This window comes from Aplidium turbinatum, chromosome 2, assembly GCF_918807975.1.
Source record: "Aplidium turbinatum chromosome 2, kaAplTurb1.1, whole genome shotgun sequence".
NCBI lineage: Eukaryota > Metazoa > Chordata > Ascidiacea > Aplousobranchia > Polyclinidae > Aplidium > Aplidium turbinatum.
This window is the reverse complement of record NC_137473.1, coordinates 50730252-50802158: the sequence shown is the minus strand read 5'-3', so window position 1 is coordinate 50802158 and position 71907 is coordinate 50730252. Positions and strand designations below refer to the sequence as shown.

The following is a 71907-nucleotide window of genomic DNA, read 5'->3' as shown; positions in this document are numbered from 1 at the left end:
TCATTCACTTACTCTTGCCCAATCATACAACGCCTCCAAGCCATCTTGGTCAAAGTCTCCCACACCAATGTTGGTTACAAGTCCGCTGTCGACCATGGATTGTAAGGCTTTCCATATAGGCTGAAATAAAATTGCAATGAAACCGATTTTATCTTTTTTACCAAACATCAGAGATTATAAATCTAATAAGCAGAATGTGATTGACAACCGAGTGTAACAAGAGTTTACAGCAAAAACACGTATTTTGAACGTCATGGTTATCGTTGATTTCACCTAAAGTGCTGCTGATGACACTTGAAGGATATAAGCGAAGAATAACAGCCTTGTCCAAATAATTTTGCAAACGCAGTCAGGTTAACTTCGACTTGCCTTGATTTTATTAAATTCGCTGAGAACAGAACTTATGTTGTTGTTGTTTTCTATGATGGTGGAGGTTGTAGATGGAACCACAGGAAAAGACACAATCACGGAGTCGATCCGCTTTACTCGGAGATCAGAAATAACTGCAAAATACAACATGTCAAATGCCTGTTTTTAAAATTAGTTTAAAAAAATCATCTTTGTAAATGGAAGAACGAATTTGGTGAAGAAAAAATATATTGACTCACTTTTTTCAATAGCTTGTCGGATAAGTTCAGGTCTCCATTCGCTCAGGAACAGTTTCACAGAGAGCTTGAGCTTTTCACGCTGGTCCAAATCTATTGGAGCTTCAAATTCACTATTTGAAATGCTGATGACACTTTGCGGCTCCTAATTAAAAAAAGGATTGCAAAGTTTAAAACTGTCATTTCTTTTACATATTCCTGGAATCTTATTGAAATTACTTTGTAGGATTAAACTACACTTTGGAAGAAAACAGTATATCCTAGTCTTTGATAGCAATGATCTACATTTTACATACAAAGTACATAATGAAGTAAAAGAGGCATTATTACAATAATGCATATAAATCAGTTTTAATGCAATGAATATAAATGCAACTGAATCTTTGACTTCATATGTCAGGTACTGAAACAACTTGGCCAGAATTAAAGTTTCACATTGCCTTCTAAAGGCTAGATGCATTACCATTCCCAGGCTGGGGACAGATTCTTGTCTGTTTTAATATTGATTAATTTAGAAGCCCTTTTTCATGCAGAAGTTGAATGAATTACCATAAAGCCTAAACTGCATGTCCACAAGGCTGCATATTGTTAAATGTTTACAATTATTGCTAAAGAGATGGTGGAGAACAATGTGTTGCCAATGCCATGATGTTTTAGAAAGCATAAAGTTGTAAAAAATCCAGATACTTTGGTGAATTTCAGCCAAAGTGTCAACATTAAAAGCAAATGTAGACTACTGTGAAACCATCTAATCTTTTAACGAAATAATTAATGTCAGCAAGCTCAATTGATGTTAAACGCATTGAAACAGTTTATTGGTTGAAAACCAGAGGGTGTGAAACACTGTTACAAAAACAGTAACACCTAATAAAAATGACAAGTTAATCCCTCCTACCAAAATAACATAAACAACTTACTGGAATATTTAAAGGGTCAATTATCATACTTTTAATCCAAGCTTGCATTGCAAAGCGCAGCCCATCCATAAGCTGCATACAAAAAACTTCATGAAAGGCCTTGTCCTCTTTATTCATAATATTAATTTTTTATGACTAATATACTAGTGTAATTAACTAGTGTTCTCATACATGCAACTTGCAACCTATTGTGCAGCTGTTATTTCCAACGTTTTCAATTATTCATTATCGGATAGGCTACTCTGTTATATATATTTTAACTTTGTATTTCTAGTAAAACTAATCTGTTGTCCATTTCAAGCTTCATAAGATGGCAAGTGTCTATTTTTAGAGCCATATAAATATCCAAGTGGCTATATTTCCATGCTACTTGTCATGTTTGCGATCGTGGCATTGTTATGTGGCAGGTGTGGCCAGTGTTAGGATTAGAGTAAGAGTAAGAGTTAGGACTTTTTTCTGTCCAGGACCTTTCAAATTTTTCAAATCACAATTTTTTGTCTTCAATAGCTTTAAACTTTTCTCAAATTAGGGCAGAATTCCTTATCTGGCAACACTTGTATGGGAAAAATAGCCACAGCCTTTAAATATAAAGATCATGCAACAAGCTTATTAACAACAGAAAACTATTTAACTGAGCTGAGCATAAACTTCACTTAAAAAACATTTAGTGTGATAAAAAAGTATGATTTATTAATTTCAAAAATAGAAATATATATAGTCCATGTGCGACGTGCGTATTTGCAAACATTTTTTTCAAGGACTTCTGAAAATTATATTTGTTAACTTAAACAGTTCCGGTTAATCTTTTTTTATTAAGAAGATATTTTCATACTCTTAAGTGTGTAATAGTTTGTTGGTATTGTTGTGTATATTAAAATTACAATTAGCGCATTTTGTGATTGCTGTTTTAGTTCCAAAATACATCCAAACATCACAGTCATTCTGGTGGAATAATTCTGTGCGATCCGCCCAATAACAATCCGTAAAAAAAATGCGCAGTAAATAATGCAATGACAGCAACAAAACGCGGACCCTGAGGAAAGCTCTTTTCCTTGACATATTTATTTTTATGCCGCTTGAAAGTCAAGATGATTTGATTGATGAGTCTTTATCCTCGGACTGGGAAAGCTTCTTGCAGAGCTAAATCTTGGTAGCTTCGCATACTTGTAATGTAGAGGCTTTCAATCACTGACGCAGGCCCGGTCATCGAGATTGACAGAGTAAAGTTTCCGATAGTTGAAGTCTTGTTGCTGGGGAATTATTCCATTCATTAGATGCCACTGAATGGAGAGCAGCCCTTAACGTGCGTTGTTCAAGTGCACACCCCGAGAGTCGAACCAGCGTCGCTCAATCTTGAAGCTTCTTTATTTCAGAAGTCATGTGCTAACTACCTGTGCTATCGATGCCATTTTTTATGTTAACAACAGTTTTTCTACAAACGTAATTTGAAAATAAAAAAAACAAGTCAAACAGTGTAAAAAGATGAAACTTACACTAGTTGTGACTACAGTAGCCTACATTATTTATAAACAAACTGTTATATCAGCTTTTTTTCTGTCAAATTATTTTCAATTGCAAAATATTTACAAATTTGTAAAGTGGACGCAATCATGTCGATGGTTATAAATATGCACTTGGACCCTACTGAACTATGAACTGAAACTGTGATATAAATATAATCTATGTTACCGGTAAATTTATATCTAGCTTATATCTTAACAACTGTGTTATTACCTCATCAGAAGAGGTCATAGACTGATGGAACTTGTGCCTTTTAAGCATGTTCCAATTGATGATGTTTCCTGTGTGAATTCCAAAAGTGCTTGAATGTCCAATGACAATTCTTGCAACTTCAGCTTTTTCTGCATCAAGGGACATTGTGGAAAGATAAAGTATAAAGTAAATAAATTATAAAAACTATTGTGAAAAATACCAAAAAAATATATTCCAGCAAAGACAAATGAAATTGATCGCCTTTTGCCTAAAAAATTAAACAAAGTATAAATATAAACTTCCCTTGGTAGCCAATGCCTTACTTCAACATTTTGAGCATATGTTTACCAATAAAATAATAAAAAAAATTAGATGTCAGGTATAATGCACTTGCATCAATTTATACAAGAAATAAAATCAAAAGATTCAGAAAATAACACTTGCATTAAGACATTCCCATGTTGTAAAAATGCCTGACATAGACTCTGCAAAAAGCATTAAAGACTGCCCTGTTGTCAATCAAATGTGTTTTATTTTATAAAATGTAGCCTAAATATAACTACAAACTGAATAAAGCCCAAGAAAATACTGTCAAGCTTTCAGCTATTCCATAAACCAGCTTCACACTTGGTTAAATTAAACATGTCATAAGCAGTACTGATTCAAGAGCCTTCATTGAGCTACTCTGGGTGAAAGTGACGCCTCCATGGAATGACATGATTATTGTCACTGTGGTAGCACCGGTATTTGATTAGCCAAGTAACTAGGCTCTAGCTAGTCAATGCGGGAAAATACAAACTGAAAAGTTTTGAATATCTAACTAGACCAGTGGTTCTTAACCGGAGGGGCGCGCCCCCCCAGGGGGGCGTGAAGCATCTCTCAGGAAGGGCGCGAGCTCTAAAGTAATTAAAAAAAATTGAAATTGTTGTAATGTTGTAGGACCTATGCAGTTCGTCAGATTTTGTATTTTATCTTATTTCATTGTATTCAGTAAATCTTGCTGTATTAGTTAGACCAGAACTTTACAAAACTATTTTGAGCTGAACTCGCTATTCAGATTTATCTAATTTTTTCGACGCTGCTAGAATAAAGGTTAAGAACCACTGAACTAGACTATTTATGAATCGAAATGTTTGCATAGGTTAACACTTGGCAGAGCACGTCAACGGATTCTATTAAATCAATTCAAGTCACACCGCTAGACTAGCCTATACGGTCACTGTCTGCTAAGCACTGAGCCAAACGTAAACCTTCAAAAAAGTGTGCGCTTATTCTCTCGGTCTCAACCTTTCTACTATTTGTCTGCGCGGTGTTTGTTTTACGTCATCATGCAGGGCTCGAAAGTAGCATACCGATTTGAATCTGTCACAGTTAAATAACTAGATAATTGAACGTTTTTAAGCAACAAATCAACGAACAATAAATTAATGGAAAATAAATCTTTTTGTTTTATTTAGACTAAAACACTACACATAGCAATTTCACATAACCAGAGGTTAACCTAAAAGTAAATTTTATTTGCTCAAGTAAGCTCAGATGGTGGGCAACTTTCAACGCAGAAATACTAATGAACTTTTGAACTTGCGTGCCCGGAAGATGAGAACGTCTGCACGAGGATCAAGAAACCGGTTGGACAGTGGACACCCAGTCTAATCTTGGTTATCGAGGTCACCACTGCTTTTTGAAGATGCGCACGATGATTGACTTTCTTGCTTCCTCTCCATTGATAATCTTAATCTTCAGTTCACATATTGCCTAACTAGAAGTTTCGGTAGGCCTACTATGAATTGATGATTAAAAAGCTTTAAGATCAAGCGGCGCTGGTTCGACTCTTAGAAGTAGGGGTGTGCGCTTGAGCAACGCATATAAAGGACTGCTCTCCATTCAGCGGCACCTAATGGATGGAATAATTCCCGGCAACAATTTGTGGCAACATTTGTGGCCGTGCTAACTACTGATATAGCCTATAGCCTACTACATAATTTTTCATTCAGGCACGTTTTTAACCTTTCAAGGTTTTGCCACCTTTTCCCGTTCGTTAACGTAGGCTACTGGTAGGTTTATATCGATTCTTGTAGCGTATTTACTTGATTGTAAGCCGCGCTTGATTGTAAGCCGCCCTTGATTGTAAGCCGCATGTGATAGTGTTAAAAATTTAATGTAAGCCGCTCTTGAATGTAAGCCGCAAATACTGTTTACACGCAAAGCTGAAACTGTTTACTGTTAAGTACCATAAATAAAACTGACAACTCCTTTTTTTCTTTCGAATGCACGTCATAAATGCAAGTGACAACTTAAAATGCACGTCACAACTTCACAATTGTCGGCATCAGACAACGCAGTACGGCAAAACATCTATGGCAAAGTCGACAAGGAAAAAGGCAAAAACAAAAAAGAAAAAATGTAAGCCGCCTTTGATTTGTAAGCCGCCCTTGAATTTAAGCCGCCCTTGAATTTAAGCCGCAAACATAATGGAAAAAAAAAACTTTATAAGCCGCGGCTTACAATCAAGTAAATACGGTAGTATCTTTTTCGTCCCGGACGCGTTAATGACGAAAAATAAAATGATTGATGATGATTGATGGATTGAACAATACTTCAACAATCGGAAAACTTCACTCTGTTAATCTTGGTTACAAAAGCTATCTTGAACCTGGGTTAGATACAAAAATGTTTACTACTCCTGGTCTACTTAAACTGTATTGAATTGAGGTAGCCAAATCGCCAATCGTAGGCTGTAACCACTAACCAGGCTTGGATTAACCATTGTGCTAGGGTGTGCTAAAGCACAGGGGCCCCGCAGACAGAGGGCCCCACTTTTCCTAAAAATGAAATAAATAAAATAACAAATTTTTCCTGAAAAAAATTTTCAAAAAAAAATTTAAGAAAAGTGGGCCCCTTTGTCTAAAAAAAGTAACACATTTATCAATATATCTCCCCCTTCAATGCAATTGCAGACTTGCTAGAAACTTCTGCTGCAAGAGATAAATTTAGGATAAAACCATTTATTCCAGCAATTGATGCTCTTCGCTCTCATTTAAGCAGAAGAGCTACTGTGTACAAAAGAGTTGCTAAGAATTTCTCGTTTTTAATTGATCTTCATGCACCAAAAGAATAGATTTTACATAGTGTCATGAATTTAGCTAAAGAGTTTCCTACTGATGTTGATCTCTGTCTTGTTGATGAACTTTTGAATTTCTACCTGTATCTTAAAAAGGCTTATGGAAATAAAGCAAGTTTTAATCATGAAAACATGTAGGCTACCAGATAATAAAGAATGACAAAGTTGAAGCTGCTTTCCCTAATGTAGAAACAATTCTTGGATTGTTTCTTTGTATAATGGTCAAACTGTCCTGGAGAAAGATCATTCTCTAAGCTGAAAAGAATCAAAAACGTACTTCGGTCTACAATGACACAAGAGCGGTTGGCTAATCTGAGCCTTCTCAGCATAGAGTGTGATGAACTGCGACTTCTCAATTCAGAAAAAAGTCGTTCGACTGAATTTCATGTTAGTTTTCTAAATCCTACGTAGTTGGTAGGGAATGAAAGAGCAGATTAGAATAGAAATTCAGAATAACCTTTCATTGCAATTTGCAGTGTAGTGTGCAGTATAGCCTACTAACAGTGGTCCCTTGCGACAATTGTTTTCCCTTGCACGGTTTCGACGATTTAATGTGTGTGGTTTTGCATCCATTATAACGTAAACATTGTTGACTTAATTTGCACATGCTTATTTAATCATCGATCACGTGCTATTTCAAAGTTATCTAACTTACCTAAGCAAGGCTCGGTTTCCTCTGCAAGCGAAACCAGCTTACTTCCATTACGCTCCACGTAAGCTGGTAAGGGCCCCCATAAAATTCATTAGCACAGGGCCCCATTTGACCTAAATCCGGGCCTGGCTGTAACTGTAACTAAACCGTACGGCGTCAGGACTTTGCCATGCCCCTAGATTGGCTACGGTCTCTCCGGTAGGTCAAACATGAATGACTGACAAATATCGTGCGAATGATTACTTTACTCAGCCTTCTTTTTTAATAAAGATAGGCTACATTATTGCTGTTTTGTTTCCGGTAAATAGCGGTGCTCAATTTTTAAGTGAATCATATTTCCGGTGTGTCAATCATATCTGCCCTCGTTTTGGCCAAGTTTTAAGTTATTTGTTGGTTAGAAAATTGGGCATGTTTTGTCTGATCGAAAATGCAATTAAATGAAAGGGAAATAACGGTTAAAGGGTTTGTTAATTCTCAGAAATCCCGAAAGTAAACAATAAGATAAAATTCTAATAAATGGGTTTCAAATCATTTCGGACTCAAAATTCAACCTCAACGTATAATACCAAGTCTTCACATATAGCACAAAAACGTGTTGTCATGCTATGTCTTGCAGGCCAGTGCTCTTCAACCGGTGTGCACGGTGCACCCTAGGGATATTTTAAATATCCACGGGGTACACGAGTACGAAAGGTACACAAGGGTGCATCACAAACTCATTAGCCTACACTAAACAGAAGGTTTATACGACCTCTTGTTAGCAAAATGAACCATTAACTCAAATATTCAAAAGAACGGGATTTCCAACTAGATAATCTTAACTGCCAAGAAGATGCGTTGAGAAAAAAGGTTACCAGATCTTTTTCAAAGTCAAGCAGAATTGGTAGGCCTATTTTAAGACCAGTCCACTAGTTTACTGTGATGCTTTGCATGTTAGTTTTTTTTTCAGGTTTGTTGGTGAACATTGAACAAAGCATTGGCTCAAAATTTGCTATGTAGCGCCATCTTGCGGTTAATATTTGTAGTAGGTTGGTTTGAATCTTTGTCCTCGGACCAGCAAAGCCCTGGAAAAGATATTCCGGGCAGTTTCGCATCCTTGAAGAGGCTTTGAACCAGGGCCAGTTACTCAGATTGACAAAATCAACTTTTTATCATTGTTGTCTGTAAATTATTCCATACACTAGGTGCCGCTGAATGGAGAGCAGTCCTGAAATGCGTTGCTTAAGCGCACACACCGTGAGTCAAACCAGCTCCGCTTGTTTTTGAGGTTTCTTTGTGTACAAGTCAAGCGCTTAACCACTGAGCTAACAGGACGGACTGTTCCGAGAATCTTCATAACTTGTGCAGTAGGCCTACTTCTACTTGCAGTATTTCCACGTTGAAATAAGTGTGCGTTAGCCATTTGGGTGCAATTGGTTCAACTCTGGATCTCTTCACCTCAAAAGCTATGTCTTCCTTTTTTAATTCTATTCTAGGGCCAGTAGCGTACGCAGGGGGGAGGGCCGTTGGGCCATGCCCCCTTCCTTAAAAATGTTTTAGTAGTTAACGACGTAGATTAAGGCATTTAATATGTTTTGGATTGCACTGCCAAAGCAATTAACAATGTTGTTTTATAGACTAAGCCAATACGAAATACATGGCCCAATCCACCTACCCCACCCTAGGTATGGTCAGACTATAGAGTAGCATAAGGCAACTCTTGATAAAAAAAAAGTCAAATTATATCGAATGCTCCCCTCCCCACAGAACAAAATCCTGCGTACGCCACTGAACGTACCTTCAATACGCGTAGTTCATTGGGTTTAGTAAGCCAACTACGTCGTCTACGTAAGGCATCAAATGCGACGTTAAGAATGTTATATCGTATCGTTTGTTTTCAATACAACATCTATCCAAATGAGTAAACTAGCCGTTGCAAATTAAAACATTATTGTCAATGCAGGCTGAGTACTAGGGTGGTCCTCAAAATGGAAAATTTTGAAAAGCTAAGGTGCTTCTTCTTTAAATGAGTACAAACTTTGGGGCTGCTGTGACCCCTCTAAACGTTAATATTTTTCAAAAAAAATTTACACAAGTTATTTTTTTCACCAAAAAGCACCATTTAAAAAAAAAGCACCATAACTTTTCAAAATTATCTATTTTGAGGACCACCCTACTGAGTACCTATGCCAGTAACCTATCGGCTATTATTAGCAAATGGGCGTTTTTTTTTTAATTTTTTTTGTTTCGATTCAAAAGCATTTTCAATGCCCCCCTCTTGAGAAAATCCTGCGTACGCCACTGTCTAGGGCTATTAAAGAAATACGTCCTTTTGTTTCGATACAAAGTTATTTGCTTGGTTCAAGCTCCAAATGTCTGCTCTCTCTTCGAATTTTTGCTTTGGCACTCTTGAGAGTGAAGCCTACTACACTACTACATTGTTACGCTATAGCGCATTTGCATCCAATCAATTTTGTTTCTGAAACAATCCTTGCTTTTTGTGGTAAATTATTTCTTTTTGCTATTCATTTACTAATAGTATTTTTTCCCTTTATTAATATGTGTTTTGTCATGTCAATATGGTGTCATTGGCCCTGGAATTCTCGGTGATCTTACACGTTGCAACCTAAAATATTCTGTCGTAGGTCATATCACGACACACATAAGAAGGTCCAAACTTTGGTACGTGGCACATTATCATTAAGAATGTAAATAAGGTTCAAAAGATAGGAAATAAGGCGAAACATAACTTTAACAAGTGATATATTTGTTCATCTTTTAATGATAACAATCACAAATTCAACACAAACTGCAAGAAATATAATACGGAAACATAAAAATGAATACAACTCAGGCAGCAAAATTCTTCACTTTTACATTGATTCAACGTCTGCAGACGTTGAATCAATGTAAAAGTGAAGAATTTTGATGGCTGGGAATAAAAAAAATGGAATTAAAACAAAGAAACATAAACCGAAAGCAATCGCTCAGAGCAGCCCAAGTAAAATTACACGTGCTGGGTTGGTGGGTAAATTGAAAAGAAATATGAAACTATTTTTAATTTTTTTTAGAAGTGTCTTGATTTGAAGCCCGATGATCTTCTTGGTACAGGGCCCAAATTCTCTCAACGGCCTTGTTAGGCGAGTAAGAACTGACATTGGACCCGGACATTTTTGATAACAACCATTTTTTGGTTGCAGGAGGCTTGTCTGGTAGTCAGACCGACGATTCCAAAATTCGGCAAAAATCGGACTTGGGGAACTGCCCCAAAACCGCATTTTAAATTTGCATAGCGCGCCGTCTAGCGGTTGTAAATATTTTCTCTAAGTAAAATGCAACTTAGGAAGCATATACACGTAATTAACACTCACAAAAAGATAAGTGTATTAAATTTAAAAAAAAGGTTGTGATCATGGGTGTCAGCAGGGAAGGGGCACTTACCCCCCTCCCCCAGGATTATGATTTTACATGTAATTTGCTCGCGAGAGTGCAATTTTCAACAATTGGATTCGCCTTCCACGCAAAAACTTTCTCATAAGGTTTCAACCAACTCTACTATATATTTTTGATTTCTCTAAATTGTTTTGCGCTGTTGGCGCATCAACCACTTACATCATACGTTAATAGTAATTTTTTTCACAATTTTTGCGCCTCACCACTCAAATGTTACTTCAAATTTACAACTTTTCTTACCTATGTTGCAGCTTACAAGATGAATTTGGCTTTAAAAATTGTGCCCTCCTAAGCCCCGCTTCTCTCCCACCCCTGCATTTTTTCTGACAACGCCTATGTTTGTGACGGATTTGGCCATTTATTGCAGCCTAATTATTTTCACGCAATTATAATTGTCTACGTTAAAGTGTAATTCAATGTAGGCTATATGACACTTCAACAACATTAGCAACTGAAACAAATGGGGATGCAACGTTGGCAGATGTAGAATCAACGTAGAATAGAAAGATAAACATCAGCGATTGGAGCAATTAATGCTTATCTGGAGACCATTTAATGTCGTTTATTCAGTACTATTGCTTTGCTTCAAGAGAAAAGGCAGCATATATTTAATATATGCGTTCACTTTCATTTACAAATCATTCATTGCAAAAAATATTTTACTTTCAAAAACTACCACAGTAATAATTTGAGGTCCCGTTCTAGGGATGCAACTATTTTTATTAAAGTAAATATACTTCTACACTCACAGTTCTTGGGTATCTAGCACTCTAAAGGTGATGAATTTTCACACTGAGCTTCACAAGCACAGTGAATACTGCATTTAAAGCCTTCCTTGGAGCAACCACAAGATGTGCATAAACGTTTAGCGCTCCTGCAATTGCACCTAATTTCTTTCAGAAAGCTTTTTGGGGATACAGCGTAATGGTAGCGCAATAAATTCAAAGTATTCATGGAAAACACTTGCTTGTACAGAATTTGGGAGAATTCTTTTCCAATTCTGGAAATGTATTTTATTTTAAAGCTGCTTTGTTTCCGAAGGCGGCACATTTACGTTGCACTTTGTCCAGACCTTTCAAGATTTTAAAAACTTTTACTTTTCCCGTTTCATAAGAGCAGGATGTTGTATAGCATCCAGAGAACGCGTGGCAAAATAGCAAAGATCGGCACATATCTTCTCCGAGAGCAAGCTGAGCTCGACGAATGGAAATTTTGCGTTAGACGTTTTCATATAGCTTACTGTAACTGCTGTTTCCGCATGGTGCGTGATAAAGCAAAAGGATGAGTATATCAGTACCGTCAGCCATCACAGTTATCCTATACTTGACCATAGGTTTCATGTTCTTCCAGAACCTTACGGAAGATAGCAACATCAGCATCTCTTTTTTCTTCGGCCTTGTCCACAGCAATGCCATTACTACTAAGATTATCCTAGAGTAAGTTTATAAATTTTTGCTTGTTACGTTTATTTGATAAAAACGCGGGTTTATTTGCCGGGATGGGTGTGTCTAAGCGAATTGGTACGTCGGGACAAGATATGGTCAGCTTTATGCGCTTTTGCTCTGCTCCTTTGGTTGTTTCACTATCACAACGCTGATATTGGCATTTTCCCCGCGTAGAAGATATTGAATGAATATTTCAAGCAAATTTTTCATATTCCAAACTTTTGGTCAGGGAAGTCAGTGAATGAGAGCACAGCCATCAAATACAATCGAAATACAAGATAATCGAGAATTAGTGCACAAAATGTCCTTATTTTGCAAGATTATGTATTTGAACAATGCAGATGTCTGAGATTTCCACATACTTCTGTCATCTAAGAAAAGTGATGGTGGAACATTGGCAAGTTCATACGAATATTTGTTCGGTTCCGGTGACCCCCTACAAACAGGCTATAGACAGTAATCTGAGAAAGATTTCGGTAGATGACATGGTTTTTCACATCACGGCAAAGGTACTTGCTTGGTCAGATCTTTTTAGCGAAATCTCTTTCAGTTTCTCTCCACATATTTTGTGAATAATATCGTTACCAATAATAAGGCGTTATCCACATTTACACGAGTATCAGCAATAATGCCCTGTTGAAACGTTGTAGCCTACAAATTTTCTCCATCGTTTTTGGCAAAGATTTCGATGCATACACAGTTTTCCATAAATCATCTAATTCTAAACCACTTCTTTCCATCAGTTTGCACCCTGCTCCGAGAAAGGACATCAGTTGATGAAAACCACCAAGTCGTAAGTGAACCTTTTTGAAAATACCAAAATTGTCCTGTTTAATTTTGAATGCTCTGAAGTAGAGGGGTTGGTCAAACGTTAGCGGTGCACAACATGTGCTCATCTTTCTCGCTTGGTCTTGAACGAATACCATTGTACTGTAAACAGCTTCATCTGTTGCGGGATTAAGGGCTATCATAGGATGAAATGATACTAACGAAACCTGAAACTCACCTTTAACTACATTAGCCATGAACCCTTGCCATTGTACTGGCTTAGAATTGAATATGTTTGAACCTAGAGGGAGCCATGGTTTGAACACAGCCATAGAGTGTCATGGAATTCATGGTGTGTAAATAACACGGATTGACATTCAGCTGTTTGATTCGTACGTCTTTCCAAGTACCTGTCTTTGCAGCAGTATACAACTTGACTATATTGCCAAAATTGCCTGATTCCAGTAGTTCAGTTGCACTGACGTGTCGTTTTTCAATAACTATAGTGGTCGAGTTGCCATTCTTCGTGTTTGACAATTCATAATGTTGTAACAAACGAAATTACATTTTCCGAAGTCAATCTTAGTTAATTATCATTTTGTAGAATTTTACAACCACTACACTATGGGATGGCACAACGGGTAAGGCGTTGGCTTTCCAATTATGCAAACCTGGTTCGACTCCCGGCTTCAGTTGGTTGTTGAAAATACCTCTCACCTCTAAAGGTAAAGGTCCCATACTCAAATACTGAGCTTTGGGGAATGAGAAGAATAAGGTTCTCACTATACTAAGCCTTCGTAACTAAGGAGAGTAGGGTGGCCAGTTCCTTTCTCTCGGCCGCCTTTACTTCAGCAACTATGCCCATCCAATTTATTACACCCTGGGTATAGAGGTGAGCGGTGTTTTTCAAAAACCAGCTGAAGCCGGGAGTCGAACCAGGTTTGCACAATTAGAAAACCAACGACTTATCCGTTGCGCCATTCCACCGCCATAATCACCACCTCTACCTAGGGTGTAATAAATTGGGTGGGCATAATTGCTGAAGGAAAGGCGGCCGAGAGAGAGGAACTGGCCACCCTACTCTCCTTAGTACTGAAGGCTTAGTACAATTAGAACCTTATCTTCTCATACCCAACACTTGAATCAAGTATGGGACCACCTTTTTACACTATCATCATCAGTCGTCCTCTCCGCCTGCAGCAGATTGCGCATCATCATGGGTTATTTGCTTCCAAGAGTGGCGATTTTGAGCCAACTCGCCGAGTGACGCCGAATTGAGTCCGGTCCATGATTGAATGTTGTCTTGCCATCGTTTTGGTTGTCTGCCACGTTTTCTTTTTCCTTCTACTTTTCCTTCTGTGCAGACTTTGCTGATTCTGAATTGTGATCTTTTAGTGTGGCCGAACAGTTTTAAAACTTTTGATTTTATTATTGCTGCAATTGGATGTAGTTTTGTCATAGTTAAAAGATCTTCTGTTTTCGTGTGGTCAAGTAGCCTTTTGTTGGTCAATGGTCATGCTTCTCATGATGTGATTTTGGAAGGTAGTGAGTTTTTTCATTGTTGATGATGTCCAATTTACGCATTCTAGACTGTACAGCACGACTGGTAAAACGTAGGTGTTGAAAATTTTTGATTTCAGTTTGATGGGGAGTCTATTGGATGTTAGAATCTTTTTGTTCTTTTCAAATGTTGCCCAGCCTAAGCCAATTCGGTGTTGCACTGCAGTCTTTCCATCGTTGGTCGCAGATAGTCGGTGGCCAAGATATATGAATTCTGGTACTTGTTCTATTTGTTTTCCGTAGAGAGTGAGATTGAGTGTATTGTTTGTTTTGTCGGTTGTTTACACTATCATTGGAGCTTAATTTCTGTTACATGAAGCACTCAGCAAACAAAATATGTTATTTTACGTCGATTCAACGTCGCCAGACGTTGAATCAACGTAAAATAGCAAATTTTGCTGAAGGATAATTCTAGATACTATGTTAATCATCCTTGTTTCACTTGAAATTCGGGAATTAGCACGAAAGAAAATACATAAGTTTTTCTTCCGCTAGATGGCGCGCCGATCAATGATTGCCCCAGTCAAAAAAACCTTTCCCCATGTCCGAATTTTGCCGAATTTTAGATTTGGGGTGTCAAACAGGTAACCCATCTTTTTATGAAGAAAAATGGTTGTTATCAAAAATGTCCGGGTTCGGCTATTTTTATGTCAATTCTTACTCGCCTATGTGTGAAGTTGTCTGCTGGAGCATCGGTTACGGGGCATTGATCATTTGCTCCGTTGCTTACGGTAGCCTACGTTTTATTACATTAAGAAAATGTTAAAATTTAGGAACCATTACCTATAACCTTAATCACTTAAACAACAGTATGTCAACACAAAATATGGATTATCTTCTATATTGATGTTGTTGCGAGGCATTTCAAGAAAACTTAGAAAAAGGCGAGTTCCATACGGATTCCCAGCTGAAATTTCCTTTTCTCTCGACTCAAACTTCAAAAGCAGAAATTTGAAGCAGAAGTATTCGGACATATCAGCAAGAAGACATCATAGACACAAACGTGCAAAGGACATCTAGGATTTATTGCAATGTAAAAATGTAATTGAGAATTGTTGTTTAAAGGCCAACAGTTGATGAATTTCACTAACAAAACAGGCCTGCACACTTGCCGGAGTAACAAAAAGTTGAAAATTCAAATATGTGACAACTTCACTGTAAAAATGTATGTCTATAAGCAACAATGTAAGACAGCGTGTACACTGCACAAGGTGTTTTATTTTTTTGTCAAGACGAAAGGTTTTGCATTTTTGACAGTTCAGAGTAGCCAATACCAGTTTGCAGAGTTCTTTAAGCAAAAGGTTTTAATATCTTGGTTGATGAAATGCAAAGAACTGTTTCATATTTGCTTTCCTAAAGGAGCCCAGGACTATAACCAACAACATAATGAATGCGTTATGATTTCAGGTGTATAGAATATCCACAGCTATATTTAATATTCGACCGACAAAAGTTGTGAAATACATCCGTTGACAATGGAATCACATCTAACGTTTGCAATTGTTCTTTTGTTTGCTGGTAAATCAATTTATAGTCGTTTTCGTATTTATAACATAAAATTTATCAAAATTTTTTGAGCGAGGAAGTAATTTATGCCACTTGTGCCTTAAAGTAAATTTTATTGAAACTACTTTCAAACCTGGCGGTAAAACATTTGATGAAATGAATTGGAAGATTTGAGTAGCAATTTTTATGTCCACCTTCAAGCATCTTAACTTGTCACTGAAAACTTGAGGAGACAATTTCTTTTTTACCTAAAAATAAATTTCTAAACCAAAGACATAAACATTATAGAAAACTGAAATATCGTCAAGTTAAGTTACTGTTAATACCATTTTTTGGAATCTGATGGATGGAGTAGTTTAAACATTGTGTACCATATCCAAATGTAACGCAAATTAACTTCTAATTAAACATACCTTTCACACGTTCAGCAATTTCACCGCCAACCGCGAGATATCGCGTGTTATTGTAAAGTCATTTGCCACCCCTGATTCATAATGCTTTAAAATGGCCTGCTGTGCTGCCAATTTTGAGGTCTGACAGGTTGATTTAACGTTGAACCAAAAAATTTTGAAAACAGCACTTCAACAAACCTTTTTGTCGTCATGAAAACAAGAACAAAAGATGATTTTTAAAAAAATAGCTCAAAATGTTGGCGAATCAAATGATTAAGTAAAACAGAAATGCTATGTATCTACTTGAAGAAAAATCTTTAAACTATTAATTGCTCTGAGATATTTATAACGTTCTTAGGAGCAAATGTAGACAACAGGGGAAATCTAGACTTGTGGCAGGTGAAACAAAGCTTAGTGGGCTTACCGGCCTAGTTCTCAATGCAAAGCCATAATTGGAAACGACCTATAACCAAGCTGAAGGCCTGGTTGTCACGTGAGCTTTTCGTAAGCAAGTTTCCAAATTTTTTTTAATAAAAAATCCAATATTTTAAAGTGATTTCTTCAACATAAAAAAAATTCTAGTAAATTTTATTTGAATACTTCTTTGCTGTCACAAAACCAAAACAGAAGTTTCGTGACATCGTATTATACCTACGACAAGCTACAACAGCTAATTGAATAGCTTTGAAACGCAACGGTAGTTTTGAACGCAAGCCTGGGATGATTTTAGGTGCCGGTAACCTATCCAAGCGCCTGGGAACTCAAAGAAACCACCGAATATTCTTTGGACATAAGGTGTTTTTCTTAAAAGTGTCTTAATTTGGGGCCTGAAGATCTCATTGGGACAGGGCCCAAGTTCCCTTTCAACAGTTCTGAGCCCATGCATTTTTATTCCAGTTGCAATGGCACAGGGTAATGTGAACGGAACTGCATGTGATTCTGGATATTGGGGAGATGGTTGCATAAATATTTGCGGGGCGTGTTACGTGCCTCAGCTGAATGCAGGTAGGTTGTCGAAGCTTTTATAAAAGCATAAATTTTGCTACATCTTTAAATATCTACTGTATTTTAACCGGCTCGGTGGCTTAGTGGTTAGTGTGTCCGATTCTGAATCTATAGACATAAGTTTGATTTCCTGTCGTGTTATACCAAAGACTTTTTAAAAGAATGGTACTGAATCTTGTTTCTGCTTGGCATTCAGCAAAAGGGGTAGATTCAGGATAGTAATGTACTCGACAGCGTGTCTACACAGCTGCACTGACACTGCTTGCTTTGTAAAGAGCTGAAGAGCATACAGCTCTATATAAAGCAACACACATTATTAATATTTTTCAAAGAATAAAAAGCGGCTTAGAAAGTACACTATTTTTTAAAATATCTGTTTTATTCAATTGGTTTGTAGTGCAGACGTTTGAGCAGCGAAAAAAATCTTCAACAAATGTGTTGCATGTATTACAGATGGACCAAAATGTGACACAGTGAATGGACGGTGCGACTTTGGTTGTTCCGGAGAGTACACCGGAGAAAACTGCGATGAAGGTGATTGTATTTAAATTCTTCACTTGATTAAGATTCAGTTTAGTTGTTTTTATTTTTGACCAACTTTTGTACAAACAATAATTGTCAACATACGAAGGTCTAGAAAAAGTTGGAAGGCATTGTGAAAGTTTTTGATTATTGTAAGCTGTTGAACGGCTTACATTGCATCGCAGAGTTTGTGCCCTTCACTAGAAAGTTCCGTTTAAAAATATAGTAGAGCCTACTCTTCTATCCCATATAACCTACATTTATCTCATTTTTTATCACTGTAGCGATTTGTATTGGTGGATGTGGATCAGGGACCTGCCTGGCACCAGGATATTGTGGAAATTGTGGAAACATTAATAAAATATCACCTAACTGTGAAGGTGGGAGTAATGGGTTTTTAATTCATTTAAATATGGTTTTTATACAAAGATAACTGACAAAGCGTAAAGTTTAGCGTCACTTTGTTTTAAATTGTTGATCTTACATTTTGGAAGACCGTGATTCGTTCTTTTTATAAAACCACAGTAACTTAATCTGTTTATAAACAAGTTAAAATAATGTGACTGAAATTAACAATTATTGTACAAGAAACAGTCGACTTTACATTAAGTATTAGTTAAATCTTTATTAATCAAAATTGTGTAAGTAAACTTTTCCGACACTAAAAATCTCACCAAGGAAATTGTCTGTTAAAGCAACAACGCATTAAGAAAAGTTGACGTCAATCAATCATCCATCATTTTATTTTTCGTCACGCCTATTTCGCCATTAACGTTTGAAACAAAAGTCTAAATCAGAAAGAAGTGTACTTTTGATTAATGAAAGTACAGTTCGGTGCACAGACACTACATACAAGCAATATAGTTTGCCTACTGTTTAAAACATTGAACAGTTTACTTCACAGTGTAGATTCTAACGATCTGTTTAAGCCTGATGCTGCAAATTAGTTGTGGTAAGATCGTTAGAATCTACACTTAACTGTAAAGTAAGCAACGATCATGCTGCTAAAAGCGAAACTCAATCAATTGCATTGAACAGTTTGTTTTCTAAACACAGATATTCGTATTCGTGGCCTCATGGGATCCTTAGGAGCATTTTTGGTTATATTTTCATCAATTGCTTTGTGCGGTCTAGGAGCTCGACGACATAAAAAACGAAAATACGCCCCTGCAAGTCTCTAAAGAAAATCAAATCAATTTTAATTTTATGTTGTTTTTGATTTGTTATGTAAAGTAATTATAAGTTTTCGTATAAGCCTTAAGGGATGCTGTCATAGATTGGTAGATTGGTTTAACAAGCAAAAACTTTCAGACCTGTTAGTTTAACTTAAAAACGACGGAAGCCAAAAAGTTTCGAACAAAAAATAAAATTTCATTCAATATCTATCTTCTTGAAAATGTAAAACTATGATACCGCTGAAAACAAGTATTGAAGAAAATAAACAAGAGTTTCAATTTTTGTATTACGAATTATTTTTTTGTGTCTTTTATTCTTTTCTGTGTAAAAAGCTTTCGTGTGGTTAAGCTACTGCATAAAAATCTTGCACATGTTTAAATTGCAAAGTATTGTACAATACCGTAGTTCGTTTGTTAGATTTTCTGTTTGAATGGAATGCTGTGCGTTGTGCTTACGTAGTGTGCTTCCAGCTGTAAATCTTTACCTATAGCTTGATACTGTAATTTCAATGGGTTGGATCTATTTGAGGTGTGAAATATTCGTTCGGTCCTAAAGCTAAAATTTTTAAATTATTACATACATTATATAATAATAATTACAATGTTATATATTATAATAATATATATTATTATTGATATAATATTATACTCATTATGATAATTATTATATATTTATTATAATTATTATTATACAATAATGAGGCGTGAAATATGTAACTTAGATTATATCTATTTGGTGCGATTGTTTGATTATTTCATGAATCAAAAGAACGGTATCAAGATCAACTTTGATCAACTTTTTGCTGCTTTTTGTAATTTAAGCTTATTGTTTTTGAGTCTTTGTGGTAGATTTCAAAATTGGGGAAGATGCTGAAAACCATTGATGTAACTTCCGTAATGTGCTAGAGAACTAATATGCTTAAAGCGAACCCACTGGCTTTACGTTTGTGGTGCAAACGCTGTAGGCCTATTTAGGCACAAAATATTCCGACCAAACAGCACAGAGACTCAGTGAATAACGTTGAAAAGGGGTTCAGGAAACTTTTGCATCCAAACCCAAGATAATTTTAAGAGCTTGAAACATTTACAAGAACCCAAAAACTTTAAAAAAATACCGTTGGCCTACCTTTAAAATATAGTGCGTTGGCATACAATTCCATTTCGTTTGGAAACAACCCATGTTTTAGAGAAAAGTCAACTATTTCCTAAACGATTCTATTGGTGTTATAGAGGCAGAGCCGTTGAGAGATTAGTTTGGACCCCAGTTCATGACACTTCTAAGACAAATGCACATACTGAAGCTATAAAAGGTAGTTATGTTAAGTTTACGGCCCCTTGGAAAAGTTTTGTGCCCCTAAAATCCTTCCTGGTGGGGATCCAAAAGTACCCATACTGTACCCCCTTTCAACGCTTCTGGTTAGAGATGTTTAGTTTTTTGGATATATTTTGATTTTAAGGATTTGGGAATCTAATTAATAGGCTACCTAAGTCCAAACTATCCCCTTACTAGCCTTTGGAATACATATTTGTTAATGGTTGATGGAGGTGGTTTTTCTCTGTCTTTTCATTGCGCTTTTGCTGAACATGTTTCGAACATATTTTATCCAATATTCCTTTTGTATGAGCAATTGAAGGCCTCGAATATGAAAAATAGTTTAGTCACAACAATTCATAGCTAAATTTTATTGTGCTTCGCTATTCTTGCACAATTCTGATTTTTGCGTTGCTGTTTAGCTTGCTTGTTGTAGGCTACTGTAGTTTATTATGCAGCTTTATTATCCTGCTGTTGCTTGTTTGTAACAACATTTATACTGTAACTTACAGTAGCTGTATTTCGCTTAAACACATGAGAGTGTTTGATTTCTAGCTGATTAATCGAAGAAGTTGCTGTGATTGTCGTTTGTGACTTATATACTATTATAGCCTATGTTAGTGTTAGCCCAGATGCGGTTCCCAACCTGAGATCCAAACTCCAGAGAGTTCTTTGAGATTCATGGAAAATATGGACATGTGAATGTATTGATGTGAGAAAAAACTTAATAAAAGGTAAAAGGGCAAAAATTCATTTTGGAATATTGAAGAGTCATTTTGGAAAAATTTAAACTCGCTTAGCTTCACCCTGCAGTGGTAGCTTCTCAGACACCAAAATCCGTCTGCAGACGTTGTATCAATGTACTTTGCGGTCTGGCTTATGGCTCTTTCATCGGCTTAGTATCAGCATCCGCGAGTCGGCGGCTTCTCGTAAAGACCCCAATAGGGGTTCAAAAACGAAACCCTAGTCCCTACACCCGTAGACAATTTTTCGCAAGGAATCTGTGATTAACTTACAAAAATGTTGGGAACCATTGTGTGACTGTATAATTATTGTGAGCGTGTTGGTGGCAATACCGAATTTATGAAATTGAACTTCACCAGCATTTTGCAACATGGAAATAAAAAAATTCTTAACAAAACTGTTTTACTTGATTTTATCTATTGACGAAGGTGGTGTTATTTGGCCATTTAAGTTGCAATACGCTAACATAGCTTTTTATGCCACTCTAATATAACCATTGGTCGACACATTTTGCGAAATATCGCTTTGAGCAGGGGTGTGCAACGTGCGGCCCCCTAAGAAAAATTGTGCGGCCCGCGAAACGTGTTTATAATTTAGTTTAGTCTGGTACGTGTGAACAATTAATTGTGGAGTGGATTATTGTAGATTTTGCTACTTCTGTTAACCATTTTAGAAATCTCCCACCTGCCACCCCTAATCCAATGTATTTAATTATTTGGAACGTAAAAATGTATGGTCACATAAAAGGCATTATGAACAAATTACGACTTTGGAAAGCTCACGTACAGACAGGAAATCCTTTCCACATTCCAACTTTGAGAGACTATGGAATGCATTCTGAGAAAAAAACTGAATTTGCAGACCAACTTGAAAAATTGTTGCATAGATTTTTGTCTCGTTTCAAGGACTTGAAATCTCATGAACATTTGTTTGATATATCCTCTTCGCCATTCAACACAGACATTGACAAAGCACCAGGTGATATCCAACGAACTGATTGTCCTTCAAGAGAAAAAGTAGGCTATTTGAAAGCAAAGTACCGGTATTTAGAAATGAATTTTGGGCGACTTTGACCGAAAACATCTCAACCAAGATGATTTTCCACATTTGAAAAAATCCATGGGTTTAAAAATGGCTCTTTTTGGCTCAACGTATTTGTGCGAACAATTTTATTCTAAAATTGGCGTCATGAAATCTCCCTATCGATCGGTTCTGACAGACGAACACTTGGAAAATGGACTTTGAATTGCGAGCACTTCCAAAGTAAATTTGGAAAAAGCCGTTGGGAAAAGAAGCCAGCTGCAAACTTTTCACTGAACTCGTTTAAAGACGGTGTGACAATAAATTTGAATAGCAGTTTTCTTCAGAAATTTATTCGTCTTAACTTATTATTTCTGCAAGGAGATAACCCTTAATAATTCCATAAGAATACCATGAATAACAAAAAAACTCTTTTTTGTGCCTGCAACTACTAGAAATCATATATTGAATAAACATGCGGCCCGCGGTTTCACCCAGTTATTTATATCTGGCCCTCCTGTAATAAAGGTTGCACACCCCTGGCTTTGAAGATGAAGATTAAGCAATCAACGGGTCGTTTCGATTTTTAGCTATGACGGCTCGATGCACAAATTAGGAATAGACCAGCAAAATTTTGCTATTTTTTAGTTAGGCTTAAATTTAGCATAAGAAGGTTCTGCTGGGGTGTTTGGAAGAAACTTTATTTAATCGAAACAAAGTAAAACGGAATTCTACACTGCAAAAAGCGCATTTCAAAAGGAAGCGCAATCAAGTCAAAGAAATTTTGTCTGAAAATGACATTCAATTTCGAATATGCTACTTTGTATTATATGACCGTAGAAAAGGCACCTGTCTTACTCCATTCAAAATATCGATAAATGACTTTGGCTGTGTATTTTCATTATGTTGGTGCTTTTAAGGTTGGGATTTTGACTTCAGACAAATCCGAGCCATCGCTTAATGATTACAAAACCAAATCAATGAGTCAGTAAAAAGGTTCAAGAAATAATAATCTTCTTAATCCCTGTGTAGCCTGCGACTGATTGCTTTGGTTGGTTATATGAACGGGCGTGGAAATCGAAATATCTAAAAGAATAAATAAATTTAATGGATTTTTGTGTGCAGATTGTCTGTGCGTAATAATAGTACCAAATCTAGGGAGTTATAAGTCAAATCAATTGGTCCAAAATCTAGAAGCATCGTTTGTCAGGACATACATGTTGCCAAGTTGATCAAACCTACCGTAGGCTACTTAAAAATTTATCCAGGTCATAACGTGCACATTGCACAATAACACATAGCCTAGTATAGCTTTACGTTAGATCGTTGTAGAAAATGTTTATTTTACTGTGGTTGAGAGAAACCGTGTGTTTATTTAAGAATTTCTAATTAACTTTTTAACATTAAAAGTTTTTGTGCACAGTTTGCTTTGCAACAACAAACATTTGCAGCAGTGCTCCATCCATATACTCAAGGCAAAAAGCAACAAGCAAATACACCGATTAAGTCTCTAAAAAAGATTACTTTGGTACACCAAAGTTCTAATTGTTTATGGCATCTCCGTCAGTCTATTTACATTATATAGGAGGACCAATCAGGGGCAGATCTAACAAATAGTCTAGGAGGGAGGGGTGGGCGATTTCAACAAAACTCAATGACATATTGGTTTAGGCCGCAGGTCTAGGCCTACATTAATCCACCTTGCCAATACACCGTAGGTAAAGTTACTTCTCTGTTTGAGAAAGGAGGCGATCGATCCAATCGCCCCCTAGATCCTCCAATGGGCCCAATAAGTAAAAGGCCGATTCAGGAAAAGCAGATGTTAGCCTGCATTAGGCATACACCTGGTTCTCTGGCTATACGTGTAACGTTAAACACGTTGTTTAGATATCTTGGAAACGAGTCACTTACTTTTTTGCGCAACAACTTTGCATTTCCCCATTCAATTCAATATACTTCCAAGCAATATCATTTCGATGTGAAAATGATATTTCAGATTCGTATATTAGGTTATTGCGTAAATTATATTTAATCGGTATCTGAGTACACTTTACAGATATTTTGCGCGTGCGCTGGGAAACGGCCATTCCCATGCTGAGCAACTGGAATTACATCGATCTCCGTGCTATAGTGACCTTGCTGAGTTTGTTCAAACACGTTCATTGATTGATTGATTGATTGATTGATTTTATTTCGTTGTAGGTAAATATAATACAATAAATACAGCAATAAAAAAGGAATTTCCAGCAACGGGAATCTGCGAAGAGACCATGGGTCTTCGAGTCAAGCAGATACCCCAGCTTCTAATAAAAGTTCTAAAATTGCGATAAGAATAATTCAATAACGAAAATTGAGACAAGGTGTTAGAAGATGGTCACAGAGAAATATATTTAGTAGTCTATCGGTAGCATAAAGGTAATACAAAATTAATCGTGCTAATATTTGGCGATGAGTGAATATTTGTGTTGTTTTTTAAAAGAATAAAATGACAATTTACGCAAGCTCGTTGGTAAGGAGTTCCAGACTTTCACTCCGGCATATTTAATGCTGCGCTGGAGTCGGGATGAGGCGTAACGTGGGACAAAATAACAATCATTGGAAGAGTGTCTAGTAAGACGTGCATTATACATGAATTTGGTTTTTTCAAAGTAGTGTGCGAAAGGCAGAGGCAATACATTCGTATCAAATTTAAACATGAATTTAGCAGTTTTGTGTTCGTACAAATCTTTAAGCTTGAGTATGTTAAGTTTCTTATAGTAAGGTGTGACATGATCAGACCACCTGCCACCTGCTACTATTCTGACAGCCTTATTTTGTAAGGTGCTAAGCTTGTTCATTTGTGTCTTGCAGCATGAACCCCAAATCGTTATCTTATTTTTATTGTTTCTATCATTTGCATTCTCATTAGAATAAAAGCAAATGTCAATTTATGAATCCACTTGAGACACTGCTATTATTGATTTGATTTCACGGCTTTTACTTTACCTTGAATATTTTACTTGCATGCAGTAGCGTAGCCAGGAATTTTGAAAGGAGGGGGTTTTGACGACCCAACAGCGGGAGGTCTGGGGGCCTCCCCCAGATTACTTTGAATTTGGTGCATTCTGAGAGCATTTTCAACAAAAATGTAGTTACGAATATTCCTGTAAAATTGTGGTGTCTGGTGGCATAGCAAAAGGATAAGATCATGTTTTCTTCGGCATTTTTCGGAAATAAAGCTAAGTTTCTATGTTTTCTTGTTGCTAATTCCTGGCTAAGATATTTGGTATTGGCAAAACTTGCTCTTTTAATGCAATTTTGTTTAAAATTAAGCAATTTTTTTAGACTGAAAGCATCATTCTCAATATCGTGACGTCACACGCGTTCCAAAGGGGGGGTTGTAACCCCCAAAACCCCTTCCTTGGCTACGCCACTGCTGGTAGAGAGAGAGTCAGTGTTGTACGTTGACGCAGCAATTTGACGCGTCAACTTTTTGTTGACGCTGAGGCTAGCGCCGTCATTTTTTTTTAATTGACGGAAGTGGTATGCGTCATTTTTTGTTATCTCGTTTCACAATGAAAGTTTCACAATGTATTTTGGCCAGCGCGACTAAACCGAATTACCGTCTTTCGCGCTGGTTGGAATGGCTACCTGGAATACAAGCGGAAGAAGATTGCCAAATGGTGATCACTCATATCGTGAGCAGTAGCCTATCGAGAACGAGGGATTAGAGAGAGAAAGCAAAAAATCAATGAATGTCATCGCGGAGGTTGAAGATACTTTATTTCAAGAGCTCTATGCCCCTGAAAAGAGCGATTTTGTTGCAGTGGACCTCGTTAAAAGATTTATATATGCTAAACCATCACAGCACGCTTGGAACAGTGATACATTTTCGAGTGAACGTTTTCAAGGCTTGTTTTTGAAATGCAATACACCAATACCATCCAGCGCTGCTGTGGAACACATGTTTTCACTTGGAAAGGACATTATGCGTTCCAAACGCAGCAGATTGTCAGACAACGTTTTGAAATGCTTGTGCTTCTACAAGGAAATAACTAATAGGCTAAGCAGCTAATTACAATACAGCCTCAAAACATAATACCTACTCTTTATTCATAGCTATTGTTAGCCCAAACTTGGTTGAAATACTTCCGTTTTGTGAGACCCGTCTAAAATAACGCTAGAAATTAACGCTGACGCCGTCAATTTCTTTGAGAGCTGACGCAGTTCTTTACGCCGTTAAGTTTTTAGGCAATTCGCGCTGACGCCGTCAATTTATTTCATTGACGCGTACAACACTGGAGAGAGTCGTGTGCAGTGTACAATGTAGCCTACACAACTGCATAGTGCACATCTCATATGAGGTGTCTTTGGCGCTTCAAGCAGTGTCTGAAAATGCCGCCACATGTGTTGGTTGGTTGGTTTTAAATCTTTATCCTCGGACTGACAAAGCCTTGATAGGTTATTCCTGGTTGTTTCGCATACCGGTACTTGTAAAGGCTTTTGACGCAGGGCCTGTTACCGAGATAGACAGAGTGAAGTTTTTTGATTGTTTTAAGTGTTGTTGCCGGGGAATTATTCCATCCACTAGTTACCGCTGAATGGAGAGCAGTCCTAAAATGCGTTGCTCAAGCGCACACCCCGAAAGCCGAACCAGAGCGGCGTGATCTTGAGTCGGGAGCGTCCACTCAGCTATCGGGCGGACAAACGTGTAGTACAGGGCCGTGTCAACCGCTCCCTGCCCCCGGCTGGGGGAAGAAGGCACGGCTGTTTAGGGGCCAACTCATTTAATCTGTTTATTGTTTTTGACGGTCTAAAAAAAAAACTGCTGCAGAAGCTCGATAATCAATAACCTACCTACCTTAAATCATGCAAGGCCGTATTTAGCCTACTGCTTTCAACACCCCATGCTGGAAGCTCACACTCGTCTAGCTGCCCACGCATATTTAGTTCATGCAGTGTGTGAAATTTTACATGTAGGCCTACGGTAACATTTAATAGGCTATGTATTTTTTTTCAATTTTAGCAACATTTTCTGGCTCACTTTGCTCGCTTAGGCTACACACATTTTATTCATCTATCCAACAACCTTGGTCAATGGGCATGCATATATTTTCAGAAGTGGATAAAAGGAGTAAAAGGTTTTCTTGTATCTCACAAAAACTAACAAAATAATGTATTGGCCTAATAGTGGTCCCCGCTGATTCAGCCAAAGGTTAACAGGCAACTCGCTTATTAAGCCCAAAATTGTCCGGTCCCGAAGTTGGCTTAAGTAAACACTGTTCACTCAAATGGCCTATAGTTAATTAACAATTTAATTGATAAATTTTATTGAGTGTTAATAGAGACGGCCTGAAACCTAAAGTAGCCTAGGCTATGTCATGAAAATACTAGCCTATAGGTGAAGCGAAAGTGAGGACACCTCAGACAGATTTACAAAGTTCTAAACTACTGAAAGGCTACACTAGGCCTATACTATAGGATACAAATTCACAAGAAACAAATTATTAAAATCCTTCTGTGGTCGTAAATGAAGGTTTTTTGAAATGGTCGGCTAACTTAAATTCAAACCAAACCTTCTAGGCTACCTAAATCCAATTTTAGTTTTATAAATTTAGTTAGCCTACATACAAAGCGACCTATGGATGGTTACATAGCCTATAAGCTACAATACATGCATCTTGATAAAAAAGTATTGTAGCGCCAAAACTGCCTAACAAGTTACAAAAACAAAATTATTTTTGTTAAAATTTTCCCGGGAGGGGGGCAAGCCTCTCGCACCCCAAGTCCACCTTCGATTTTTCAAACATTAGGTTTTGCATTGTCCGTTTATCTTATAAATAAGCCTATTGCTTTGTTAAAACTCTGTCTCTTCCTCAACTTTTTTCAGGTCCATGACTTTTGTTTGCATATTCAGGCTATTTTTTTTGAAAAACTATTTTTTCTGAAAAACTTAGGAGTTGTTGACCCTTTGCTGAAATGATCAATAAAATTTTTTCTACACAGAAAGAGTTTGCGCCCATATCCTAATGCTTTCTTGTCCTATTTTTAAGAGCCATCACTAAACATAGCTAGGCTAGCCACAAATAAACTTTGGAGGTGGGGTAGGCCTAAGGTAGGTCTACCACATTTTCATCGCCTAAAAAGAGGACAAGTATCGCCAGCAGATAGAATACAAGTAGAATGTTACGTATGAAGAATTTTTGACATCTTTTTGGATAGTTATAAACTTATGCAGCAAAAGTTACAGCAAAAAAAAACAAAAAAAAAACAGACAAATTTGTTTGTTTCTCGAAAGCCGATTTGTTAGATTTGTGCGACAAAATAAAAATGTGATAAATATGGCAAATCAGGCAGTAGGCCTATCTGCAGGTAGCCATGCCTTAACTTTTTTTTAGAAAAAACAGATCAGCTTTAACAAAATCATAAAATTACTTGCACGAAATATAATTGCAGTTGTACACGGCCGTTAATGAGATGCTAAGGACAGACTCAACATAGATTAAAGTCATTCTACATTTGCACCCACATAAGTATTAAGTTGTAGGTTAAGTATCCATGCCACGATTTATTTTGAAATAAGCTATATGTTATGCACAGGAATATCTTGACACTACGGGATGCGAAACTGGAAATCTGCTCGTCCATTGGCGTCCAACTGAAGGGCTAACTATGCTGTCTACTCCCCACCACTATTGTGGTCGAAAATCGGGATGTCGCTGTCATGATTACAGCTATATATAAGCGGGTTCAGTTCAGTTCAGTTGTTTTTATTTCTGACCATCATATCAAAACAATACACGTCAACATAGCAAAGGTCGAGAAAAAGGTAGAAGCGACAAAACGCGAACGTTAAAAACGTGCTTGTGACCGAAGTAAGTTATTGAGTTGAAAAAAAAATTTGGCACGGTCGCAACACCTTCAGAAAAATTTAAGATATAAGAAAATAAAAAAAAGAAAATGTTAATAAACAAAAAAAAACAAATAAATTTAGGCTATAGCTTTATTAGCCCACATAGCTTTAGCTGATATATTTAAGATTTGTATGGACAGTTGCTATGAAGATCGGCCATGGTGCGTTATCAAGAGTGCTGATGGTCTTAAGGGGAACACGTCTTGATGCGTTTAGCTCATAGCAAGAAGAGCAAGGCAGGCAAAGAAAACCCCACAAAGAAATTCTACCACGGGCAAAGCCATTTCAAGCGCAACGCACCATAGGCCTTGCACGACTCACAAAATAGATAGGCTATAACTTGACGACACTGAAAACAATGACGAAAACAAATAAAACAAACTAGCAAAACAACATCATCATCTTTCGGAAATTCAATTATACCCAGGGAAGTTATGTCTTGAAGATATCAAGCGTGCTTTGATAAAAGTTGCGTTGATAAAGCGATAATTTTAAACCCCAGTCAGCTAAACTCGTCACTTCCACACTGATCCAACGTTAGCAAACGTTGAATTAATGCAAAAACGACAGGCATCGCTAGCTGGGAAGTAGTATTGGCATGTCACAGTAATATGATAAATTTGGGTTACCGTGTATATGTTTTACACGTTAAACCATAACAAAAGTGATAAAGAAATCCAATTTGGCATGTTAGAAAAATAGATAAATAATCAGACAATAGCATGACGATCCAGTCCAAGATATTGATATAAAAAACAACTGGTTGGAGCACATGGCCACCGCTTCACCGAAAGATGGCGATTGGTCGAAGAGGATGGAGAAACTTCTGAAGACTCTGTAGAACTTCTGTGGACAAAAAACACAAGAACCAGAAGGCCAGTAGGAGTACTTACAACCTTACTATTTTACTAATGAATCTACACACATTGGCCTATCATTTCTGGGCAAAAAAAAAAATAATATTAGTATGTTTGGTGCATGTAATACTTAGATAGGATCATTTTAAGAAAGATTTAGCTTGTTCATTTTTAATTTAAAGCCTTTTACAGTTTTGCATTCATTTCTTATAGTAGGGGGAAGCTTGTTCCAAACTGTTGGCCCCATGTACCGTATTGATTGTTTGCAAGTGTTAATTCTACAATACATCGGAATATAAGGAGAATTACTTCTTGTTGTTAGGCTACTTGATTGTTTACACATAATTATATCATTGAATGTTGTGGGAAGTAGCCTTTTTGAATATTTAAACATGAAAGTTGCAATCTCTGTAGTTTTCATGTGGTTAATTGATTTTAAATTGTTGAGTTCCATTACACCTTTTACGCTTTCTCTGCGGTCAATGTTAAATACAGTACGAAGAAAGTTATTGCATGTACGTTGTAGCTTTTGCAATGTAGTTTTGTTTTCATGACACCATGTTGAGATACAATATAATATCTGACTCTCAACTAGAGAATGGTAAATGGAGAGAAGTGCTTGTTTGTTTAGGAAAGGCTTAATTTTTTTTGTCACGCAAAGTGTTGATCTTATTTTTTGAAGCAAGATTTCCATATGAGATTTCCATGACAAATGCTCGTTTACAATTATTCCCAGGAACTTTATTGAGGCAACTTGTTCTATGTTGTTTTTTCGAATATTATTGCTAATTCGAATTATATATTGCTACTCACTGCGAAGCTACACCTTTTTTTTAGATATCCTTGCATGGTTTTATCGCGCATTGTCGTGAGTTTGACACTTTCAAACTTGTCAGATGTCAATTGTCAAAGTTTTGGGTATTTTCCGACCGGCAGTGTTAAAAAATGGAAACACTGTTACTGGCGGCAAATCTATTTTAGAAAACACAAAACAAATCAGAATTATGAATAGAAAGTGCCGTGCGCGTGCCGGTTTCGCGTTCCCCTAGTCGCTGTCGCTGATACATTTTAATGAAAGAGTTAGAACATGCTGCTAATTTTTTCAGTAATGTTGCAGAGTGTCATCTTTAAAAAGGAAAGCAAAATTTCTTGGTGCTTGTTTGAATTAGAGTAGGGTACGGTACATAGTTCTAAAGTTTCACTTTTTTTTTTTTTCGAAAAAATGTTGGTAGTTGCTTATTCTGTCCCTCTCCAGTTTCTTAAGTTAAAAATATGCTAAAATGCTCTATTAATTAATAAAATTATCATTTTTTGCAAGAATAGAAAAATTGGCTTATGTAAAACATAGGCTTGGCTATAGTGTGATTTTTGTGAAAGACCAATGGGAGATCGGCTTGAGTCTGTAAAGCAGTTGCTTCGTTCTGTTCTTCTTTCTTCCAAAACTGGAGTGAAAGCAACACGTCTTCAAGGAGAATATAAAGAATTATGTGGAAGTTACATCCCGCATGACAAGCTTGGGTTTTCTACTTTGCATGAGTTTATGGTTTCAATTGATGATGTGGTGAGAGTAAGTCGTAACTTTCAAAATGAGCTAACATATTTTGCAATTGCAGATAGCTCAACGCAGCACATTCAAGCTATGATTGCAAAGCAAAAACCAAAAAAAGTTTCAAAAAAAGCTGCTTCAAGCTATATCCGAAACAAATCTTACTGTAAACCTCGTTCTTCAACGCTTGATTTTAATAATCAATATATACCATCAAAATTTAAATCTTTACCTTATGGCAATAGCAAGAAAGAAGTGCTTATCAAACGCTGTCAATCTGATTTAAAGTCTAAACCAATGTCCTTTGCCAAAAGTGGTGTTCTTAGTGAAAGCTTTCACAATTTTCATAACACTCATGGCCAAAGTATGCTTGCAAAAGACATTGTACCATTTTCAAGTCAGCAAAAAATAGTTGGTCATTTAAATCATTCTGGCATGTCTGTTTACCAAAACCCGTTAATTTCTTATGATAAAGAGAACAGCAGTGACGGTCTATCAGAAGAGAGTAGCATTGGTGTCAAAGCCTTGTCAGACACAAACTTGAACAAATCTGATATCAAAGCCAATTTGAAAAAATTGCTTTCTGTGAATGCTTTTGGATTGCCTTCTACTAATATTTGTTCACTATATAAAGACACATACAATGCAAATTTTCCAACAACTCTTTTAAATGACATTGTTTCTGGAACTTTATCTGGTTATGCTAAAGTTGAAAAACTCAATGTCAATGGAAACACTCAGTTCTTGCTTTTTCCTCCAGAAAATAAAGTAGAGACTAATTGTAATTCAAATAATAATGACATAAACTATTCATGCAGTTCATCTCTTTCAGTTAAAAGTCATAGCCCTTTGATCCCAGGAGAAGATTATGTTGTCTCTATTGTCAAGTTTGAAAGTTGCAGCAAAATATTTGTACACCTCTCATCCGAAAAGAAGCTGAAAAAAGAGATGCTTCAACTCATAAAGGAATTGTTTTCACAGCCAAACGCCAAGGGTTTTCACAACCAAAACATACAATGTGGCAGTTATGTTGTAACAAAGGATTATTTCCGTGCCAAAGTATTGTCTATAAACAACAGTCAAGTTGAACTATTTCACATTGATCTGACAGATAGTACAACAACGTATTGGACAACTTTAGATCAAGTTCAGTTAATGCCTCTTTCCATTACAAAATATCCTGAATTTTGTATTTGTTGTTCCATGCATAGGCCAGGTACAGGAGAATGGCAGCCACAATCCAACAAGATGTTCTGCAATCTATACTCCTCTATGGAACTGGTCCTCACACCTATCACTGTATCTACAATGAAGTCTGTCAACTCTTCTAGCTTGTTGCATGAGCATTTTGTTCTCTTCTACAGAAAAATTGGTGGAGGTCGATCAAACATCAATGTAAAGTTAATAAAAGAAGAAACTGCTTGTATGGAAATGTCCAAAGTTTGTTGTGATCCATTTGCTTTTCAGCCTACAAAGTATGCCACACTTCCAAGCGAAGAATATTGTGAATTGTACATTCTCAATGCCTCTTGTTGTACAGAACTGGATGTTTGTGTTATTGGAGAAGGTTACTCTGATTTACTTGTGCAGCTTGAAGACAAGATGTTTGAATACTATTCAAACACAAAAGAGAGTTTTAAGTTGCCACCTGTTTTGCCTGTTGATTGTATTTACGCTGTTTTATCTGAAGAAACCTGTGTCAGAGGAAAATTGATTTCTGTGAGTTTCGATCAGGCTCTTGTATATTTGATTGACAGTGGAGACACTGATACAGTTTCCATCAGTACATTGCTTCCGCTTCAAGAAAGTTTTTCACTACTTCCAATGCAAGCATTCAAAGTTAGTTTATGGGGTTTAGAACATGAGGCATGTGCGACTCATTCGAAAATCTTACAATTGCTCAATGAAACTGTTGTTTTCAAAGCATGCACAGCGCATGTTGTTGATCGTTTTGCTCATGCAGATACAACGTTTACTTATATGGTTGAATTGTTCGATAACACTGGTCCAATTGATAGAAACATCAATCAAGCTTGTTATGAACTCATTTTGGATGACAATCTTTTGCCTGATATTCTATCTGACAACAAAGAACAAAGGATTGAAATACTTCCAAATATAGGTAAAGAAATTGAAGTGAAGTCTGTGGAAAGTGAAAATCAACCCCAGCCCTTGGTTGACTCTGCTTTACCGTCTGTGAAAACCATTGAGGTTGATTCTAATCATACAGAGACACATAAATTGTACAAAAAAAATCAGAAATTTGAGAACACTACAAAGTTAATGCAAGTTGTTGATAATTTGTCTTCACCAAACAAAGCCAATGCATGTTTTGTTGGTGATGTGACACACAATTCTTTGATTTATCAGTCTTCAGAATCAGATGCTTCATTAGTTGATTCTAAGCCTTCTATCACAGAACTTGTGAACAATTTGATAGATAAAAAAACAAAGATGCAAATTGGTCACTCAAAAGTTAATTTTGACAAAAACCCTCTTCTTGTGAGAGTGGAAGAAGCAGAATCACCTGATTATATTCAGATGATTGCTTTGAAAAACTTACCTGCTCGAAACATTTTAACGACTGTGCTTACTATTCATCATTATAAACAGTTTGAGTCTAAGGAAATGGTTGAAAATCTTCAAGAAGGACATTTTTATACTTTATGTGATACTGATGCAAAATGTTGTTATCGTGTCAGGCTAATCACTCAAGTCAGTGAAGAAGTTAATGTTTATCTTATCGACTACGGTGAATGCAGACTTACAAAAGCAAGAAACTTAACTGTATTGCATGAAAAATTTCAGTCTATTGAACCCTTCATGATTACTGCCAGGTTAAGTGGAATTGAACCACTTGGAAACGACAAGAAGGTCTGGGCATTTGAGATATCTGAAAAATTGTCAAAACTTATTAAAGGAAATTGTTATTTTGCTCATGTGCTAAAAGTAGTTGAAAGCACAATTCTTCAAGGACATGATGTTTGGGACATTTGCTTGTGTGACACAATTTCGAAAAGTGATGTTTGGATAAATGATCTGCTTGTTGATCAGTGGGGTTGTGCAAAGTATGTAGAATGAATAGCGTCTCTAATTTTCTTTCTTTTCAAGAACAATTTGCTCACATCGTTTATTATCATTAGGGTTATCTTGATTTTACTGCCATTATTGACATATTATGTTCAATTATTGCAATAATCTTGCCTTTGTATTCTTCTGGCTTTATTTCCACTTCAAGTTAGGTCGCCAGTGCAGATGACAATCCTTCACATCACTCTGTTAACAGTATCTTCCTTCACTCCCACTATTTTTATATCTTTTTTACCACACAGTCTGTCCATCTTCTTTTCGGTCTTCTTCTCTTTCTTTTCTTCCAAGTTTCAATTATCTCATTCTTTGACCTTCTTTATCATGTAACCCAACCATTTAAGACATTGTCTCTCTCTGCTTATCTTGCAGTTCTCCGACTTGCATTCATTTTTCTGATCATTTCATTTTCTCTTTTGTAATGTAAACAAAATGAAACTATGTGACATATGTTTCATATATAACTTTGATTTGGACCTAAATTATGACACTAAACTTGATTGCAAATACTTTTAGTTTCATTTTCGTATGTGTGCCTGCGTTTATGTGAGGAATCATAATCATTTATAAGAACAGACAAACAAGTTCATTTACTTCTATATTATATATATATAAGTCATAGAATAATTGCACCATTTTTTGCCCACAGTCTGTTAAAATTCCAAACGATTTCCAATGATATGTTAAAACATGAGGAATTGCACATTGCACAAATCTAATATTCCAGTTGAATGCATAAAACCTTGCGAAATTATCTGCTAAACGTGATTCATTAGATGCGTACCTGTGTATGGGTCTGCTACTATTCGGTGAGTCCGATTTGGTGAGTTCCTAACCTCTAACCCCCAACCCTAAAACGGCAATGATAATTAGGCTACGGTACCCGATAATTTAAAAAAAATAATTGAAAAAATCACCGAATAGGGATCGGACTCACCGAAACGGGCCATTCCGCCTGTGTATTATATATATATATCACTTGACGGGTGATTAGATTACGAATAGAAACTTTCTTATTCACACCACACTTTCCCCTTTCGTTTCCATGAGGGTTAATTTGAGTATTGTGGTGAAGTTTGGCCTATTGTGTTTGTTTTACCACTTTCAAATTTTATGTTTATGTACATTTAACAGAATTTTTATAACCAGATGTCCCTCATGTTTCTAACCTTTGATGGAGATGACTGATATTTTTGTGGACAAATCTATACCCACAAAGCTTTGGTGGGATTTGCAATCATAGTTATCTGTTGTTGCTTTTACTGTAGTCCCTCCCAAACAATATCTGCTTAATTAAGTGAGTCTTCTGCAATTTTATTTGTTTAAAACTTCAATCTAGCTCTAGCAACAAAGAAAAAACACGGTTAAGGACACGACAATGCAATAATTTTGTGTTCTAATGTTTATTATGATTGTCTTGAGCTTGAGGTATTGCCAGTGATGTAATCTACGTACTTTTTCTATCAAATTGCTGTTTTTTGTTTGTGTTTTCTTTAAGCCAATTTTGAGTTTACTTTTCAATAAGAATGCTTACTGTTCTTCAATTGTTTCATTGCTTCAACTTGCCTTGCTTGCCTCAATTTTTGTGTTGCTTTTTCTGTGTGTTGTATTTCTATGATACAATTAAAACTATTTTTTTGTGTTGTATAACCTACCTTTGTGATTAAAATCTCAGCAAAACTGTTGTTCACAGATGTAAAAGATTTTTGCTCCATAACTACGAATGGAATTTGCTGGTAATATTGTATCATTTGCCTTTGTGTAACATACTACGTGCATTAGCTGTTTTTGGGAATATTTTTGATATGTATGCTGCAGGGATATCTATGCTGTTGTACAGTTTCATTTTCATGCTTTTTTATTAGTTTATGATGTTCTTTTCTCTTTCAAGGTACGGTATAGGAAAACAGTAGTAGTTTAATATACTGAGGTATTTCTTTGATAACTATTTTATGGGAAGAACTTTGTGAACCAAAGCTTTTGTGCAATCTTCTCCATTGAAGGTGGGGGCAGACCGGCAGACACTCAGCAGACAGTAATAGTTAGTTGCACCCATTGGCATATAATAACCTTGATTGTGTGGTTTGGTTTCAATTTATAACAGGTTCTTAATTGATACGTGTTCTTCGTTCCAAATGAAGAGTTAGATGCATAGGCGCCGGGTTTTGAAAATTGCCGGGAGGGCAAACTTTCTAGCCGACCGATTGCTTACATTCAAAATGCTGATGTTTGTATGTCAGCATTGATGTTTGTTTGCGTCTATCTGCCATTGTATATTGCCAAGCTTTATAATGTAGGCTCAGGCCCCGAAGTTCACGGCGGACATGTCCGCCGTCACAGCGTGTGATGTCCGCGGGAAGTGCCATCCAGATCGGTCATATTTGTCCGCCGAGAAATTACATAGGAACTAGCGATACAAATCGTCATTGCATAACACGAACAATTGTTGTGATAATATATTTTCTAGCGCGCATCTAAAAAATGTGAATATTGTATCGCTTACCGTAACTTCCATTCAAAGAGGAAAACTTTCGATTTTTACATTGCTTCAAGGATTGATGACATTGAATCAGCGTAACAAAGGCGAACTGTTCGCTAAGAATCGATAGGAGTACAGGTACTTCTACACTAATCACGCGCAATTTAGTTCAAGTTTTACGTCACAATGTCTGGCTTTGATCTCCGAGTAATAATGATACGGCAAGGTTGGTTACTAAATTAGATTATACGAGTAAGCTATTACAGCAAGATGCAACAAAATTTGTTAAGTTTTGGTATTACAGTATGAAAGAAAAGACTCAAGGAAAATTCACTTTCGCTCACATGACACGCAAAAATAAACTTAAAGAAAAAGCCTGTGAAACTTTGCGCAGCAGAAAATAGTAGCGTTGGTGTAGAAATTTTCCGACTCCTGCCCAGAGCATTGTGACACTGACGCAATAAGCCACACGACCTCATTCGGTGGAAGTTAATCAGTTATGTGACGTATTGACCAGCTACACGGCGCTTTGACTCTTCAAGCGCAAGTCGTTGGTCTGATGAAAGCCTTTCAGAGTGACTCGGAGTGACTCTACTGATTTTTTAAAAAGCCTTCTAAAACCGTAGTTATAGTTCTGAAATGGCAAAGAATTATTATCAAGATAAAGTGATTTTAAGCATGACGATCGACGGCTAAAACTGGTGTGTCAGCCCGTGAGACTTAATTTGTCCGCCGAGATAGCTGCTCAGACCGGACACGTTTGTCCGCCGTCAACAAAAACGAATTTCGAGGCCTGTAGGCTACTTCGAATTATATGCTGGTCACTTTGAACTTTAGCTCTTAATACGCGTAGATACTAAACTGAGCAAACAGCAAACCGCACCCAGGGTTACCAGATGTAAATTTGCCAAGGGGCCAACTGCACGTTCAAAAAGGGCCAAAAAAGAGCCAACTTCTAAAACAAGGGACCAAAAATAGGGCCAACTCAATTTTCAAGTACTAAGAAGCAATTTCACTGAATTAGCAACACATTCTTAGCAATATAGCCACATATTTCACCTGTAAACAAAATAATTAAAGTAATACCTTAGTAAATAGTTACTGTGTACACAAAAATAAGGAAAATCGACAAACATTATTGTTTGAAATAGGAATTAATCAGCCAGTTTAACGTTATTTCCAGAAGTAGCACAGACATTGCAGCACTATAACATACCATACAGCATGTGAGATCATGCTTCTGGAGAGACACAACAATAACAAATAAACAATTTACAAAAAGGCATGCAGAGAATGTGATCCCAATAAATTCCACCGAGCAAGTTATCTAACAGTTAAATAAACATTTTCTCATTCAATTCACCATCATCCTCCCATTCGAGTTCACAGCATACACAATGTATGTGGTAAGTTTTTCCCCAATTACCATACTATTGTATTTCCTACCGCTCTCATATCCTGCTTTCTACTTCTTTGGCATCCTAGTCTTCCTAGATCAAGTCCAACAAACACAATAATAGTAACACTTTGAAAGCAACCAAACAAGGTCCAAAAAAAACTAAAGAGCTAAACTAAAATTTAAGGAACCAACTGGTTTTCAAAAAGGGCCAATAAGCCAACCCGAAATTGGAGAGCTAACTGGCTTTCAAAAGTCCAAATTTCTGAAATTGGCCCCAAAAAGGCCAACCTGGCAATCCTTCAACTCACTAGAAAAAGGCCATGCTGATGTCAGACGCGGACTCGGTCAGAGCCGCGTATGAAAAGAAAACAGGATGAAAAATCAGAAAGTCAGAAGTTGCCAAAACAATACGTTTTAATTTCCATATTGCTGAAGCTTTACAGAAAAATCTAGGTTAGAGTTCTCAGCCTGCTCAAAAAGAGCCAACGGGCCAACCAAAAATTTGGGGGCCAAACAGCTTCAAAAAGAGCCAGATTTCTGAAAGTTGGCCCCAAACAGGCCAACCTGGCAACCCTGCCGCACCTCGTTATTGACACTCCCAAGAAAAAACAAAGCGGAAGAAATCAAGAAAAACGTTTTTCAATCATTGTTAGTATGCTTCAACGGCACCATGCTGGCGTTTATCAGCTACCGCACTTCTGTTTCTTTTGTTATCTTAGGAGCGGCGCTCTAATTGCAACAACTAGATCTTTTAATTGAGATCGATCCGCAATGAAAGTCAAACTAACGCAAATCTGAACTTAGAAGCATTTGATTTAGGAATTTTTAAAATAATTTGCGGGGGGGCAGCCACTCCGAGCTAAATTCGCGGGGGGGGCGCCGCCCCCCTGGAGTCGGCGCCTATGGTTAGATCAGGGATATCTATAACTACAGTAGTTATAGATATCCCTGGGTTAGATGAAGATTTGAACTCTGTGATGTTTACAACTTGAACGCTCATAAATTACTAATATCTCGGCAGTAGGCCAGGCCTACTAGAAGTTTAAGTTTAAACTTGTCACTGTAAGACCGAAAATTGCTGAAACGTTTCTGTGGATGAATTCCGCTTGATAATAATAATCATGTTTTATTTTGCGCCCATTGCATTGCAATAATATATGCCCACTGCGATCACAGATGCGATATAACATACAATAGAAAGCAGCTAAGGGACATATTGTTAGTCTTCGAGTCAGCTGCTCCCCTTATTTTGGCATGCTTTTAAGTATCTTTGCTGAGACACAGCGTTGTGCTCTGGAGCGGCGTCGAACCGACGTCCTTTCAAACATCGCGCAAACGTTCTCACCACTCGGCCATGCATGACGCCACCACTTGGCTGAAGTTGCATTACTAGACATTGAAATGATGTAAATGACAACTTTTGTTAGCTGAGTGGTGAGCAATGAGCAGTACTCTGTACAGAGCGGAATGGCCCGTTTCGGCGAGTCTGATTCGGCTAATCCGATTCGGCTAATCCGATTCGGCTAGTCCGATTCGGCGAGTTCCCTATTCGGCGAGAGCCTTTTTCGGCGAGTGCCCTATTCGGCGAGTTTTTGAAATTTTATTTTTGAAAGGGAATTATCGGGTACCGTAGCCTAACTGTTTTCACATCGTTTTAATGTCGCTGAACGTGCATAAAGGAATTAAAATAAAATGTTTGAACTATTAAATTAAAATTCGTCATGTCAGTTCAGTTGTTTTTATTTCTGACCATCATATCAAAAACAATACACGTCAACATAGCAAAGGTAAAAGCGACAAAACGCGAACGCTAAAACGTGCTTGAATTCGTCATGTCCGTTCAGTTGTTTTTAAGGTAGAAGCGACAAAACGCGAACGTTAAAACGTGCTTGTGACCGAATAAGTTATTGAGTTGAAAGATATTTGGCACGGTCGCAACACCTTCAGAAAAATTTAAGATGTGAAGGGAAAATAAAAAAAATAAAATGTTACAAAAAAAAATCATGTTTATATCTATAAGTTAGTACTTTTGAATAGTTAAAATGATTAGGTTGGATCAACAAATGTGTGGCTTACAGCTTGGATTGAAAGGAAATTATCGGGTACCGTAGCCTAGTTATCCCTACCAGCAAAAATTTGTTCCAGGAACCCAGTTAGCCTAACAGTTCATTTTTACATTGTAGTAACAGAATGAAAAGGCTAACCAAATGTGTGGCCTATCGTTTTAACGTCGCTAAACGTAGAAATCGTGTAGAAAAGAGAACTTTGATGACCAGGATACGTTGCAAGCCTTAAAGCAGCCGGTGGCCATGGCCGCTAAGTAGTGCTTGAATGACCGCCTGTGCTACCTCCAACGTCGGCCAAGTTTGGCCGCTTCTTCTTTAGCTGCGATCACCAGCGCTGTAAGTCTTGTTTGCAATTCCCGATGTTAATTTTGATGAAGTGTTAATCCGAAGTGCTAATTTACATCGGCTAGCAATATTGTCGTTTTTATATCGATTCAATGTTGTCGGATATTGAATCGTTGTTAAAAAGGAGAACTAGGTTAGTTGACATCCGTGGGTAAAACACGTGTCTTCATAGTTGAGAACGCTGTGGGTTAGTGACTTCACACCCTCAATGGTGACATCATAATGGAATGAATGGTCAGGTTTTATGAAAGGCGGTATGCAGTTGAAACAATTTACTGAGCTGCGAGCAGTTAGAACAATTTAGGGTCGTTAGATGGTCCCGCAATACCGGATTACAATCTCGATAAAGCATTTATTGCGTGGTACAACGATTCTATTGCAGGACGTCGCCCAGACTTCAACAACGCTAAGTGATCATTTTAACATTGTTGCAAATTTAATGCTATTTACTTGTGCTATCGTTATTGTATTTTGGCCTCCAAGCACGCAGATTTGCCCGCCGAGAAGGAGCTCTCGGTAGGCCACGATGGCTGCCGGAAAAAAACACGAGTTTTAAGGCCTGCGTTGAAACTGAGAAACATTCACAGAAGCCCTTCGATACGTTGCATTTTTAAGATAATGTATTCAGACGTTGAATCAATGTACAAATGAACTGTTAGGCTAAATGGGTTCTCGGAACAAATCGAAGAGCTTCTGTGAATGTTTCCCAGTTTCAACGTATCCTAGTCAGCAAAGTTCTCTTTTCTACACGATTTCAACCTTTAGCGACGTTAAATCGATGTAAAAACGGCAATTTCTGCTGGTTGGGATTACTAGGCTACGGTACCCGATAATTTCCTTTCAGTCCAAGCTATAGGCTACACATTTGTTGATCCAAACAACTAATCATTTTAATTATTCAAAAGTACTAACTTATAGACATTAAACATGATTTTTTTTGTAACATTTTATTTTTTTTATTTTTCGTTCATTTCTTAAATTTTTCTGAAGGTGTTGCGACCGTGCCAAATATCTTTCAACTCAATAACTTACTTCGGTCACAAGCACGTTTTAACGTTCGCGTTTTGTCGCTTCTACCTTAGCTATGTTGACATGTATTGTTTTTCATATGATGGTCAGAAATAAAAACAACTGAACTGACATGACGAATTTTAATTTAATAGTTCAAACATTTTATTTTTATTCCTTTCTGCACGATTTCAACGTTTAACGATGTAAAAACGGCAATTATAATTAGGCTACGGTACCCGATAATTCCCTTTCAAAAATAAAATTTTAAACACTCGCCGAATAGGGCACTCGCCGAAAAAGGCTCTCGCCGAATAGGGAACTCGCCGAATCGGATTAGCCGAATCGGACTCGCCGAATCGGACTCGCCGAATAGTAGCAGACCCGTACAGAGATAGTAAAGGTGACCCGCTGCTTCAGACTGCAAAGAAAAAACGTAGAAAGAGGTTACTTCGTATTCTTGAAAATTGAAATGATCCTGAACTTGATTATTATCACATATGTGATCTGAGTTTTCATGTGCGAGTTAAGGATAAACACTTTTTATAATGTCATTTACGATTTTTTACAGTGAATTTATACAACATTCTTTGAAACGCGCACATTGTAATGGCTTTGAGGTTAAATAAACCCAGTTATTCTATATTTTCCGATGAGGAGAATGTTTATTCACCTGTGCCAGAAAAATATCGTACAAAAAAGACCAAAGACTTTCGGATGATTTTGCGACCAAGAATGCCTTTGAAGACCCTCAATGTTATAAAATCGCTTTCCAAAGCATATATCCCATTGAAGTCTTGTCAAAAAGTTCTCAAACGTGGAACCAAAGATGCTAACAGCAAAGAAAACTCTGTTTCGAAGAAAGCGAAAAACTCTTTTGATAATATCACTGAGGTATGTATATAACATTAAAATTATTTCGTGTACACTGTGTACAACATGTTTTCACTATTCGGATGTGAAATGTCTATTCGGCCAAGACTGGATCGCAAAACGTTTTTCTTCATTTTCAGCCTGGCTCCCGTTTTCTGTGCTTTTACAACTCACATTGAATCCTGAATTTGCCTTGGACTGCTAGTCCTGTTCATTGTGTCGAGATGGCAATTTTTAAAACTATTTGTAAATATACAAAATATATTGTTATAATGCTCATAAGTTATGATATGCGTGTGCGTGCGAAGTGTCATATGCGTGCGAAGTGTTGCTTTCCAGCTTCGTGAATAGTAAGGGGGGGTGAAATAGCACAAAATTTTTCATTTTCTTAAAGTTTCGAGGTCTTGCAAATTTTTTTTCAAAAACTAAAATGGGTTGAAAGAAGAAGCAAATGGAAGAAAAACCTCGTGCCTTGACTTTGTTAGAGAAGATAGATTCTTTGATTGCTGTAGCCAGAGATATTGGGGTCTCAAGAGAGGCAACTTATCAATTAAAAAGGTGAAATATTCACTCATTGCAAAGATTTTGGTGATACATTGCCTCTCTGAAGACTCCAATATCTCTGGCTACAGCAATCACAGAATCTCCCTTCTTTCACAAAGTCAAGGCACGAGGTTTTTCTTCCATTTGCTTCTTTCAACCCATTTTAGTTTTTGAAAAAAAATTTGCAAGACCTCGAAACTTTAAGAAAATGAAAAATTTTGTGCGATTTCATCCCCCTTACTATTCATGAAGCTGGAAAGCAACACTACGCACGCAGAGCAATGGCTTTACGGCGAAGTGTTGCCAGAGAGTAGCTAATGATGTAACTATAAGCGTTTTTGTGACGCAATGCTTTTGGCGAGAACAGTAAGCTAAGAACTTCTGCAGATTTTACATGTAAAGTTTTTTTTGCCGACTGAATGTAAAGATTTTTTTTGCCGGCACTGTACAATTGTACATCAGATTGGATTTGGTTTGGGATTTCAGGTTTTGATTCAAATAAACGATTGATACGTTTAAGCTGTATACTATTAACCAATTTCGTCTGTATTCAATACTGGAGCTGGAGCTGATAAGTATTTTGTAGCTCCAGCTCCGGCTCCACAAGAAATGTTTAAAAAGGCTCCAGCTCCGGAGAAAATGCTTGGCTCCAACGCTCCAGCTCCGGCTCCAGCTCCCCAGCCCTGTGCTCAACCCTGTTGTGTCTTGCCTGTCTTCGGTACAAGAAAACAAACTCTCTTCCGAAACTGTATAATGGAAAATAGTACCAAACAGCCACTTTATCTGGCCCAGGTCTGATAAGGTCAGGTCCGTACCCGATTTGGACCAGGTAAAGTGACTGTCTGAGGTATTTCATCAAGAAGTCGTACGCAATAACGTCTCCCATATTACACTGGACAAGCATCTATGGCGGGCTGCCTGGCCTCTAGCGAGCAAAAAAATGCCGTGGCCACATAACATGCTTTTTACGGAATGGCCCGTTTCGGCGAGTCCGATTCGGCTAATCCGATTCGGCTAGTCCGATTCGGCGAGTTCCCTATTCGGCGAGTTTCCTATTCGGCGAGTTTTTGAAATTTTATTTTTGAAAGGGAATTATCGGGTACCGCAGCCTAACTGTTTTCACATCGTTTTAACGTCGCTGAACGTGCTTGAATTCGTCATGTCCGTTCAGTTGTTTTTAAGGTAGAAGCGACAAAACGCGAACGTTAAAACGTGTTTGTGACCGAAGTAAGTTATTGAGTTGAAAGAAATTTGGCACGGTCGCAACACCTTCAGAAAAATTTAAGATGTGAAGGGAAAATAAAAAAAAGAAAATGTTACAAAAAAAAATCATGTTTAATCTCTATAAGTTAGTACTTTTGAATAGTTAAAATGATTAGTTTGGATCAACAAACGTGTGGCCTACAGCTTGGATTGAAAGGAAATTATCGGGTACCGTAGCCTAGTTATCCCTACCAGCAAAAATTTGTTCCAAGAACCCAGTTAGCCTAACAGTTCATTTTTACATTGTAGTAACAGAATGAAAAGACTAACCAAATGTGTGGCCTATCGTTTTAACGTCGCTAAACGTTGAAATCGTGTAGAAAAGAGAACTTTGATGACTAGGATACGTTGCAAGCCTTAAAGCAGCCGGCGGCCATCGCGGCAATAGCCGCTAAGTAGTGCTTGAATGACCGCCTGTGCTACCTCCTCCGTCGGCCACGTTTGGCCGCCGGTTTCTTCTAGCCAATTATTTAATTTCGCAATAGAATGATCGTGGATTAAATGTCGAAAATATGTAGTATCAAAAAGTGACGCAGAATTAGGTCAGCGCATCATAGTCGCCACTGTTGTATTGAATATATCCAGCTGCGATCACCAGCGCTGTAAGTCTTGTTTGCAATTTCCGATGTTTATTTTAACGAAGTGTTAATCCGAAGTGCTAATTTACATCGGCTGGCATTCCTGGCAATATTGTCGTTTTTATATCGATTCAATGTTGTCGGATATTGAATCGTTGTTAAAACGGAGAACTAGGTTAGTTGACATCCGTGGGTAAAACACGTGTCTTCATAGTTGAGAACGCTGTGGGTTAGTGACTTCCACCCTCAATGGTGACATCATAACGGAATAAATGGTCAGGTTTTATGAAAGGCGGTATGCAGAGTTAAAACAATTTACTGAGCTGCGAGCAGTTAAAACAATTTAGGGTCGTTAGATGGTCCCGCAAATACCGGATTACAATCCTGATAAAGCATTTAATGCGTGGTACAACGATTCTATTGCAGGACGTCGCCCAGACTTCAACAACGCTAAGTGATCATTTTAACATTGTTGCAAGTTTAACGCTATTTACTTGTGCTATCGTTATTGTATTTTGGCCTCCAAGCACGCAGATTTGCCCGCCGAGAAGGAGCTCTCGGTAGGCCACGATGGCTGCCGGAAAAAAACACGAGTTTTAAGGCCTGCGTTGAAACTGAGAAACATTCACAGAAGTCCTTCGATACGTTGCATTTTTAAGATTATGCATTTTGAAGATAATGTATTCAGACGTTGAATCAATGCACAAATGAACTGTTAGGCTAAATGGGTTCTTGGAACAAATCGAAAGGCTTCTGTGAATGTTTCCCAGTTTCAACGTATCCTAGTCAGCAAAGTTCTCTTTTCTACACGATTTCAACGTTTAGCGACGTTGAAACGATGTAAAAACGGCAATTTCTGCTGGTCGGGATAACTAGGTTACGGTTCCCGATAATTTCCTTTCAATCCAAGCTGTAGGCCACACATTTGTTGATCCAATCTAATCATTTTAACTATTCAAAAGTACTAACTTATAGAGATTAAACATGATTTTTTTTTTGTAACATTTTCTTTTTTTCATTTTCCCTTCATTTCTTAAATTTTTCTGAAGGTGTTGCGACCGTGGCAAATTTCTTTCAATTCAATAACTTACTTCGGTCACGAACACGTTTTAACGTTCGCGTTTTGTCGCTTCTACCTTTTTCTACACCTTTGCTATGTTGACGTGAATTGTTTTTGATATCATGATCAAAAATAAAAACAACTGAACTGACATGACGAATTTAAACACGTTTTAACGTTCGCGTTTTGTTGCTTCTACCTTTGCTATGACTGTTGACGTGTATTGTTTTTCATATGATGGTCAGAAATAAAAACAACTCAACTGAACTGACATAACGAATTTTAATTTAATAGTTCAAACATTTTATTTTTATTCCTTTCTGCACGATTTCAACGTTTATTAGCAATTGTAATTATTATTGCCGTTAATTGTAATTGCCGTTATTAGCAAATGGCAGTTATAATTAGGCTACGGTACCCGATAATTCCCTTTCAAAAATAAAATTTCAAAAACTCGCCGAATAGGGCACTCGCCGAAAAAGGCTCTCGCCGAATAGGGAACTCGCCGAATCGGATTAGCCGAATCGGACTCGCCGAATAGTAGCAGACCCTGCTTTTTATGTCACTGTTATCGTATTGCAGTACCATAAATTGCAACACGCAGAAAAGATATGGTATCAGTATACATACAAACTTCAAACACCAACGTTTGAAGTTGTATTTATAAACGTAACATCACATTAACTTTTCGTTTTAGATTCTCCTCTCTAATAAAAAAAAAGCAAGAAAGTGGTTGTAGGCTATTATAAATTGATGTTATATCGTCGTCGTGTAACTTTCAGAAAGTCGGGCTCAGAAGAAAAAATCGGTCAGCAAATGTTCTGGCAACACCAGAGCAACCTTATCGCGCATACAGAGAACGTCTTCGGCTGTCTCCAACCACGCCAACTAGCTTTTGCAGTCCCAACACTTCCAATCTTCGGAGATCGAAACGGCTATCGCTACTCAGGTTTGTTTTAGATTTGGGCAGAAATCACGTTGCGTCAGCACCTGGCGACGGCTATTGCAACAACAATTTTAAAAATATACAATGGATGAAGCGAGGATTTCGTGGCTATTTTAAAAATACTTTATCAAGAAAATTTTCAAGCTATTGCATTTTTGTCTTATTGCTAAAAACAGGGTTTAAAGTAAAATATCTTAAATTACAACTTTTAAAAACGGTGTCCTAATATCTAAAAAAAAACACACAATCTGCATTGTGTACTACGCAAACTGGAAAGAAGTTGGATGCGATTATTCATGAAATTTTAAATTATTTTTACTGCTCTGATCGAAAAATTAGGATTTGAAGCTTGGGTTGTTGTCTGAAATATGCTATCTGTGACTGAGTGTGTGTTATTGTAGGACTGGAACACCAGGGACGTCCTCAAATGGAAAAACGCCGGTCAAGCGGAAAAGGTCTGTACCTGTATGCACTAGAGATGCAGCAAACCCAAAATTTTTATCCGCACACCGCACTGCAACTGACTCATCTATCCGCGCACCTCACCGCACACCGCAATTTATCTGGAACTTTGACACTGCACCGCACCGCACACCGCAAATTACAAAATTTCTAAAAAATATTTTAACGCGTTATTTTTTAGAAAGTCAATTGTAGCAAAAAGCACCCATGGCCTGTAACTGGGGTAACCTACCAGTACATTTGTGCACTAATTGGCCAGGCTAACCAGATCATATTCTCTTATCAGCAATGCATCTACGGTAAGTTCTAAGACATAATACAAACTAAGACAAATAGAATGTTCCTGGATCCAGTATCAGCACTTTTGAACACTTTTTGTAAGCAATAATGCAATTTTTATGTCAGTGGCTATATAAACTACACACACAAGAGTAAAACTTATAGCCTGAACTCACTGTTATAGTAACTAATGTGGTAGTTACGCTAGGCCTATAGCCTGGTAACTGGGAGCTGAGCTTATCAGCTAGGCTATTAACCAAAAACATTCGTACAGCTTCCCTGACAAGCCAGCCCCAAAACCCTGTCAACTGCAAGCCATTTTGCATTTGCAAGTTTGCATAGCTTTCCAGCTTAGAGTTTCCAAAGGAAAAAAAAACTGTTCCGTGTTTCCAATTTAAATTTGAAGTTTCATAACTGATTTTCTTGAAAAGTTGAAAGTTTAATTTCTTGAAAGTTTACGCGGCAAGCGGCGCGGCTTTGTCATTGCAACCTTCCACGCGGCGCGGCACGCGGCGAAAAAGTCAAAAGCGGCCGCGTACCCGGCGCGGCTTGCATCACTAGTATGCACGATGTTCCAGATAGGGAAATCTGTCGTACAGATTTGTGCTATTAAGTATGAACCCAGCTGAAAAAAGTTGCCGTTTTTGTATCACTACTACATAGGCTAACTATGGCGGTTTGTAATGGTTTTGCTAACCAATTGCATTGTACACGTGCACCATGAACATGTTTCCATTAAGCAAAACTTGCCCTTTTTATTACCATGTTGAAACGATGCAAATTATTAAGAGGCTAAAGAAGCCAGCTTTGGTGGCGGAAGCTTTTTCAATAAAATTTTCAAGTGTTCGAACTCAGCTGATTTTATTTACTTGTCAAATTTTATTGGGCTGCGCATTCGTGGTGCTTTGCTTTCCAAACGGTTATCTTCGCGTTTTTCAAAATATATATCATTATAAATAATCAAAATTGGTCGATGATAACGTTTCTTTTCAGTTTCTTTATAGCGGCAGTCAGTGCATTGTGGCAATTTCCTTTGTATTGATAACAGCAAAATTCATCATTTAGTAACCAAAAAAGTTCGGTGGTTTTGCATAAATGTAGAAAATATTAGGCATTTTTTCAACAACTCCCATTGTGAATGATAACAAATTCATTTGATGTGATTAGTGTCAAACTAGCAAGATTCAATCTTTTGCATTGATTCAACGTCTGCAGACGAATGAGGGTTAAATGAGACATTTCCCGGGTGCAGGCTAACAAACTTCCACAGATTTTGTATCAATTGAAACGGACTGATTTCCTGTTCACATATGAGTAACAACCTGTTTCATTTTTCTTTGTAAATCGCGTTTGAAACTTTACGTTTAACGTCTACAGACGATAAATCAATGCAAAACGGACCAGTTTTGCCACCTGGGTACACAAGCTTTACCTTAACTGTAGGAAAAACAACAATGCTGATTGTTTTTTAATTTTTGAAATCAGGGAATATTGCCCGGATGCCTTCAGTTCCCACCTTGAACTGGTTGAAACCGGAATTAAGAAGCTGCGAGCAAATGAAGTCCAGTTGAACAAAGCCATCGAACACGACGACGAAGCGGTCTCTGAGAGGTTTGTTACGTTTACCGGTTTGCTAACTAAATTTTAATTTTGAGCGATGATCTTTAAAATCTATTCCAGCAAATCAGTCATTTTCTCATTGAATTGCAAAAAATACATTTCTCAACGTTTACAGACGTTGAATTAATGTAAAATGATTGGTTAACCAGTTCGCTAAACGAAACCACCCACTGGTTGGGCAAACTGTGCTTCCCTCCGAGTGATTGCATCAGTCAAAGGATGTTGTTGTTACACATAATTTGGATACTCGCCAGACGCTGCGAAGATGTAAAAAGACAAAGTTTCATGCTTTGTTGTTTTCCACCTTATGATTTATTTTATCTCGTGTAAACCTCAACTTTGCTAAATTTATCTTATTTTGAAAGTGTTGTTGGATGAGAACAGAGTGCTTTTCGTAGAAAATGCATCCATTGCCATCTATTTAATGTTTCAACGCCGTTTGCAAAAACTTCTGAAAAAAAAATCATGTGAACGATTAATTGCTTTTTTGTTTCCCCCTGAAACTTCCCAGCCAGTTAATCAACCTTATTTTACAACAATTCAACAAATGCATACGTTGATACAATGTAAAAAAATGACTGATTTGATCCACCAGAAGACACAACGAAAATTATTTTTTCAGATCTGAATTTGAAGACCAGCTAGCAAATGCATTTGCCTCTGACGTCAAACCAAAAAGCAAGTACGCTCCCATATTTGAAAGCAGCACTCCTGTATCTGGGGCTGCGCGTGCGTTGAAACGAGCCAGCAGCAGTCGCCCACCTGCCAGTGGACGCGGTTTGAGTTCAAAGTTCAATAAATCTACATTGGCGCTTGAGAATACTTTGCGAGGCAGGCGATATAAGGAGATGGTGTCGGACCCAGGCGTGAAAAGGTTACGAGGAAAATACAATCAAGCTCTCTACTACGATGGTTGAAATCGTGCGCCAGTGAGTTGCGATGATATATTAATATAATTAATAATAGTTTTGCAGTTTTGGTTTCATGCAATGGTTCACAACGTTTTTGAAGTTTTGATCACCTTTCAAGGAGTTATTAATCTCTTTTTTGAAAATTGACGTTCTCCTAGATCAGCGGTTCTCAACCGGTGGGCCATGGAAAAAGTTTGAGGTGGGCCACAGACCTGTTTAAAAATTTGCCAGAGTTAGTGACAATTTTAGTTTTATTTGTGTTACTTTAGTTAATTTTACACTTGTGTGTTTTGTTTAGTTGCTTTGACTGTACCAACAATGAATGGTGCTGCTGTAATTTGCTGCAAAAAGGTAATTTTCATTCTAATTATTGAAATAATAACTTTGATGGCGTGAGGTAACACGTAACCAATGTCGTCTGTTGCATAATACACGAACGTTGATTTTAAGCAACTGCAACAGTATGGTTTTCATAGGGAGCCACTTGGCTCCAAAAGGAGAAATTTTTAACTTAAAGGGAGGAATAATAGTGTTGGAAGGAATTGGGAAGGAATGTAGATGAAATGTAAATTTATCTAAATAATCCAAGTTGGTCAATAATGTTCAGAAGCACGCATCTCATTGATGCACAGTTGAATAAATAATCTGTTTTGAAATATATTCTGCTGTTTTTTGTTTTTAAACCTATTTTGCAGTTTTTTTCTTGCATATGTAGTTAATGGGCCACAAGAATTTTTCTGCAATAAAAATGGGCCACGAAAGAAAAAAGGTTGAGAACCACTGTCCTAGATTGAAGAGTTGATTGGTGGTAGAAAACTTGAGAGTAGCGCGTAGGTTGCTTATAGCTCGAAGCTGCAGCTTTTCGTCTCTCTTTAGGAGCTGTTGTCGGAATAAAATAAACGTGATGAAGTTCTTATAGTAATAATAGTATAAATACTTCGCCGCATGAGCTGTCCTCAAAATAAACTAAACCTAAATACGGTGAAGTATTTATAGTATTATTTCTACAAATACATCACCACATTTAGGTTTAGTTTATTCTGACGACAGCTTCTAATGAGGGACGAAAAACTGCAGCTTTGAGTTATGAGCAACATTCTACAAGAAAGTGAAGTCTAAAGTAGGAAAAGCTTCATTCAGAAGTACATGTTATTGGAATGAATCAATGAACCTCTGGAAATCTCTTTTTTTCAGGTTGTCTGTCGACCAAAAGCGACTTCTTTCTTTTTGGCGCAACGTTCTGTACATTTCTGCTTTTGATCACAGCGGTACCATCCTGCAGCTTGCAAGTCAACTCAACTAAAACCTGCCTGTTCGTTCGACATATTTCAGGCCCATGTTTGTGTTTATGGAGTGTTGTAGTGGTTGTGGGTAGACTAGATACTGTAGATAGTGACATATATTTTGCTACACAAATTTTATATGCTGTTGTTTAAGAGAATTCACAAGTCTTGAGCAAAGTCCGCATTTTTTTTATGTTTGCGAAGAATAGCTCTGATTTCATATGCTTCGTTTTTGTACAGATATCATTCGGTGTTTCAAATGGCGTTTGAACAACAAGATTTGGTACAAAATTGAATTGGCATTTCATGATCTTCCGTACAGGATGATCATTGATCAACTTCTGTTGTTATGATGATTTTACTCAGAAAGCTCAACGAAAAGACAACGTAGCACTTTCATATAATCCAGGACTTGTGTAGTCGGGCTAAAAATATACGACTCCGACTCCTCGGTTTATAACGACCGACTCAGGCTTCAGTGTAGCCAGATTTTAAAGGGTTGCCAGATTTTTTTTCTGAAATTTTGTCCTTTTTAATTTTTTTAAAAGTTAATTTCTTTGAATTTGTAATCAAACTTGAAACGGCGACTTTCACAAAACTGACAAGAACCAACACTTCTATTTTTGGTAAAGGTTTGGAGCGCAATACAGAGAATAAGAAACAATATTTAAAAAATGTATATTGCAAACAAGATTTTTTATTGTTTATTGTTTTTTATCAAACCGGAGTCGGCCGTTTTTTTAACCACTCCGACTCCGCACACGCCAAAATCCCACCTACTCTACGACTCCACAGCCCTGATATAAACAGCCACTCATACAAAAAAAATTTGTTTTTAAAAAAATTGCGTTTGTAAATAGTTTAACATTCTGTCATATACCAAGTGTTGGCTTCACGACCTCTACATTAGGTTGACAAGAACCTTGGTGAACAATTCTCCGTCGTTGCCTTTTTACCTTTCACTTTTAATAAGAGTGTAGTTTTTGCTATCAACTTTCATTGCTGGTTTTGCACGTCATTGCTGTAGTGTTATCTTTGTGAAGTTGAAGTGTTAGAAAAGTTCTTGCTGCCGAGAACCCCATTCTTTCGTCATGGACGAGAAAATCCACGTTGCAGATCTTGTAGGCTTGAATAATATGTTGCATAATAATGGATCTGCTCATAATGGTATTGCGTATTTTGCGTTTGCTGAATATTAATTTGTTTCATGCTCACATTGCTAAATTTTGATTTGCTTGCTCACCCCAGATTAAGAGTAACCTAGTTAACTAATTTTATGAGCATTATTGCAAGCACCATATAACTTTACTTCAACAATTTGCTATTATAGTATTGTTATACGCTTGGGGTCAGATATGTGTTTCACTTTCTTTATAACACCGCTCACAGCGCTCTGTCTGCTTTCCTGTATAGAGCCACCCCACTAAATCAAAAATATCAAATATCATCATCAACCAAATTTGATTATGCAGGCCATGAATTTGCGGGTGTGATTTCTTAATACCTAATATGTATAAAAAGAAGGTGTCAGCAAAATCTAAAGTTTTTTTTTTCAAAGGAATGAAGCTGTAAATCTTTTAATTAATTGTTACCTGTTTGGTCTCATTGTCATTCAAATTCGTTATTTGCATGATCGCATGATTGCGCTATTGAGCATGTTTTTTCGCGATTTAGTTACCTGTTATTGCATGATTTGTTAGCTGCACTGCTAACTTCACTACCGCCAAATCAACTTTTTGCTGTGAATACTTTGTACTTGCGATTCAATGATGAAGCTTTTTACGAAACGCTAACCTGTTTTACGCCGATCAATTATGATTTAATTTATTAGTTGAACCATGGCCACCTGGAGATGCGGCCTGATTTGTCACATTTTTCAGATTTTGATTACAGCTACTGCTAGTGCTTGACTGACATTTTTTGAGATGTTTTTACTTTTTGCGGTTTCCTAATAACAAAAAACTTTTTTGTTGCCTTGGGGAAGCAGTAGCAAATGAGAAAAAGTAAGTTGAAAAACGCTAAATCAGACTGTTATAGAAAATTAACAGTCTGACTAAAATCTACAAAATCAAATTTTCTTTGTTTTTCAACATGTGAGGATGTTAAAACCTATTGTGTCCTCAGGGGAAAAGAATAAAGAAAGCGTAAAAATCTAATTTTTAGAAAAATCTATTCGTTCCCCCAAAGTTAGAAAAACCTGAAAATTTCTGCAAAATGTGACAAATCAGGCCGTATCTTTAGGTGGCCATGGTTGAACCCTTTTTGTTATTAAGATACCTTCACGTTGTAAAACCTTGTCTCCTTTCTTAAAGGGATAAACTTTTTAACATGATACTGGTCTACCCTGATGTTTTGGGATGAAGACCAGGCTTCTTTGAAGCAAAAGGAGAGAGAGAACACGGTAGGCCTACTTCTGGCTGTGATTTTGAAATTATAAACAATTTTGAAAAGGTTTTAACAAAATCTATGTGGATTTGGCTTTAATTTTTTGGATGTTTGCTTGAACCGCCATTATTGCTACGACCGCCCTTCAAATGCAACAAATCATTTTCTAAAATCAACCAATTCCTTTGTATGTTGGTCTCAAACTACTGCAGTAGCATGGAGGTAAGGAACGCATATATCCACTAAAGCTTTTGCATCATACCTTCCAAATTCAAGCAGTTTTTGAATCCTGTTTTAAAAATAACATTTTTGGTTGTAATCTCGACCATTTATATGGTTTCAAGTTCCTTACTTATGTACTGGACTGGTTTTGAAATGTGGCGAATCAAATAAATGGTTCCGGTAGTAGCGTTACGTCACAGCTTAAATTGTTTTGGCCATCATCCGTGCTTTCTGATGCTCCTTTGGTTTCGATTAATATCATAAAGTAGTGTAAGTTTTAAGGTCCATCTTGATGATTCGGGATGGTGTGCAGGCCCACGGAAGACGTTGGTGGCGATAAGATGATTTTGGTGTCTAAAAATTGAAGCGTTTTGTGTGCTTACAATTTTGCTTAATAAACACAATAAAATTAACATTTATTGAGGCAGTGCAAGCTGTTGGGTTATGTAGGCTCGCATGATATTTGTTGCAAGTTTTAGCACGGACCTGTTTCCGGCGTAGGCTGCATATGCGCTGTCACTGTGGTCTTTAGTTATTGGAGCATTTGACGTTAGTTAGTTAATTGAAGAAAAAAATAGCAGACATAAAAAGTTAGTCAATTGCCACTGTAATTCTGTGGCCTACACTACAGGATACAAACGTTTTGTTGCTTCTGTGGGTAAGATTTCGATGACACCGGCAGGCTAAACGAATAAGCTAATTTTCCTACTAAAAAGTTTTTGAGTTTTAGCTCTAAGAACGTGAAACATCCTTTTAGAGCAAGAAAGTTTGTTTTATCATTTATTGAAAAGGGTTGACAAAAATTTGAATTATGCGCATTGAAGCGTAAAACAAAACTGCATGAACCTCACCAACATGACAAGTCAGATATTTTTGCAGTTTTTTAAAACCATTTAAAGGGCATTGAAGGTGCAGTAAGCGAATTAGTTTAATCTGCGCGTTTATCGGAGTTCAACGCACAAATGGGTTTCTGTTGATCAAGTGTCCGAACTCGGAAGAAACTAAAGGAAATGTCAAGAGCAAAAACACGTCAGTTAGTCATTTATTTTTGTTTGCATGCAAAACAGAACGTAGCCTACATGAAAAAAACGAAAACATACAGTCATCTAAACAGAGAGTGCGAAAAACCGTAGCCCTGGGTTTAGGCGTGACAGGTCGTCGTCAAAAGTAGGGGCCGATTGTTCAGATCAAATGATCTGTTATCATGTATGCAAAAGTGTATTTGCTATTCAGAAAAGACAAACAGGAAGAAAGCTAATCGTACATTTCATCAAGAAGATGAGTTATGATGCTTCAGCAGCGACTAAAATTCCCAACATTTACTCCATTAGGGCAGTTGGTCTGGCAACTGCCTACACTATTAAATGGCTGTTCGAGGTATGCCCATGGGCCATTGCCCAGACATCTCACACTCGATGAAACGTTGTCAACCAAAAGAACACCTCATACGAAAGAAGAAGCAACGACTTCGTTTTATCGGTGGCAGTAGGTGCTTGTCAACTGTCAAGATTCATAAAAAAGAAAGAAGTGCCAGTTTAAAGTAGGCTAACCTTAAAACAAAAATTCACCTTGTCCTGTCACACATTACGAGAAATCGTGAAAACTGTAAAACACAACTAATCAAAAGTAATGTACAAAAGTAAAAGTAATGTAGGGGAGACCGGGGCTAGTTGTAACATTTTTTGAATTATTTATTATATGTCTGTAAAAACAAGTCTGAGCGAATTTTTTGGAGATTAGTTGTATAGGTAGACTATTTACGCATATTATTCCACCTAAAGCCCTGTGATATCCGGGACTACAGAGAAGGGGACTTCCGACTGAAAAAATTTTGCTTCTGTCATTGGGCTTTAAGAGGGTCGTTGTGCGCATGCGCGAACCTCTTAGTGGCATCAGAGCCGGTGGCATGTTCGCTTGTTCAGTATTGGTTTGTCAGTTGAAGACTGGAGGTTAACTTATGAAGTGATGTAGTAGTCTAAGTTTGCTTTGCTTTAAAGTTAAGACAAGTGTGCAGAGTAATGGTGAGAGAGACTTTAACAAAAAGCAATACAGAAAGCAACGTTATAAAATGGTGATTTAGGCTAGGCTAAGCTTTTTGATTTTTTTTAGACAGTTCAACTGCAATTGCTGTGAGGCTATTGACAGAACATGTTTTTAACAATTTTGGCTGATGTATTCTATAAATTACCTGCAAACATATATGTTTTTCAGTGTTTATTGTATATTTCTACATTTTTTGTCACAATTATCAGCAATTTAGTTGGTTACCGTAATACATTTTGTGTAGCCTAGACGGTACCTCAATGCCAGTCAGGTCACAAATCTAACCGACAGATGCCAAAATTTCAATGTTTGTCTTTCCAAAGAATGAAGAGTTGAAAAGAAAATGGTTTATAGCAATTCTGCGTAAAGATTGGACATTAACTAACTCGCACAGAGTGTGCATAGAGCATTTTCGGGAAGAATACATAAAGAGAGTCGGCATGAAGGGGTGCAACCTAATTTGTACCATGAACAATTCGTACCATGAAAAGATTGAGAGAAAAAATAGCACAAAGCCTTGACCGCTACAAAGCCGAAGTCGCGAATTGGAGTTTCCGCAAACATTTTAAAGTTAGGGTTAAGCGGAAACTCCGATCCGTGTGTTATTTTGGCTTTTTTAATTTTTTTTAACCCTAACCTGGACCCTAATTTTTTTTAGGCAGTGGCTATTTGACCGGCTCCAGTCTTTGAATCTGAAACACTATTTGACCGGTCATGACGTCATTACATAAGTACTTTTTTCTTTTCCTCTTTCAAAGCAAAAGACGTGAAGCGCCGATATAAAGTTCTAAATTCAACAGGCTCTCTTCAACTAAGTCCGTGGCGCATACGTTGCGTCTCGGGTTGCCATTCTAGAGGGGATGAGTTCGATGCTATCCGGAAGCATTGACTTTTTTTTTATTTAAACTTTGAACCGAAGCGCATTTTTGTGGTCAATTTTTAATTTGAGTAGCCTACAGCCCATTTTTTTATGTCTTTTCAAATGTGAGAAATAAAGTTAGAGTTTTTTTAATTTGCTTGAATTTGAGAATTTCTCTTGGTAATTTTCCAATCGTGATAAGTGGTCCAATTTTCCAATCGTCCATTTTTTTTAAAAGAAAATTACATTTTTGCTCTCAAGTTAGTTATAGCCTATACAGTACAATACTTCTTTAAAAAATATAACTAACTTGAGAGCAAAAATGTAGGGTCGTTCAGCAAACACGGTCACTTATGACGATCGGAAAATTACCCAGAGAAATTCTCAAATTCCAGCAAATTAAAAAAACTCTAACTTTATTACTCACATTTGAAAAGACATAAAAAAATGGGCTGTAGGCTACTCAAATTAAAAATTGACCACAAAAATGCGCTTCGGTTCAAAGTTTAGATAAAAAAAAATGAAAAAGTGTCAATGCTTCGAACTCATCCCCTCTAGAATGGCAACCCGAGACGCAACGTATGCGCCACGGACTGAGTTGAAGAAAACGTGTTGAATTTAGAACTTTATATCGGCGCTTCACGTCTTTTGCTTTGAAAGAGAAAAAGAAAAAAGTACTTATGTAATGACGTCATGACCGGTCAAATAGTGTTTCAGATTCAAAGACCGGAGCCGGTCAAATAGCCACTGCCTTTTTTTTAACACTAACTCTAACCCTAACTTTAAAATGTTTGTGGAAACTCCGATTAGCGACTTCGGCTTTGTGCTATTTTTTCTCTTGATCTTTTCATGGTATGAATTAGGTTGCATCCGGTGTGAAGCACTTGGGCGCCAAGGGTATCAACGTTGCGACTAAAGGAAAATGCTGTTCCAGATCTATTTTTCCTCACCTGCCAAGGCATTTGTCAAAAAACACTCTCTATGTCTCGACCAACAACATCTGGTACCGGTACTGCTTCTTGACGTGACAAAGAAAACGAACGAATAGAAAAGCAAAAACTTGCATTGTTTCAACTTGATGGTCTGTGTGATTTTAATTCTTTTTTGCTTTAGCTGCAAGACGCAATCTTGCCTGAAGGATACTTAAAAGTTGTTGAAGATGAAAGTGTTCACTTTCATTACATTCAAAATAGGCTACTGCATGTGAATTTGACAACCATGTATGCAACAGGTAGGCTTTCTTACTCATCCAACTAAGAACCATTACAGTGAAATGACTTTATAAATAGGCTGGGGCTATATTTACACTATATAGAGTAATAATAGCCTCAATAGTGTTGCCAGATAAGGAACTCTGCCCTAATTTGAGAAAAGTTTAAAGCTGTTGAAAACAAAAACTTGCATTTTGGAAAGCAATGGATATATTTATGAAGTGGAAAAAGTCCAGCAATAATGGACTTACCACTGAAACGTTTACGGCTTGTATTCAGAGCATGTGTGCAGTTCCGAAACTTGCTGAATACCTCCAGGAGAAGCATGGATTTGATCGTGGAGGTTTGTTTGCTCCTACAGATGCTCGACTGCACTACATTATTTTCTATCTGTTTGTGTAGAGATCCTTCCCCAATCAAGGTACTTCAAACATCCTCCGAAACCAGGCAACAATGAGCGACTTGGCAGTCGTGACACCCCCCTTTCAAGGGTTAATATGCTTGCCCGTGGCAGCAGGGGACCTGGAGCCTCCGGAAACACATAGACCTAACAATGTTGGCGTTGCGGCAGTATTATAATCATCTTTGTTTAATTTTTCAAAAAAATGATTATAGGCTATACGGTCTCATAGTATTGGCGATTCCATGTAGCCTTATGATTTTAAATGTTATAGTGAAATATATAGGCTGTGGCTATATTTACACTATATAGTGTAATAATAGCCTCAATAGTGTTGCCAGGTAAGGAATTCTGCCCTAATTGGAGAAAAGTTTAAAGCTGTTGAAAACAAAAACTTGTATTTTGGAATTTTTTTTTAGTCCTGGGAAGGTCAAAACCCTAATCTTATTCCTAACTCTAAACCTCACCTCAACCCTTCCTAACTTTAATCCTAACTGGCAACATCTGATTGTGGAAAAATAGCCACTTCCAAATATATAATACTAATGTTACGTTTTATCAGTGTTTGCATATTTTCCTCACCATATCCTCAATTGGAAGTGGCTATTTTTCCACATTTAATGCCGTGGTTGCAATCAGGTGTTGCCAGAGTTGGGATTAAAGTTAGGAAAGGTTAAGGTAAGGGTTAGAGTTAGGAATAAGATTAGCGTTTTCATCTTTGCCCAGGACTAAAAAAACTTACAAAATTCAAGTTTTTGTTTTCAACAGCTTTAAACTTTTCTCAAACTAGGGCAGAATTCCTTATCTGGCAACACTATTGAGGTAATTATTACACTATATAGTGTAAATATAGCCACAGCTTACTCAATTTTGTGCTGAGTACCCTTAAAAGTTGTTACATGAAACAGAAAGACGTTTAGATGTTATCTTTTGTCGATTTTCGTTTGAGTGGTAGTAACCCTCTTAAGGCCCATGCCGTTTTTGAGTCGGAAGTCCCCTTCTCTGTAGTCCCGGTGTGATATATATGAAGGATTTTGAGAAAATTGGCCTAGAAAAACTTTAATCGGGCGTTACAACTTGCCCCGGATCTGGGGCAAGTTGTAATACAGGCAGAGGCAAGTTGTAACAGAATATTTTTCCTGCGAATAAATAGCAAACACTTTACTAAACATTCACTTTTCTTCAAGAAAGGTTTATTCACTCCTCAAGGTCAGAAAATTTTCACCAGAAGGTACACACTGAAGCAAAACTGCACACAATATAACAGGCATTTCAAAAATTCACATTTTTCCTTTACTCCTCACAAAGGTGACAATAATACTTTGGCAATCCCTCGGTACATTGAGAATGCGACCAACCATGGCACTTTTCACACCTGACCCAATTTTCTCCCGGTCTACTGTTCGAATACGCTCGAAAGACATAGGCCTACAGGTGTTCAATGTTTTTTCTTACAATCAGTAAGCTATCTTAGGTAGGCTAGTTAAGTTTACCTTTAACTTTCTTAACCAGTCTGTACAAAGTCACATGGCATATGTTGTAATCTTTGGCAATTTTTCGAATAGACTCATTTCCAGTGATGGCTTCCTCAGCAGCACGTTTTAATACAGCAGGTGGAATCTTCCCACGTTCACTTTTTCTTTTATAATTACGCATAATTGTAACAGTTACCAAGTAATCTAGCTCATTTACTGCCAAAGAACATAACACAGCTCTTGTTACATCTTGCCCCAATAGCAGTTAGCCATGAACTGTTCGATATTTCACCAATAAAATGCCACATATTTTTGGTCACCTTTAATTTTTTAAATACCTAAGTAAATGGTTATATCAAAAAAAAAAGACCAGCCCTTTAGCTTACTTTTTCTTGTCGTAGTAACTACAAGTTTATTTTTCTAAAATTTTACTTTCAGTAGGCAAAAAATGCTTTTCGTTATAACTCAACTGTACGGAGAGATATTGAAACGAGGGTTTATCTGTAACTTAGCTACAATACACTTGATAGAGGGCGCAATAGAAAAATACATTTTTCTGTTTAGTTGGGGAGAAAATGATAGTGTTACAACTTACCCCTGTTACTTTTAGCCCCGGTCTCCCCTACAATCAAAAGTAAAGTAATGTAATACGTAGGCCTAATTGTAGCTTTCTCTTTGCCTGTTTGAAAAACTACAAAGGACTAGGGAAAGGCTATGGTAATTGATTGATTCATAGGAAACGCTTCTTCAGATGGCTAAGTTGATCAATTCTGCATAACTAGACTTGCAAAATATTTCAACAACTGACGCAACGCAAGTTCGATCACCGAAGTTGAGATGTGGAGTTTCCGCTAATTTTTATCTGTTATTCTATCCACCAAGTGCCGCTGAAAGAAGACCTGTGGTTGAAATGGGTTGTTCAAGGGCCTACCTCGAGAGTTGAAATATTGCAACTTGGTTTTGCTGATTTTTCTTGTCCAAAGTCGGGTTTTTATTCAAATAAGCTGTCGTAGCGAATGATACACATGTTGACATATAGAATTATAGATGATGACGTTGACCTAATGGCTGTCAAATAAAGAAGTTGTTGCTTATAGCCTAGGCTATGCAGGCGCGGATCTAGGAGTTTTTTTTGGGGGGGGGCCAGAAAATTTGAAAATGAATTAAAAAGTAAGAAAAAACAGATATGAACAACCAGTAGCGTAGCCAGGAATTTGGGGGATTTGACGCCAGCGGCGGGGGGTCTGGGGAGCCTCCCCCAGAAAATTTTGAAAAATTACTTTGAATTTGGTGCATTCTGAGAGCATTTTCAACAAAAATATGAGTATATATATTTGTGTGAATTGGTGCTGTCCGGTGGCATAACAAAAGGATAAGATCATGTTTTCTTCGGCATTTTTTCGGTAATAAAGCTAAGTCTCTATGTTTTCTTGTTGGTAATTCCTGGCTGAGATGTTTGAATGTTTGGTATTGGCAAAACTCGCTCTTTTAATGCAGTTTCGTTTAAAATTAGGCAAGCTTTGTTTTAGAGACATGGAGACTGAAAGCATCATTCTCAATATCGTGACCTCACACGCGTGCCAAAGGGGGGTTGTAAGTCCGCTGTGAGACTAATATCAGCTGTTTAGAAGCATATCAAACCATTCAATAATTTCTCACAAAATTTCGGGGGGGGCCCGGGCCCCTTGGGCCCCCCCATAAATCCGCGCCTGAGGCAATGTATTTGTACTTGTAGGCTACCAATTGGTTATAATCTTTCATCAACACAGTTCTAAAAACGTCAAAAATACGGTCAATCAGTTGCTTCTTACTTTCCAGCACGAAAGTAGCCTATTTCTAAATTCAAATAGCAAGCTGTGAAAATTGACTTTAAGGTCTTTTTAAGCAATAGAAAGTTGTAGTTTTATAAGTGTTACAGTTTGTAAACCTAGGATGCTCGGATACCCAGATGCTCATCAAAGCGCTGCTGAATCCGCAACATTGCACTGCTTATCAAAGTTGTGATGCAGTGGCGTAGCTAGGGACTGTGCCGCCCGGGGCGGATTCAGATTTTGCCGCCCCTTCAAGAAAAAGCATGTAAAAATGAAATTTTTTTTAATTGACTTAAAGTGGAATTATTGTATGTTTTGAACCAGTAGCGTAGCCAGTAATTTTGAAAGGGAGGGTTTTAAGGGCCGGCGGGCGAAGCCCGACGGCGTCTTCGCCAAAGACGACACCCAGCAGCGGGGGGTCTGGGGGGCCTCCCCCAGAAAATTTTGAAAAATTACTTTGGATTTGGTGCATTCTGAGAGCATTTTTAACAAAAATGTGGGTATAAATCCCCTAGTATAAATATTCCTGTAAAATGGTGCTGTCCGGTGGCATAGCAAAAGGATAAGATCATGTTTTCTTGGGATTTTTTCGGTAACTTAATAAAGCTAAGTCTCTATGTTTTTTTGTTGCTAATTCCTGGCTGAGATATTTGAATGTTTGGTATTGGCAAAACTCGCTCTTTTAATGGAGTTTCGTTTAAAATTAGGGAAACTTTGTTTTAGAGACATAGAGACTGAAAGCATCATTCTCAATATCGTGACGTCACATGCGTGCCAAAGGGGGTTGTAACCCCCAAACCTCTCCTCCCCCTTGGCTACGCCACTGTTTTGAACGTTGCCATTCTGTTTGCTTTTATTTTCCGTGTACTTTTGCATTATCAAAAAAAAAAAAAAAAACTTCCTGTCTAAAAGTGCCGCCCCCTAGACGTGCCGCCCGGGGCGGTCCGCCCCCCCCGCCCCCCCCTAGCTACGCCACTGTTGTGATGCTATTCCAATAGACAAGAGTTTTTTGAATCGAATGACGTTTCTCGATGTGACGAATTGGAGTTAAAAAGTTTCACTAAGATAGAACTGCCTGAGGAAATATAGCCGTCATTTTCATGGTTATCTAAATTTGCGATCAATAAACCCGTTTTATCTGAAGTCGGTGAAGTCTGGTTAAATTTTGGTTGCGAGCCTGAGTCATTGTTAAAATTCTTCATATCTCTCGATCTAAAAGTAGGGTCTAAGTCTATTGCTCTACGATCAGTGTCTTCAAGGTCTTTCAAATGAAAGCCAGGTGTTGGGCTTTCTGATCTTGAAAACGATGCATTTTCCTTGTCAGATGGGTTCAATTTGTTTGAGCTTAGATATTTTTGATTTTGGGGAACGTTTGTCGGATTAGATGGTAAACTTCTTTGCAAAATTATTGTAGATTGTCTCTCTTCTTGAAAGCCTTCAAGCATAACGTTTGTATTTGCGGTTGTTGGACACGTGTTTGCGCTTGTGTATAGATCAGGCGCTTTACCACAAGGCAGTGTAGAATCAGCTACTTGAGATAATGCAGAAATATATTCAGAAGCCGCACGTGGCTTTGAGACGATGTTGCAGTTGGAAACACTTGTTGCAAGTGTTTTGAGGTTGGTTTGAGGCCTGCTGCTACAAATTGAAAACTCCGAGCGATAGCGGAAAGGTAGCTTCTGGTTAATGGGGTGAAGAGTTTTCTTTGGACTGTTGTAAAGTGAATGTGAAACCGGTTGTTGACTGGTAATTATAGGTTGATAGTGTCGTGAATACTTTCTACACCCAGATGAGTCAAATAAGTCTTCTTTTCGTTTCGGACTAGTTATAGAATAAGGAGTATGGTAGTTTGATATGGTCCGATTCGAGGTGCTTTGGTTGAAAGCCTTGTTACCTTGGAGTCTCCAATTAAAAGATGTTGCCGAAACATTTTCCGTCTGTGTTTCGCTAACTTTGTTTTGCAGCTTCCTCAGTTGAGCTTCAAGAAAATACAATTTTTCATTAAACATCTTCTGAGCCTCTTGACGTGTGTTGTCTTTTGTAGCTTTTCTGATACTTTCTTCTCGCTTTGCCGATTCTATTAGTTCTGAAAAAGTATGATATTTTGTTGACAAGGGAAAACTACATAACCCCAAAGAGCTTCATTGAAACTCTTGGAGGTTAATTAATGCTGGCAATTGTGCCAATAGTGCTTGAAGTCAGTCTATCTCGATTTGTTTATCAAATCAGGTAGTGGAAGATTATAAGATAAAAATAAAAATAACGGCAAATAGAACCTACTTTTAAGAATGTTTTTTACGTCTATTTTAATTTTGGCGCTTGGACCTAAAGTGCTTGGTTAGATTAGACTGGCTCTCAACCTTTTTCGGCTTACGGCACCCTACCAACAAGCAAATAATTTGGCGGCACCCACAGTCAAACCAAAAAGTTTCTGCATTAAATAAAAATAATTCTGAAAAGAGTTTTGGCAAAAACAAAACTAACTACAGCTCCGTATCATATCGTAAACAATTTAATGAAGTTCGTTTCAAACAAAGTCAGTGCGAAATTTGCACTGAGTTTTAGCGCAAATCATTTTAATTTCTGGACGCATATTTGATAATGCTACTCTAATAACTTGCGGCACCATTGCGAAACGTAAATGGCACCCCGGTTGAGAACCACAGGGTTAGAGCTTGAAAATAACTTAGCTGACTGATGGTGAAATAATTAAAGCCATCTGTTATTTTCAATAAAAGCTGTGATGAAAGTTTTTATTTTAAAGTAGCCTAGATCTTAATTGTGAATATTTAAAGCAGTGACCTTCAATAACAAAATAAGACAATTTTATTCAAAAAAAAACTGTGTTCTCAACAATTTTATTAAAGGCTGATGTTTGTGCCTAAGAATAGAGTTGTTGTCGTTTGGGTGCCACGAAAGAAACTACTGTAACAATAAACAGCAAAAAGAAATGGTCTCACTGCTCGAAAACAAATTTGTCTACGTTTGATTAAAGCCTGATTTCATGGAGAAAACAAACCGCGGTTTGTCATTGAGTTCCTTGATGGTTAATGCGGCACTGTTAGAGGAAGTTGATCAATGCAAACTAAAGTATTGCTGCATTCCCTAATGTAGCCTGCAGCTGTTTACTTACCAGGCAAATGTAGTAAAGCTGAAAACAACATGTGAAACACCGCCTTCAAATTTTATGTTTATTCATTGTTCCTTGGTTCTCAAAATTTACAAAAGTAGCAGATGTAGGTTTTTTTGCGACAGATGGTTTCATTTTATTGCATTCCTTATGAATGGCCAGTTTAATAACTTACAATATGGACATTTCCATATTTTATAGTCTGAGAAAATGTTTTATTAGATAGGCTAGCTATTAAACATATTAAGCTAAATATCGTTTGTAGCAGGTGAGATTTATCATTATAAATAAAACAAATCCGTCACTGGTATAGGCCTACTGTAGAGTCGTGAAGGAGAGGCCAATTTGTAGTTGCTTATATTTCGAGTTTAAAGTTAAAAAATTAGGTAAAGATTGTGCCAAACTGGATCTATTGCAGTTGGGTATACCACCTCTAACAGAAGCGAGTAGTTGCACTCGGCATTGGTACACATATAACTTAGCTTAAGCAAAGCTGGCATATATTCACATGATAGTTGTTTTGGTGTATTTGAGCAATTGCAGGTCTAATCTGGGCTTATAGCGTACTATGCGCACTTACCCTTCATAATGTTATGTTTTCGTTGCGATCTGTAAGCACGTACTTCATGATATGTCAGCAGTGTTTCGGCATCTCTCAACTTGCAGTGAAGAGCTTGAGCTTTTCTAATCAAATGGCTGTGCTGTTGTGAAGTTAGACTTTCAAGCTTAGCAAGCCAGCTTTGAGTAGCAGCTTTAGCTTTGTATTCTTCTCGTATCGAATTTTTAATATGCTCTTCCACTTTCTTACGCTCCATTTGCAAGCTGAAAGAAATACAACGTTTTGAAACCGAGAGTAGCGCAGCATGAAAAGTATTGTTGTACTCAGCTTTGGAAGTTTTATTGCACTTTGTTTCGTATACTTTAGCTTACTATTAAAAGTGGGCTAATACAAGAAAGACTACCCACAATGCAGGAACCGGTGGCTGTGTCAAGAATTCTTTTAGGCGGAATCAGTGTTGAACTCTACAGCTAATTTACCAGAAGATAAGCATTACGTTGTAGATAGCGTTTGCAATTTCAAGGCACAAAATCGCGATTCGGAAGTTTTCCATGACATCATGATATTCCAATTTCTAAGTCTAGTCTAGACTGTGTAAATTTACGTAATAACTTTTGCCAGAAGGTTACAAGTTAAACAAATCCCTTTCGGAGCCATATGACGAAGTAAGTTAAAATACAGCAAGAAAATGGGACATGAGATATTTGAACAGTTCAGTTTTGGTTTAATTTTTACCAAGATAAAACTAGCCTATGGTTATAGATTAATTTCTTTGTTCTTCCGGTTATTGTAGACTAGACCGTAACAAGATGTTGAAATGTATCTAGAGTTCTGTATCTATTCTATGGTATTCAGGTGATGGGTTAAGTGGTGTTAATTGTACCATGATCGTATTGATGTGACATGGGCTAGACCAGTGGTTCTCAAACTGGGGTCCGCGAGACAATTTTCTGGGACCGCGAAGCACTTTCCAAAAAAATTAACTCGATCCCGAAGACAAAAAATTTTGTTAAAAGTAAAAATTTTCAGGCAACTTATTTTCCAAACCAAACTTAAATGATATATTTTAGTAAGCTGGCTTGGCATCCCTCAACACAGTTTGGCCTTTCGTTTCATTGTGATAGCCTTTGTTTCGTTTCTATCGCTTTTGTGACATCAAGCAGTGCATAGTGGTGACGTAGGCTACTCCTACAACACTCATGTTTACCAAATCAAAAACAGAATTACGAAATATACTTGACTAAAAAGGAGTTAGGCGAAGTTGATTAAGGCTGGTTATTTAATTTTACTGATTTAAGTTTTGAATTGAATGCCTTTCCGAACTTTTAGCTTTTTTAGCCTTAGTCAAATTAGCCAAAACTAATAACTTTATAATACTAATTAAATTTTTAACCTAAATTTGAGTACAAAAAGTGAAAATGGCTCAGCCTCAAAGAAAATTAAGATTCAATGATTCCTATGTTCAATTTGGTTTCACTGTGATACATTCTGGAGGAAAAGTCGCAGTGCGTGCTATGCTGTAAAGTTTTAGCAAGTTCTGCTTGGTCACAGCGGTAAACCATAATCTCTTCGTGGGAAAATTGTAACATAAGATTCTCGGATCCGTTCGTCTGTATGTAATGACCGAAAGAAACACTCCTTTCAAAACGTCTATTCAAAATTGTATTTCTGTAAAATTAGCCACCTGGCTGTCGAAATTGGGATGCAACACCATACACCACTAAAAACGTGTCACTACGATACAAACTACTTAGATAAAGACGGAATTTTCGTCCAGCTGACAAGCACTAAGCAAACAGTTAAATATGCTACCAACTTTCAAGCAACCATTTTACGAATGACCAGAATATACATTGCAATATCTCAAACTCACGTACGCAGTTACTGTGACGTCATAGTGAAACATTGTGAAGTAATTCTCAACAAGTGTGATACAAGTCTTACGAACGATTGTGCAATCTTGGCTCATTTTTAGGAAAAATTCCATAACGTAATACGCTAAGATTCAGTAGACCTGAACGGTTTTTATATGACGTTTGATTTGGTAAACAATTGTCTGGAACACTGCTCTAAAACCTAGCAAGCTGAAAAGACATTTGGTAACACATCATCCCGATTTTCAAAACAAGGATGCAGATTTTTTTAAACGGCAAGCTAATAGTTTAGTTAGATCAAGATTTGATAGCACTAGTGATCAATGGAAGGAAGACACTGCAGGGTTAAGGGCCTTCTAAGAAGTTGCAAGAAAAATAGCTATCCCTAAAAGGCCTCACACCATCGGAGAACAACTGATCTTGCCTTGTTGCCAAGTTATTGTATCAAACGTTTTGGGAGAATCTGAAGCTCAAAAGCTGAAGCAAGTGTCTCTGTCAAACGACTCTGAGTAGGAGAATATCTGAGCTCTCGGAAAACATTTTGTCGCAGGTGGTAGGCTATCAAAGATACACAAGTCAATGTCACATTGATACCTATCATAAAACATGTTGGATGTAATGCATAATATCACGATCATTTTGAACCAAACGGAACTTAACATAGAACTGATAACACCCAAGCAGGTGCATTCATTTTTTTGACGTGTGCATTTTTAAGTGCATGTAACAAATAAATTATTATTTACCGCTTTTGCGCTAATTTTCCTTAAGTTTTTGGTGGACCGTGAGTCGTTGAAAAAATCGCAAGGGGATAGTTCAACAATTTTTTTGAAAAAGTTTGAGAACCACTGGGCTAGACAGTGAATGCAGATTAGCATATAACTGTCGGCAGCAGTGGCCGAGTGGTTAGCGCGTTGGGCTCGCAGTCGAGAGCCTGCATGTTAGACTCCATCCACCCGCACTTGCTGTTGTTTCTCTGGGCAAGAAACTTTACGATAATTGCCTCTACCCAGTGATCAATTTCGAGTAATGGGTAGTACCAAATTTCAGTCATAAGTAGAGTAGACAACCGGAAACAGACATTGCTGTCGGCTGCAGCATGGGTCAGGTTACCGACCCATACACCTGCTACGCCGATGCATAGCGCTCAAGTCCGCTTTCCCGCAATGCAGGATAAAGATATGAAAAACAAACAAACAAATTTGACTGGTCAATAAAAAGATAATTAAGCAAACATCTCACCCTCGTTCATCTTGCTGCCATTCTGTTGACATTTGTTGCGAAGGAAAGCGTTTTCGCTTAAATTTTTTTTTTGAGTCAGAAGTTGAAAAGTCTGATAAAAAATCCGAAGATGAACTTTGGCGTAGAATTGTTTGATACTCTTTTTGTTTACGATTATGCTTTTCTTGAAATTCATATTTGGCATGATCTACCGCCAATTTTTGAGCACATTTTTCATTAAATTTATTTAAATTATTTTTATAACCAACGTTGTTCTTTTTTTCAATTTTAGAGGTGTTTTCTTTGTAAGGTGATTTTGAAGCAACAACTACAGGGTTCAACTTAGAAGACTTCTTTGCTGAGTTACTTTTGCTCATTGATTGACTGGTGGTTTTTGTGGAATCAGCATCGTTAGTGACTTCGCCAACATGTTGGATTAATTTCTGGTTGATCTTTGTATCTCCAGCAGCTGTTTGCTTCCTTGTTCGAGTTTTTACTTTAAATGGCTTTTGGGCTGTTTCTAGTTGATGTCGCTTGCCTCCAATAGTTACAACTTTCTTCATAGCCACTATTCCACAAGAATTTCCCATGATAAGCAATTATAATGCAAATAGGCTGCAATTTTGACTGTGATAGCTGTGGCAAGAAACGGACTTTATCTAATACTGTAGAAAATGTTCATCAGTACCGTAAGATATTTATAAGGGATAGCCTACCATACAACTATAGTTACATTTTACCTCATTTCTGGAAGTGCTTTGTTTTGTAAATTGTCGATTACTATGAATTTTTTTATCGAAACAACTTTCCGGTTTTGAAGCAACCCAGAGCAGTTGATGCTCAGTTCTAGCGTAAATGCAAGACTAGCGTAGAAAGCTTTGAATAGGTTCAAATTGAACGCAAGACCGTAAAGCATAAAAATAAGTTATCGCTTCTGTTCTTGTACATTAGCTTACGATGCGTACAAATTGCCATTTCATCATCAAGCTTCGAGTTTTTACTTGGATGTTTTTCTAATCGCTTTTAAAAAATTACATATCTCGACAGATTTACGTCTCATAATTAGAAAACCGCAAGTATACCATTTGATATGTAACTTTCCACTAATTATAATCTTTAATATTTTTATTATTAAATAGGCTACAGCTGTCTTCATATCTTTTAATAATTGACTGTCTAAAAAAGAAATCTTTCGCTTTGCTCATTTCAAATAATTACTAGTTACAATTTCTGTATTCAAGCAAAGCTTCAAACGCCAGCAGCAGCGCTGTTGACATAAAGAGCGTTGAGTTGTAAAGTTGGTTTGTTGTCAGACGGTTGAGATTTGTTTCTGTCAAGTAGAACAGCTTTTTCTACATTTAGCTTTCCAACAGACAAGTAGGTTAAACTTGTTTGAAAACTACTGATTCCTCAAAGTTTAATTAGTTACCAAGTGGGCTTGAGAAGAGTCTTAATCTTTTTTTATTAAAAGTTGAAGGCTTCTTGTAAGTTTTATTTTCGTGTTTTAATCGATATCTGTCACTGTGCCGCTCGTGAAAACATTTTTTGCAAAACGAAATGTTAAATAACAATAATTTGAAAAGCTTCAAAACCAAAGACTAGATGTGGATATTTTTTTGTGCAATGTAGCCTACATGCTCTGAAAAAATACTAAAAAATAAATCGTCAGCGAAAGTAAATCTCAGTAAATTAACTTAGTAAGACTTTTCGAATCATAATACTTCAAACATGTTTCAAAGTTTTGTTTGGAAACGAAACGCAATTTCTTTTTCTAGTGAATTCAAAAATAAAATAAACAACTTATTATTCAAACTTACGAATGTTCGACACAATATACTTTAAAAACTAAAGTTAAATGCTTGTTTGAAAAATTTATTTGTTTTGTCTAGAAAGATTCATTTCCAACAGCCTACGTCATATGAAGAGTGTTCACAACAGTCTGTTTAGCTGAAATTAAACCTAGATTTGAAAGCTTGACAAATCAACACAACCGACCAGTAAGCCTAGCGTTGGCAGCAGGGTTTTGAGAGTAATTTTAAACCCAGGTTCGAGATGATTTGTCAAAAAGCCAAGAAACGAAGAAAACTCTCCGTATTCTTTGTCTTCTGCTGTTTTCTTTAGGCGTGTCTTGTTAGAGGACGCTGACCGCTATATTGGTACGGGGTCAACATTGTCCTCTCAACGGCGGTGCAAACGACTATTACGTCGAAACGACACCTATTTTTGTAATATTTTAGTGTCGGACACCACCACTAGGTAAAACGTTTTTCTTTGAATATTATGAAATAATTTTTTGGTAATGTAAAATTTTTTATCCTTTTAACGTAATTCATTTTGCAGAACCTTTCATCGTAGTTGTGGAGCCGACAAGAGTAGTGTGACCTAAACAAATTATGTCTGGCACCAGCAAAGATACGGTGGTTCTGGCGTACAGCGGTGGATTGGATACGTCTTGCATCTTGGTTTGGTTACTGGAGCAAGGCTACGAAGTTGTGGCTTATTTGGTAAGTTAAGCCAACAGTTTTGTTATTATAAGTTGCGCCGTGTTACCGACGTGCAGCGGAACCATATGGTCTTCACAGACCAGCCTACTGCTGCTTTGTTAACGCTGATCAGAGGTTGTCTTGCTTGTTTTTTAAAAACAGTCTTAGTTACGCTTTCTGCTGTATCATTTGTTGACGTTTTATAGCAACTGCTTTGTAGCTTACTGTCAAACAAGAATAAAAAAAAAAAAATACATCCGTTTTTCTCGTTTATCAACAGTTTTGATTTTTTACTTTGACTGGCAGGTGAAGTCTCATCTTACCTCCCATTCTTTAAAATACATACAATTGGCAGTGATTTGTAGGCTGCTTGTGTCCTATTTAAGATGAGACAAGTTAGGTTCGATAATGCTAATTATAATATAACATATTTTTAACATCGAACGTTAGACTACAATTTCAATGACAGCATATAAACTTAAGTTGTCATGGATTGCGGTTTCATTGCTAGTAGGTTGTGGCATTGCAAGGGAGTTGCATTTAAACAAAAAATGCATTTTTAGGCTGACGTTGGACAAAACGAAGATTTTGAAGCCGCTAGAAGCAAAGCTTTGAAACTTGGAGCTTCGAAAGTAAGCAGAAAAATTATTTACTTTTCCGATTTAGAACCCACCAGTTCAATGGTACAGGAAGGGTTTTTAGTGCTCGAGATCAAGGACACATTTTGGGTGTTATGAAGTGTAAGCCATTGATCATGATACTTTACCTGACATTTTGAATTTTAAAACGATATCAATGGTGCCCGCAGAGGCGAATCCAGCAAGTAGCCTTGGAAAAGCGGGAGGGGG

At 37.3% G+C, this 71907-nt stretch overlaps 5 protein-coding genes across 6 annotated transcripts in view; 4 read left to right on the top strand and 1 right to left on the bottom strand.

Annotated features, from left to right (window-relative positions):
• LOC145765240 (glutamate--cysteine ligase regulatory subunit-like) overlaps nt 1–3491 on the bottom strand; it is a 13990-nt gene extending 10499 nt beyond the window's left edge. The window contains exons 1-5 of the mRNA XM_082577026.1: nt 3257–3491; nt 1523–1594; nt 609–750; nt 370–503; nt 13–120 (exon numbers count right to left, since the gene is read on the bottom strand). Coding sequence (XP_082433152.1) covers nt 13–120; nt 370–503; nt 609–750; nt 1523–1594; nt 3257–3400 — 600 coding nt within the window. The 5' untranslated portion in view covers nt 3401–3491. The remainder of the gene's footprint in view (nt 1–12; nt 121–369; nt 504–608; nt 751–1522; nt 1595–3256) is intronic.
• Nucleotides 3492–15619: 12128 nt separating this feature from the next.
• Nucleotides 15620–20706, top strand: LOC145764767 (uncharacterized). Its single transcript, XM_082576434.1, has 5 exons — nt 15620–15731; nt 17009–17116; nt 17570–17650; nt 17923–18018; nt 18695–20706. The coding sequence occupies exons 1-5, from the start codon at nt 15689–15691 to the stop codon at nt 18817–18819; spliced, it is 453 nt and encodes a 150-aa protein (XP_082432560.1). The 5' UTR covers nt 15620–15688; the 3' UTR covers nt 18820–20706.
• Nucleotides 20707–31019: 10313 nt separating this feature from the next.
• Nucleotides 31020–36133, top strand: LOC145764388 (tudor domain-containing protein 7-like). Its single transcript, XM_082576005.1, has one exon. The coding sequence runs from the start codon at nt 31020–31022 to the stop codon at nt 34263–34265; it is 3246 nt and encodes a 1081-aa protein (XP_082432131.1). The 3' UTR covers nt 34266–36133.
• A 6044-nt stretch (nt 36134–42177) lies between these two features.
• Nucleotides 42178–54406, top strand: LOC145764387 (uncharacterized). The gene is made up of 6 exons (XM_082576004.1): nt 42178–42462; nt 46668–46834; nt 47233–47286; nt 49058–49183; nt 49815–50121; nt 51298–54406. The coding sequence occupies exons 1-5, from the start codon at nt 42178–42180 to the stop codon at nt 50107–50109; spliced, it is 927 nt and encodes a 308-aa protein (XP_082432130.1). The 3' UTR covers nt 50110–50121; nt 51298–54406.
• Nucleotides 54407–66058: 11652 nt separating this feature from the next.
• The window catches only part of LOC145788232 (argininosuccinate synthase-like), a 12869-nt gene continuing 7020 nt past the window's right edge, over nt 66059–71907 (top strand). The window contains exons 1-3 of one of the 2 annotated variants that reach the window (XM_082599996.1): nt 66059–66146; nt 70917–71080; nt 71623–71691. In XM_082599996.1, coding sequence (XP_082456122.1) covers nt 70970–71080; nt 71623–71691 — 180 coding nt within the window. In that variant the 5' untranslated portion in view covers nt 66059–66146; nt 70917–70969. Of the gene's footprint in view, nt 66147–69911; nt 69954–70916; nt 71081–71622; nt 71692–71907 lie in introns of those variants that run through there. The other variant, XM_082599995.1, reaches the window with a different exon arrangement.

Excerpts from the sequence above, each read along its gene's own strand:
- LOC145764767 (XM_082576434.1), top strand. The coding sequence starts at position 15,689 with ATGGAATCACATCTAACGTTTGCAATTGTTCTTTTGTTTGCTG. Across the intron at positions 15,732-17,008 it reads AATTGTTCTTTTGTTTGCTG|TTGCAATGGCACAGGGTAAT; the intron begins GTAAATCAATTT and ends TTTTTATTCCAG. Across the intron at positions 18,019-18,694 it reads AATATCACCTAACTGTGAAG|ATATTCGTATTCGTGGCCTC; the intron begins GTGGGAGTAATG and ends TTCTAAACACAG.
- LOC145764388 (XM_082576005.1), top strand. The coding sequence starts at position 31,020 with ATGGGAGATCGGCTTGAGTCTGTAAAGCAGTTGCTTCGTTCTGTTCTT.
- LOC145764387 (XM_082576004.1), top strand. The coding sequence starts at position 42,178 with ATGGCTTTGAGGTTAAATAAACCCAGTTATTCTATATTTTCCGATGAG. Across the intron at positions 47,287-49,057 it reads ACGCCGGTCAAGCGGAAAAG|GGAATATTGCCCGGATGCCT; the intron begins GTCTGTACCTGT and ends TTTTGAAATCAG. Across the intron at positions 49,184-49,814 it reads GACGAAGCGGTCTCTGAGAG|ATCTGAATTTGAAGACCAGC; the intron begins GTTTGTTACGTT and ends TTATTTTTTCAG.